This window comes from Pungitius pungitius, chromosome 10 (genome assembly GCF_949316345.1).
Source record: "Pungitius pungitius chromosome 10, fPunPun2.1, whole genome shotgun sequence".
Classification (NCBI taxonomy): domain Eukaryota; kingdom Metazoa; phylum Chordata; class Actinopteri; order Perciformes; family Gasterosteidae; genus Pungitius; species Pungitius pungitius.
In genome coordinates this window covers 9429198-9499421 of record NC_084909.1, presented here as the reverse complement: position 1 = coordinate 9499421, position 70224 = coordinate 9429198, and the positions used below count along the sequence as shown (strand labels likewise).

At 44.9% G+C, this 70224-nt stretch overlaps 5 protein-coding genes and 1 long non-coding RNA gene across 12 annotated transcripts; 5 read left to right on the top strand and 1 right to left on the bottom strand.

Annotated features, from left to right (window-relative positions):
• Positions 1-200: 200 nt before the first annotated feature.
• On the top strand, positions 201-2798 carry LOC119228890 (uncharacterized). The gene is made up of 4 exons (XR_005121559.2): positions 201-258; positions 409-522; positions 798-877; positions 1263-2798. It is a non-coding gene; the product is annotated as an uncharacterized LOC119228890 (long non-coding RNA).
• A 4301-nt stretch (positions 2799-7099) lies between these two features.
• On the bottom strand, positions 7100-24728 carry LOC119228689 (dehydrogenase/reductase SDR family member on chromosome X-like). Of its 2 annotated transcripts, XM_037488545.2 has the most exons (7): positions 24581-24728; positions 23409-23516; positions 18364-18432; positions 11457-11558; positions 10654-10861; positions 9207-9414; positions 7100-7357 (listed from the first exon to the last, which is right to left on the bottom strand). In XM_037488545.2, the coding sequence occupies exons 1-7, from the start codon at positions 24684-24686 to the stop codon at positions 7178-7180; spliced, it is 981 nt and encodes a 326-aa protein (XP_037344442.2). In that variant the 5' UTR covers positions 24687-24728; the 3' UTR covers positions 7100-7177. The 2 variants fall into 2 exon arrangements, with proteins under 2 accessions (XP_037344442.2, XP_037344443.2); XM_037488546.2 differs by lacking the exon at positions 23409-23516.
• A 10802-nt stretch (positions 24729-35530) lies between these two features.
• On the top strand, positions 35531-44160 carry znf148 (zinc finger protein 148). 4 transcript variants are annotated; one of them, XM_037488855.2, is made up of 7 exons: positions 35531-35667; positions 37493-37797; positions 38541-38666; positions 38756-38879; positions 39028-39111; positions 39192-39310; positions 39526-44160. In XM_037488855.2, the coding sequence occupies exons 2-7, from the start codon at positions 37516-37518 to the stop codon at positions 41164-41166; spliced, it is 2376 nt and encodes a 791-aa protein (XP_037344752.2). In that variant the 5' UTR covers positions 35531-35667; positions 37493-37515; the 3' UTR covers positions 41167-44160. The 4 variants fall into 4 exon arrangements, with proteins under 4 accessions (XP_037344752.2, XP_037344748.2, XP_037344749.2 ...); XM_037488851.2 differs by having other exon boundaries at positions 37493-37857; XM_037488852.2 differs by lacking the exon at positions 35531-35667 and adding an exon at positions 36226-36417 and having other exon boundaries at positions 37493-37857.
• A 197-nt stretch (positions 44161-44357) lies between these two features.
• slc12a8 (solute carrier family 12 member 8) lies at positions 44358-57297 on the top strand. 3 transcript variants are annotated; one of them, XM_037489612.2, is made up of 14 exons: positions 44358-44546; positions 45208-45351; positions 45443-45589; positions 45881-46072; positions 46153-46384; positions 50700-50813; positions 50969-51056; positions 51354-51441; positions 52151-52297; positions 53483-54119; positions 54238-54335; positions 54426-54543; positions 55435-55495; positions 55737-57297. In XM_037489612.2, exons 2-14 carry the CDS (start codon positions 45214-45216, stop codon positions 55903-55905), a joined length of 2229 nt encoding a protein of 742 aa, XP_037345509.2. In that variant the 5' UTR covers positions 44358-44546; positions 45208-45213; the 3' UTR covers positions 55906-57297. The 3 variants fall into 3 exon arrangements, with proteins under 3 accessions (XP_037345509.2, XP_037345511.2, XP_062421200.1); XM_037489614.2 differs by having other exon boundaries at positions 45233-45351; positions 45423-45589; positions 53480-54119; positions 55737-57296; XM_062565216.1 differs by having other exon boundaries at positions 53480-54119; positions 55737-57296.
• Positions 57298-57545: 248 nt separating this feature from the next.
• heg1 (heart development protein with EGF-like domains 1) lies at positions 57546-67633 on the top strand. Its single transcript, XM_037489302.2, has 14 exons — positions 57546-58029; positions 61191-62238; positions 62429-62943; positions 63224-63337; positions 63439-63561; positions 63643-63752; positions 63842-63897; positions 64196-64356; positions 64624-64758; positions 64957-64999; positions 65077-65114; positions 65233-65320; positions 65496-65673; positions 65797-67633. The coding sequence occupies exons 1-14, from the start codon at positions 57771-57773 to the stop codon at positions 65938-65940; spliced, it is 3012 nt and encodes a 1003-aa protein (XP_037345199.2). The 5' UTR covers positions 57546-57770; the 3' UTR covers positions 65941-67633.
• A 519-nt stretch (positions 67634-68152) lies between these two features.
• Positions 68153-69316, top strand: LOC119228990 (uncharacterized). Its single transcript, XM_062565162.1, has one exon. The coding sequence runs from the start codon at positions 68260-68262 to the stop codon at positions 69211-69213; it is 954 nt and encodes a 317-aa protein (XP_062421146.1). The 5' UTR covers positions 68153-68259; the 3' UTR covers positions 69214-69316.
• The last annotated feature ends 908 nt before the right edge of the window (positions 69317-70224 follow it).

The window sequence follows — 70224 nt, the reverse complement described above, 5'->3', positions numbered from 1 at the left end:
TTTTAATGTATTCTTCTGCTTGGTTTTCTCCTTTTCTCCCTCCCTCATGACTCCCTCACTCCTCTGCGCCTCTTTTTCCTTTCCGTCATCCCAGAGAGAAATACATCCCCCCTCCTCTCTGTAACATTTCCACATATCTTCTCACTTACCCCGCCTTCATCTCCCCCCGCCCTCCCCTTTTCTCTTCTTTGGCCATTTTTAGACTCTCTGTGAGGGTTTTTTGTGGATGGAAGTATGTCTGCGTGTTTGAAAAAGATGGTAAGGGATGCACACACACGCGCACACACACGTCAAAGCTGAACAATATGCCACCACTCACCGGCTCAACCCTCATGAATTCCTAAACAGACTTTGAATGGATACGCCACTTTCACCGCCTGTAAACCACTGAATGCTATTTTTTTTCAGCATATAATCCCATGTGCGATTGGGAGGCGGGAGAGGTGAGCCGGTGATACCAACCCGGCACAATAGAGAAGAGAGGGAAAGAGCCATGCATCATTGGAGATGTCAAAGCAGCAGGTGAATCAAAAGTCCAATTTTGGGTTTGTTCCTTTCTCTTTATTTCTGTTGTGTTTGGGTCCAACTTTATGCGCTACTGAATGCCAATGACATTATTTTTCCTGCTGAAAATAAAATAACAATTTCTTACAACCGAGACCCCAAGGATGTATGACTACCATCGCCATTTGAATTTACCCTGTGTAGAGCGGGAACAAATGCTACATGACCTTTTATTGAATGCGCAGCGATAAAATGGTAATATAGATTTATGGTGAACATTTGACATTTTTCAGAAAACTCATAAAGCCAACACAATGTTATCCGACATTTCTACACGGAACAGGATGAAGGACTGCAGAGAGGAGCCCAACAGGTAGGAGCCATGTCTTATATGAATAATTACATTCCTGAAATACCGCATGATTGTCAGATGAAAATTACTGCTAATTTCATGGTACAGACAGTTCAGATTTTCTAATTTGAGCTTTCCTCAATTCTTTATTGAGAAGTTCCCAAGTTTAGTTCACTACTCGTTAATTAGATAATTAAAAAAATCTGCCAAATTGTGTGTGTATGGATATACAAGCTTAAGCTTGTGGATGAGTTATATGAGAGACACGTATTCACAGGATAATTGTTAGTAAAAAGCAATTAACAAGGGAATTACGAGCCTCGTGAATTATGTCGTCAGCCGTAAAATGACTTCATAGTTGGCCGACTACGAAGTCAATAGAGAAAGATCTCCGTAATTTCTCCAGGTGCCGTCCAAATGAACCGATGAGTCCAAAGCAAATCAACCTGTGCACAACAATTAGAGAGCACAGAGACCTGGTTCAGGACAACAAATGGATTTACGAAGATGCATAAGGGACAAACAGGGAGCTCCCAGAACGCAGGCGTGTGGAATGACAGCTCCCTGATGGACGTGGAAGATCGTCTCAGTTTGGCCAACAAGCAGCAGGAGACTAAAGTTGTCTCTCTCCAGACTGTCTGTTGCTTTATTTCTTTATATGTTACTTTATGTGTTACAAGCAAAAGCATGAATGTTTCAGGGTTTAAGAGAAAAAACATATATTTTACACAAATCCCATGATGTAACATGACTGAAATGAATGAACATCAAAACTGTGTCAGCAGTAATATCAGAGCTGACATGCACCGGCTTCCACCGCTCCTTCCTTACCCAGGTAAGGTGTGTGTGTGTGTGTGTTCGCCCATCCATCCCTCCATCAGGGGTCTTGACAAGGTACATGTATCATTTAGCCCTGTGCTGTCTGGCCTTTCCCATAAGCCACTGCTGCCTGGAAGATTAATGAGTGTCTTCATCCCACACTTAAAGACTGTTAATAGGTGGACCTGAGGACAGACAAACCTCTCTCACAAAACAGACTTTTACTTTTTAAATTCCATTTATTCACCTAACTTTGTAAAGTAGAACAATGTTTTACCATGATAAAGGTTTTGTTTGTTTATTGACACCAGACATATATATATATACATATACTGTATAATATATATATAGCATTTGTTCAACTTTACGTGTGTTTCAAGCTTTCGATGGTTTCTAGCTCATCCGTCCTGTCACATGGAGCTCAAAGAAAAGGTCATTCTGATTTTCTTTCCAGTCACCGAGTAAACACATCAGTGCATCTATTAGACATCTGTGGGCCACATCTGTTGAGCAGATTGACCTCAGATGACGATGAAGAACAAATTAAAGTATGTTTAATTTATTTATTTCCAGTCAAACTTGAGAACATGTTTGAGTTTGAAATCAAAGGGAAAGTTGTTTGATTTCTTGGTAATTTATTAGTGACTGAGTAACATAGAAAATCAATGTCTGTGAAGAATTACAAATAACATTTCTAAAAATTTTAAATGATTAAAATAGCTTAAAACGAAATTTACCAAATCCTCTAATATTTCTTTTAATCTTGTCATTGCCTGATGGATAAAGGGTCAATCTCCCTCATCCACCACTGTCGTAAGTACACAGAAACTTTGAGTTCACTACGATGACTGAACCAGACTGCTGAGATATGTTTGGGACTGTGTTGCAGGTGAACAAAAGGTGAAGCGTCAGAGTACAACCAGTTCTGGAATATTGCAATAAATAACAATGTCCTCTCAGTCTTTGGGCAGTAATTAGATCAATTAAAGCTTATTAGCCACTTCCTCTATTATGAGTGTGCGTGCAATGACTTCATTAAATCTCCCGTGAGGAATTCATGAAGGGAGAACTGGCACTTAATGGTTGAATGGGGGACCTGAGTGTGTTTATAATGCCGACGCTCATTGTCATAAACCCCAGTCTGCCCCAAGTGAACGAGCATCAATTACCGACGACGTGAACGGAGGCCATCACCCCCCCCCCCCCCCCGCTCTCTGCCCGAGGGAGCGGAGACGACACACAGTTAAGTGCTCGCTGTATTGTGTGTGTGTGTGTGTGTGTGTGTCCTTCTCCTCATTCATTCTGACATGTTGGCATAAACACGGTGTGACCCCCCCCCCCCCCTCACTCGCCTGCCATTCAAACACAGATTAGAGATTTTATGCAATCAGAAGTGTCTTGATTGAACTTTTCTTTGAGGCACGATGAAATGCTGCTTTAGGGGGAAACTATTCTCACACACAAAGGAGGAAGGGGGTCTAACTATGAACACATGAAGCAAGCAGCACTGTGACCTCATCGTAAATCGTTTGGGTTTCACTGGTGGATCTGAAAATATCTCCAAAGTTCAGTCTGTGCTCAAGGCTCGCTGTCTCATGCTGCATGTCACCAGTCTGACTTTCTCTCAGTCACACACACAGACACGCACACAGTGTAAAGGACGAGGAGCAAGACTGGCACAATGATATGTTTATTGAGAGGCTTTGGATAATAGAAAAGGTGGTGGCTGCTGCTGGAATATCACAACCACTGACAAAAAACATGGGCATGAACTCCCTTATCTAGACACACACGCACACACACACACACACTCGCGTCACTCACTCACTCGCGTCACTCCACAGAGAGAAAAAGCGTACGGCAATGCACAGGACAGGACGATAATCACAGTTTGTACAAGCCCATGTCTACATGTAAAAAGTCACAGTTACACATATATATATACGAGGGAGCTTTTCTTCTTAGGCACGGCAAAAGCAATACGATGCATATCTCAACAACAACAGAATAACGATGAAAAATAAAACATTTTGCACAATCCATCAATCCTCAGGGGCCCAGATGGACGGAATGTTTACACTGGATTTAAAAAAGGGGGGGGGGGGGGGGGGGGGGCACAAGCTCTTTCTACAGCCCGCGGGGACTCGAGGGAGGAGAACATGGTAGGGGGGGTAAATAAAGGTGACAGAGAGAGTGTCTGCTCTTAACTGGACTGAGTAAGGCCAGAGTAAGGACTCGGTTCATCTGGTTACCCTGTGTATTCATCTTTATATGAGATCTTTTATAGTTTGCAGAACTTGGGACCCAAAACATTTAATATAAATGTAAGTCCAGCTCTGACAGAAGAATGGCTATAACAACATGTGCAGCTTTGAAAAGATCAGATACGATTAATTCACATACAGACGATACCACCGTTTTTTTTTTTTTTGCTCTTATTTTTATTTTCTCCATTGAACATCAGAAAGTTCCCCGTGTGGTCCTGTCTGTGCTCGAGCGCTTCTCGGGAGCCGGGTAAATATAAAACAACGTGATCATTGATCATTGAGCAGCCCTCTTCTGCCCGCCGACACAGTAAGGGGGACACAGAGGCCCCTCCGTCTCCGATTCTAATACAGCTGCTGCAGCAGCTGGACTGTGACGGACACGGTGGCTCTTTCACAGGTTGTGGCAAACACACACACACACACACACACACACACACACACACACACACACACACAAACACACTGTAGCCTTGTACTTCTTTAAATGAGAGCCGCTGACTCAGCTGGTGCTTTCACACGTGTGAGGGGTGACGAGGCCCCCGGTTGGGGCGTTTGGTTTTCTGTTATCGAGTCGTCTCGGGAAGAACAAGGGAAGCACTGAGGCGAGAGATTCTTTTTGTTTTTCCGAACTCCGACTCGAAGAACGGATACTTAAGAAGTGAGGAGCAGGGCTCGCTTTGAGTACATCGGAAAGAGATATCGGCTTCAGAAGGAGAATTCTCAAACATGAATTGGAATAACTTTTCAAATACATTAAGGTTCTGGATTGTGCGGTTTCATATAATAAATCTTAAGTTAAAAACTCAGATGAATTTGTTTAATCGGCTCACGGGAATCATCGTCGCTCAACTTGTAAAACTGTAAAACGAAAAATGACAGGCAAAGATATTCTCCCCACCATTATATCTATTCACCAAAGACTATAATTTAATGTTAATTAAACCATAGTGTAATGGACCGAGGGAGATTTTGTTATCAGAGTGTTGGTCAGGTGATGATTACAGCTTCCTCAAGAATAGAAGTATGGAAAGGTCTGACATCTCCAACATCCATCCCGCAGGACATGAATGCACAATTTGTCTAAAGACGAACCAGACTCTCTATCTCATCAAAATAATAAAAATAATATTCACCAAAAAAACGCTGCCTTAACCCCCTCAAGTCAGGCAGTCTGTGTACACTCATGAATCCAGGCGATAATGATGACGTACAGGTATACAGGTAATCACATGGACTACACTGACGATGGGTAGTAGAAGATGGAAGCCAGGCTATTTGCAGCATGGGTATGTTAATCACAGGGCATTACAAATAAATGGAAGTAACATGGATTCATTTACCATTCACCTGGTCCACTTTGTATCCGAGTTGACATTAAACATCCCAACTTATATAAATAAGAAATAAGAAGCGTTTTCACCATACATATCATTCCTGATATTATGGGTCAATTTAAGCTGGTATCTTTTTCCTTTTTTCACCTTCACATTCTCGGGTTCTGGGTGTCTGTCTCTGTGTGACGTGCTGAATTAGCTCGCGGTGGTACTATTGCTTCACATACGGCTGATAATAACAAACGCTGGATGCTCAGTGGCAGTATTCAGAGCAACAACTTAGACGTACAGCAATGGGATGGCATGTGGGGGAGGATTATTGATTTGAGATAAAACTTTTCATCTTCACAGCTAAAATGGTTTATCACAGTGGCGATGGCATTATGGTGCGGCATTATGGTGCGGCATATGTGTGTGTGTGTGTGTGTGTGTGTGAGTGCGCGCGCGCGCGTTTTCCTGCAGGAGTAACAGGCGCGTTTGTTTGCCGTGTGCTTGTCTAGATAATCCTGTGCCTGGATGCACGGCTTCCAATGTTTCTGTGTGTGTGTGCGTGTGTGTGTGTGTGCGTGTGTGTGTGTCAGCTCAGCAGATGGAGTTTGATTTCTCATGACACAAGGAAATCTCCATCCCACAATGCACTGGGAGCAGCGCCAAATGAGAAAGAGGCAGCAGCAGCGATGAGGAACCAATCATGGAATTCGGGGGAGAAAAAAAGTGCTTTTCCCCTCTCTTCTTCCCATCGGTGTTCCGTCATTGTTGTGCTATCCCTACAACATGGACCGGGTCTAGAGAGTTAATTCTTGCATAAAACACACACACATGTATCACAGACACAGTAAAACAGATTAACACAGATAATCACAAAGGGAAATGGGGACAGAAGACGCGGATGGTTCCCCGTCATTTCTGAGCAGACCAAAGAAAAATGGGAATCCTGGCTTCATAAAATGTCAACAGCAAGAGAATTCCCCAGAATGTCTCATCGCTCTTTGTGTGTATAGAGAGAATTATTCCAAAATTAGGCCTACTTTTTACATGGGATCCCCTCCCTGAATCCCATGAAGAGTCTTCTGTTGTTCTAACACAGCTACTGGCAAAGTGCTCCCAGTCAAATGGGCGAGATGGCATGGTGATCGGTACGATATCTTGATGTGTCCAAGCAACCGGATGACGTCGCATTCCCCTGCCACAGAAAGGCAGGTTCACATTTGAAAATTCAGGACGTTATCATGGTGCATCAACGTGTGTGTGTGTGTGTGCTAGGGATTTTGAGCTCATTACGCCTAAATGATGCCTTGAAATAGAAGTATTCTTTTTCCTTGAAAGCCTCTTGATGTTTGCTGGGACGTTTACTTTGAGGATGGAAAAGCCTCCGATGGGGTCGTCTTCGCTGAGAGCCGGACTGAAGACATTAAGGCAGAGCCAGGCAGGTGTCATCACAGGTGTTACAACACGACACGGTGGACGGATTCCGGGTTAGCTAGGATCAGTAAATGATCTTCATGATGGATGACAGCTGATGTCTGTGACTAACTTAAGGCCAGCAGCTGCCCAGTATCATTGCCAGCAAAGCCATGTACTAATTTAACCCTATTGTGTATTTCTATGTCTATTTGCTCACTCCAAATAAAACTAAAGCAAGCGTTCTTTGGCGGTTCGTCTGGAACCAATGCAGGTCTTCACTCCCCTAATAACCCATCACAATCACAGTCCCGCGGTGGATTGTCCACATGCACGTCCATGAACGCCTCGTTTTGAGGCATGGCCGGAACGCGGAGAGAAAAAAGGCGGTGGAGAAGAAGGTGGCCGGCCCCCCCCCCCCCCCCCCCCCCGAGGTACGGCTCTGCATCTGGTTTCCTCTTCGAGGTTCACTCTCCGATCAGTCGTCCCTTCCTCCCGTGCTACTGCAGACCCAGCAACTGGACGCTGGTTTCCCACAGGCTTAGCTTCAGCTGGGGGTCAAAGGTTGGTGGTGTTGTCATCTCCCTGTGCCCCGTGGTCCAGTAGCCTCCCCCACCCTCCCCCTCCAGGGCCGGCGACAGGGCGGCCAGCAACACGGTGGAAGCGCCCTCCGCCGGAGTCTGCACACACACACACACGTAAACAAACATAAATAAGTAAATATTAATATAAAAAGAAGTGACTGCAGGATGACAAGTTCAACTACAAGTTACAACTGCAGAAAACAAATAACATGTGTGTGTGTTTTTGTGTGAATGCCAAAGCGGGGTTGGTGTCACTGCATGTTAGCCTCAGCAAAAAGAAGGTTGTGTGTTGGCCTCTGCGTCTGTGTGTGTGTGTGTGTGTGTGTGTGTGTGTGTGTGCGTTGGTGTTAGTGCACTTTAACAAAGATCTCAGTGTGAGCTGTGAGACCAGGAGCAGGTTTCAGAGCAGAGAGGGGTCACATCCTGCAAGCAGCAACAGTACACGTCCATACTTGGTGTGTGTATTTGTGTGTCTGTGTGTGTGTAGTCATACTACACACAATTTCCATTAATTACATTCATTTTCACTCTCGTCTAACTAAATTAGTACTTTGCTTGCGGAGCTACATTTTTCAGCGACATTATTCATGTTGCTGTGAATAAACACGCGAGGCGTTTTCAGCAAATAATAAAACAACAAATTCCCATGACAACAGGCCGCTCATTTCATTGCTTATCATGTCTGATTGCTTTGGACTTCTAAGCTTCAGAGGCAGCAGTCAGACTAAATGAGCTTTTCATCTTAATCAATTTCTTCATCCACCGGTTGAGGTCAAATACAAAAAAATTTACACTGCTGATAAAAACAAAGCCTGTATATATATATATATATATATATATATGTAAATACACAAACACACACGCTGCTGCTGCTTGCTTTGTGCTTTAGAATTAACACGGCCCGCTCACTCTTTCTCTTGTATTCTCTCTCCATCCATCTTCCGGCCTTTGGCACTGAATGAGCCTAAATGTTATGACTCTAAATACAAAAAGAGTGTAACAAACAGGAGATACACACTTTGTGTGTTTGTGTGGGTGGGTGCGTGCGTGCGTGTTAATGGTAACATGCATGAGCTTGTGTGATTAATGTGTTTGCGTATGTGGGGCAGAACCATCTCCGGGGTTGTGCTCGGAGGCAAATGCCTGTGACAATTGCCTTTTTTTGGGGGGGCTTGAACACGCAGGAGCGCACGTCTCCTTCCATTAAATCCCACTGGGACATTAACGGCGGCCTGCAGCCGGTGCTTCGAGCCACGCAAGAATATGTGTGTAAATGTAACAACACACAGGCATCAGCCTGCCTTGATTTTAAGCAGCACTTCCGATGTGTGTTTCATTTAGTGAGATTAAGCCCTTTAAAATGTCTGCACAGGAAGCGTGTTGTGTCTTCAGCGGAGTTGAACTGTGTGGACTGGGATTCTTTCCAGGAGAACGGACTGACGAGGCTGCTTAGTTTCACATTTTTAAATCTACACTAAGCACCCGCCGTCTTATTGAGGCAGACACAGGTGATTGGACACAAGGACGCGGAAACAACAGAATGTGCTTTTTTTTTTCAGTGCAACAAACCAGCTTTGGGAAAGCTCACTTCGATGCAACATTTCTTATCATTCAGCTAACAGAAACCAGCAGCATTAAGTGTAGCTCGAGGGACCAATGATTTAAAGTGACAAAGATTAAGGCATTGGTGTGCTTAAATAAAAGTAATTGAATTAATTGAATTGAATCAGAATAAAGGGTTAGAGACAAAGTGCTGTGAGTTGAGAGGGAAAGTGGTGAGTAAGTATAAATAACCATGGTGTACTCTGGAAAATAGTGGAATATCTTTAAACTAAACCGTTTATTTGTGCATGAGTTTTTTTAATATTTAAATAGTGGCTGCTTTGCTGACATCAGTTGAATTTGGGAACAAAGAAGATGACAGAATAGTACAGAAGAGTTTTACCCTGAAAAGCAGGCGAGCAACGGCGCTCTGCACCAGGCTCAGCGGCGTCCCGAGGTGGCGATAGAGAGCGGTATCCACCATGCCGGGGTCCACGGCACACGAACTCAGCGGGAAACCTCCCCGCCGCAGCTCCTGGTGGAGGTGGGAACTGAACAACAGCTGGGCCAGCTTACTTTGACAGTAGGCAGCATGGGATGAATAATACCGGCTGAGGAGGGAGAATCCAATAAATGGCTGTTACATTAAAAAAGCATGAGTGTCCTTGATGAGGTGACAGCCTCCTTCGACCGCAAAGCCACGGCTCCGGCGATTCACAAAGACGTGCAACAGGAGAGAGCTGGTCCAACAACAAAAGTAACGGCAAGCAGAACCTGCGGGTGTCCGCGTGCCGATGTGTGCCATCTACAGGAGGGGAAAGCATCTGCAGCTCTTACGCCTGCCAGGCACGCGGCGCTGCACTGCGGGTTTTCTCATTCTATTTTCATCTGTTTCATCCGTTTGTTGATGTGTGTGTGTGTGTGTGTGTGTGTCTGTAGATTTAAAGCCCGTGGAGGAATTCATTTTAACGTCACCTTGCAGTTATCGAAGTGGTTTGCATATCTGTTGAATATTGTTTGCACAGACTCCCCATTATATTATATTGAATATATTAAAACTCAACTCTGTGAAACCTAAGACCTTTTGAGTGTCTAGTACGCTCTTGAGTAAGTGTAAATTCTTTCCTTCACAGCAGATACGTTTTTAAATTAGCAACAAGGGGCCTCGCCACTAAAACTCTCCACTTTTGGTTGAATATTACAGTTAAGGTCAAATCTGGTCACAGTTCTCCCTTCAAGCAAGAATAGAAACAGTTCTTGTTTCAGTTAGTCATCTTGCAAACACCCTGGAAGGCATCAGGAAACACATTAGAGCTTTGACTTCAGAGAGCTGCCTTAATACCTGGAAGAGTCTTGAATTAAATGGATAATAACATATCGTAAGAGGCTAAGCACCCTGCAGTGTGCCTCTGCCCGCCGCTAGGGCGAGTTAACCCGATGAAGACGATCAGGCTGATAATGCTTCTGGACAGCTAACTGGAATATTACGCAGCCAACTGGCGCCAACAGTTGTCCACTCATGCGAACAGGAGAATTGGACACAGGCGAGATGAGATGTTTCCACGACAAGACAAAACAAAAAAAACACAGTTAAGGGTTCATTTTTGTTTCATAGAACTATAGTATCGTTTTTGTATTTTTGTCCATTTGTTTTTTTTACTTCCTGTTTAATCACCTGACTTATTTCCTCATCGATTTACTTGGTTCAACGTTATTTTCACTGAAACTGGAATTATCCTTTACCTACGGATTGAATGTCCATTAAATACTTTTTTTTAAATGGCCAGCTTATATATAATTTTATATGGCTGCGATTTCTAACGTGTGTGTGTCTGCGCGTTTTGGCCTACCAGCTATTTAAATCCTTTAATCGAATCTTGCCAACGCGGTGGGCTGAGGAGGAGACGTTGACAACACGAGAGAAGTGGCCGCATTTCCCAGAATCCTTCAGTGTGTCCAGGAGCAGCCAGGTCAACAGGAAGTGGCCTAGGTAGTTCACGCCGATGTGCTGCTCAAATCCATCTTCAGTGCGGCCCTCGGGAACCAGCATGACACCAGCTTGACACACACACACACACACACACATAGGTACAAACATAAAAATACATGTCAGTTTGATGTTGAATCCATTCCAAACATCATGCCTCATACCGTCGGCAACACGACGATGCAAAGTGCGTGGTTTGCCTGATGCATACACACACACAAAGTATACCACGTAATGTACCAAGAGGCTGTTCAAACGCACACAAACCGGTTTGCACTATTCTGATAATCTGATATAGGGGTCTGTAATGGGCCTGCAGAGCTCATCATGTGTGATCACACCTGTGATCTGATCTCTCTTTGGTGGCTCATCACTGGCTGACTGAATGAGGGGACACCTGCGGCATGAACACGGCGTGCTCAGACTCAGAGACTCGACTTTGACAGAAACATTTCAAGATTTCTTTTTATATCATTAATACAGTCGAATAAAGCAGTTTTATAGTCATTCAAAAACAATTGCGAGGTGGTATCGCACTTGAAAAATGCTGAATGTAAAAGTGTGAGAGTTTAATACTTTAAATCCTTTGAAATTCATTCAAGCGGTCGTATCTAAATAAATCACATGGACGATTCCTGCATCAATGCCGACATCTTCATCACTCACCATTGTTGATGAGAATGTTCAGAGGCAGATCTTGCTCCCTGAATCTCTGGACGAATTGACGTATAGACTGCAAAGAGGCAAGGTCCAGTTTGCTGAACTCCACTGGGATGGATGGACACACACACACACACACACACACACACACGGATACACACGTCAGAGCCATTGTAAAAGGATTATTTCCGCTAGCCATTTCGGCTGTAAGACATCAAAGAGTATTAATCATCTCTTACAGTAGACTCGGTGGGTTCATTAAACAGTGACGCTGGCAGCGCTACGCTCCCGTTGCTCCGGCACATTAAACCCAATACTTCTTCTTGAGCCCCCCACGAAAGCTTAAAACACAGCTATCTCCGGTCTAATGTTTGTGAAGACACAGGTAGGTCAGGTGTGTGTGTGTGGGGGGGGGGGCAGCTCTTTTATTCCAATACCTCCAAAAGAAAAAGTCAGCAATGAATGATATGGGATTAGGGTTTCTTAGTCTGGCCGCATGTCTCTGCTCCCACCCTCAGAGACTTTGTGTCACACAGAGCTGTCTCGCAACATTGACTCGAGTTGGCTCAGTTTCTCCGCTCCAGCATGATGTCATCACGCAGACATCTTACTCATACATGGATTTGAGTTTTGCCAGTTCAGTTCTAAAACGGTTTTAGCGTTTACTCTTTTCTCATTCTATAAACCGTACCCCCCGCTTTCTCTTACTGTTGAAATGGATAAAAGTAAAGATTCCGATTCAATTTTGGGGGAATGACCTTCACCGTCCACAGGACCGCAGCGTCGCCCCCTAATCTGAAAAAGCAAATTGAAATCGCTTTTCATTAAGGCAGGGCTTGAAATTGCCACTCCTATGAAAATAGTGAATGTCCTTCTGAATTGGTAAGACAATTCACATGCAAAATATAAAAGCAATATAAATGCAGTGGAAGAACACAAGCACATCAACAGCATGAAAAATGCTTACTGAAAGATGTTTCCTTTTTCAGCTAGCCAATTAATGTGTGCAACGTTTGCAACTGCAGGAGGGCGAGATATTTCATTTCTGGTTTTTCCAGAGGCTGGTGGGTAAATCACAGGAGTTATTCAAATATTAAAGGTGACATTGTTTTCCACTCCAAATTTTGATGGAGAGGGGACAGGGGGTAATACCGTGAGTCTTGGATCATTGATGAGAATGTGAAGTGAGGATATCTACATCCATACTGACAAGTGTGCTCTGAGGTACTGAAAGCCTTGGATTCGTGTTTGGACTGCTTTGTTTAAGTAGTCATATTCGAGAAATTAGGGATGAATCCGACCCCAATGTAAATATGCTTGTTTCCCGTTGTGCTCAGAATTACTCTTTTGGGATTTGATGACTCCTGGGTCATCAAAGTGCTAAAATGTGAGCGGAATGACGAGGCCGGACCTTTCAAACGCCAATAAAATGACATATTGCGCCTCCCTATTTATCCAGTAGGCCTGCAGAGGGTCAAATATAAATGGACAAAGGCATGAAGAGGACTGAGGAAGGTGAGCTGATGGGAGCCGATAGACAAAATCCGCTGTGACGGATGAGAGTGCAGCCATTCCTGATGAAGGTCTGATAGTAGCCTTATCTACAAGCCATGCCACTCATCAGGGAGAGAGAGAGAGAAACGACTAAAGAAAAGAAAACAAGTGTGTGCATTTGAATGACCTTAACCACTATATCTCAATGTGTCTATGTGTGTAGTTGGTTTGTGTGTTTAACAGCAAGCTAGTGTTTGTGTGTGTGTGTGTGTGTGTGTGTGTGTGTGTGTGTGTGTGTCCTGCCCGTCTGCTCTCCCTCTGGGCCGGGCCGATTCAGAGAGCACAGTGATGTAAGGAAAGGCCCGTCGGGGGGTGATGCGCCATGGACTTGGCCCGGGCCTGCTGACGGCCGGCTCTCAATTAAGACCCTCAGGATGCTGGACTCCAACACACGGACTGGGGTTTTCTTTTATTACGAGGGGGCTATTTGAAACCAACAATGGGAGCTGGATTATTCAGTCTCCATGTCTGATTTACTTATCATTCCAGCTGCATTTGAGCTTAAATTAAACTGTGAACTGCAAATGAAAACAGCTGGTTCATCATTTTAAATGAATTTTGAGCAAATATAATTGCAAAGTGATTGCGAGTATCTTATGAAAGTATTTTAGTAATTCAATAAAAAAAAAAAACAGGTCAGGGATATCTATGGTATGCCAGTTGATTTTGTCAACAACGTTCAAATAAAATGTTAAATAAAATAAACATTACACTACATAGGTGACGCATTAATTGTGGTAATGTTACGTTTTAAACATTTGACATTTGTAAATTGTCAGTTATATGACATGCAAAAGTTATTGACAAAGAAAATGCTGGTTATACAGTTAATCACTGGTTAGTATTGACACCAGACCAAATGTTAGAAGAAGAGGGAGCGGATGACAACACACGGCTCTGGTTTTGTTAGATTTATAGTGCTATGATGTTATATAATATGTTTCCTTTCGTTCTCAACTACCGGAAGTTGCCACAAGAAGGTCTTAAAGGGATTGAGGTTCGACAATGAATCATCAGCTCAGTACAGAGCCAGTGGAAGCACTTTGGGGATCTATTAGCAGTACAATAATCATTTTAGCTTCGTTTGTGGTCGAGCAGGTTCTGTTTTCCTCTGCTTGTATTGGCATCTGCAGGATCTACACAGGGAGCGCGTCCCTCTTCACGGAGTCCTCCGTTATGCACCGCCATGTCTCTACGGGAGCCCAGAATGGACAAACCAAACATGTCACATCACCACGTTGCATAAAGGTCCCGCGTAGTTCTTTGTGAAGCTGAGCTACGCGAGCCGCGGAGTGCAAAACCACCGCCGCATGACCCCCGATGCTGCTGAAGCAGTGATATTATGCTGCGAAACGGCGTCTGAGCGAGGCCCCGCGCCACCGCCGCCCTAGTTTTGCCGATTACGTCACAGTCGTATGAAAAGGGCAGAGTCAGTGAAAGGGTATTAAGTTGTCTGAAGTACACGGAACCCCCACTGACGCTTTTAAACATATTATTGAATTTGATTAATCTGCTTGAGTTTCCAGGGTTTTGGTTTGTGCCGTTTCACTGTCACGGCTGATCAGGATACTCAAATAGAACGGAGACGTTTTTCATTCATTTAATCACACCTGCGCTCCTCTCTTCCTGTGGAAAGTCTAAATGTCCGCAGTGGAAAAGGACAAAACAACTTTCCTGTCTCCCCACAGCGTGCTTCTCAGAATTACTTCCAAACGAACACACCACGAATGCACCATGTCACATTTATGACCTGGGAAGCCTTGAAGGGGGGGGGGGCAGGGGCAGGGGGTCAAATGATGGTTTCACGGACGATTTCTAACTGCGACAACTCCCTCTTTTCCCTTCCCGCTTCCTCCGTCTCAACCAGCCGCTCTCTAGCGGACGCACAAGTGTTACACAATCGCGTCTGTAATCTTGACCGTTACACATGATTACAAAAATGCTTCCTGCCACATCAGCGCACAACCAGAGCCACTGCAGCAAACAGGAAAAAAGAGAAAAGCTTGTTCCAACTGAGAATCGCTCTGCGGTTTAAACACAATACGCAAGGACTCCGTGCATTGATGTTTTAGCCTGATGAAAATCTAAAAGGATCAATTTGAATCTATTTGAAATAAATATAAATAGACGTTTCCACTTTGGGTTTCTTGGGAATTCAAAATACATCGCTGGTCAACACATTACCTTTTTCTCATTAGTTTGTCGCTCGTGCTCTAAACCTGCAATTTACTTTTGGCTATTTTCTTTGGTGTCAGAGATCAAAAAAGGGACTGTTCGGACTGAAAACAAAAAGATCACAATGCGGCCATACGAGCCTGATCCTCTTCACACGTGGTTTCCAGATCCGCTTTATCTATTTTGGATGCAAATACAAAACCAGCAAAAGATGTAATCAAGTCTTGAATTCAACCCGAGTCCTTAAAACATGAAGATTGGCTGACCATCATGGGATGAGGAGGAATAATATAAGATATTGTAGCATGGGGCCCCTCTCATTCTGCTGGTTTTCGGTCGCAATCACAAATAATGTAGCACACTACATTGACTGAACACGCACCTACATTTTCTTGTACACAAACACACACAATCACTCCGATTTTCACAAATAGGTCAGGGTCGTAGTGTCCACAGAAACAAGGTCAGTCTTTTATAAACCTCCAGCTCAGCAATGGCTGGTTTAATCACTTTTATGCGTTCACTAAACAAAGGCGACAAAAGTGATGTTAATTGGAGTGAGAGAGCTACGGTAGAATGATTATACTTTTTGTAGGGAGGGAGCAGCTGGCTTACCTAAGCGAGAGAAAATACAATGTGTGTTAGGCAGACAAACACACACACACACACACACACACACACATACACACACACAGGTTGCCTTGTGCCACACTGTAATCTAGGTCCATGGTTTGAGGCACAAAGTGTTACTTTCAAGTGCACCGTGACTAAAGTTAGTGGACAGACAGCACTGCCTTTGGCAAAAAACAAAAATACCCTGTGTGTTTGTGTGTGTGTTTATAATTTAAAGTAAAACCCTTTAAGCCTCATTGACTGAAGCCCACTTGCAGTCTAAAGGCATTAGCATATTTCCACTGGATTGAACTCAAGGTTTTCCGGGGACAATACCTTTGTTACCACAAGGCAACACACCGCAACATGATGCCAAATGGGACAAAACCGCTTTACATAAACAAAAAAGATTTACTTAACTACTAACGAGTGCAAAAAATTGGGTGCACCCACCCAACTGGGTGTGATAAACCTACTTTGTATGAACTGGTTTTCCTCGTGATTAAATGAAATCTCGTTTAGCTTAAACACATATTTGTGTTAACATCGTATGTTTAGGGTTAGGCTTAAACATGAGTTTAATACCCCATTAAACAATTCAAATGGGGATAATGTTTATTGGCTTTCTTACTGAGAGTAAGATTACAAGAGCGGTAATTCACTCAGGTCGTATTTAGTTGTATTTAGTTAATAACCCTTGTTTGAGCTTTGAATACAAAGTAGACACAGTAGAAACGTGGCGCTGACGGAGGAGACACTGTGATGGAGGTCACTTTACGCGTTGTTTGCTCAGTGTAATTTATATATTCAATTGTTTAACAAAAGGTTAGTGCAAAGTAGAGATAAGTTCTCAGAGACTTCCATACAAGCAGACTTCTTTTTGAACCCACCTCCCTCCCACTGGTAGGGAGGCTGCGAGCCGCAGGGTCGTCCCCTGGGGGGGGGGGGCGCCTACGGAGGAAAGCCGCGTGCGCGACAGATTGTACGTGACTAACGGGTAATGCGCTCACCCGCCCCCCCCCTCTCGCTGTCACTCAACATGAGTCACAATGTTAAATACGAATCCCCTCCTTCGTCTCACAAACTTTGAAGCCCTTATTCAGCCCAACCGCTTGCTCACTAGCTGGCACCACCGTATCTATCGGCATGGTAACGGGAAAGGTAGCTCTGCCCGCCTCTTGTCTTCCCGCTGTGAGATTGACGAAAGGGTGCCACCCCTTTTGCTGAAAAGTTGATATTATTATGTGACTCCAATAAACAAATTGGAAAAAATACATCAAAAAGCTTCTAGTGAAATTAAATTATTTGTCATCGATAAGACATTAAAATCCCCAAAGGGACAATTGTCCAAGAGTTCCCAGTTTAAGAGCAACCCGATGTCTGTTATGAGCGGTTTCCCTTTTCTCATAACAGACAAATGTGCAAACACGAGGAGAGACGCCAAAGGGCGTTTGGACAGAGACGTTTAAAAGCTCTTGCCTCACATACTAATGAGAATCCATTAGAGTCTAATCCAGATACACACACACACACACACACACACACACACATACACTCACACGTTCTCATTCAGTGCACAAGCATCTGGCTACAAACACCCCTTCTTTTTGTCCCTTATGCCTCAGTGCTTGCCAATTACAAAAGAAGTAATCAATTCCACCGTAGCCCCGTCGAGGGAAATCGACTTCAATGACACTCGCTGCGCGGCCGCTGTCTCTGCACCTGACAGACGGCGACTCGCAAGCAGCCCGCCTGCTTCGCACCGGGAGGCCCGGGGCGAGGCCCGTCCCAAATACGCTCCTGCAAGCTCCGATGTAGCCGCTCGGAAAGGTGGTTTCCCCTGAACTTTAATGAAGGAAAAAATACATAGGTTCAGTCGATTTGATTAAGCTTCGTTGACGAGAGTCGCACCACAAGCATGATGACATTAAAACGGGAAATGCCTTTCATTTTTCTTATGGCTGACCAGCGAGGTGTTCTGGTTCCACATTCCCAAAAGGGTGAAAAAAAGGCCAAATGGAGGTAATAATAAATCATTTGCGCATCTCTTAAAACACCTACTGACGGTCTCCTTCGTCATGAGGCTGTGGTGGAATTTATAGTGCCGTGAAGGTCAGCCGAATCAATTCCTCAACATGGGAGTTACAGAGAACACTGTAAGCGGTAGTCAGTGGTGTAATAAATCTTTTGCTTGTCTCCTCTGCAGCTGGACTTTCCCTTCACCTCGTCTTTCTTTCAGTTTCCTGTGTTTGGCCATTCATCACGACGTCTCCCTCCTCCCCCCCCCCGTCGACTGTTCATCGGCCCTTCGCCCGTATCTTCCTCTTCCTCATTGCTCGCCAAACAACACTCCTGACATTGGACCAGCCGGCGTGCAAGCGCTGTGCGTGTCTGTGTACCTGCAAGTGTGCAATTATGTGTGTTTGTCTAGTAAAAACTGTAGAAACCAGCCTGAGGGACACACTGCTTTGCCCTTTATCTTCAAACAGTGGCCCACTAGAACAAACACACACACACTCAAGCATTTGTGTATGTTTGTATGTGTGTGTTTTTTATGTGTTTGCAATGTTACCTTTGGCTTCTTTGTACTCTTCACAGATCCTTCTGACGGCCAGCAGACCCTCCTGCTCATCCCTCCCACCTGAAAGAGAAGAAGGCACACGGATGAATACAGTGTCTGACAAGTCCTCTGAGGCGTTTGGATTAAATAACACTGCATTTCTTTTTCTTTTTTTTCAGGCCTGTTTTCTTTCATCTCGTAAAACGTGTTCCTGAGAAGGCTTCTTTAAATGAAAGGACTTCTTCGTACAACTATTTAGCCCTCGAGGAAAATCTTTGATTTCAAAGAGCCAAACTGTGCTTTAAAAAATATGATTAATTATACCATCAAATATGTATAACATCAAATAAAAAGGATGCCTCGTGGTAAATGACACTTTGAGTCAATCCCAGGGAAAGAATAGCACGCTCAGAGTAGCGGTTGTCTCTTTTTGTCTTGACAAGCAGCTCAAGCAAGAGCTGGAACAGTAGAGAGGAAAAAACATCCTGGTTATTCATATTTTTGTCTCAGAGGAAGGCAGCCATGACGTTTATGCAGAACCGTAATGATGTAAGTAGGTAGAAATCAAAGAACATAACATACATTAACCTTAAAAAAACGTGTTAATAAAAACAATTGACAAAATGTCACAACGTCTATTGCATTATGTATAATATCTACATTGAATGTAGATATTATACATAATCAGACGGTGAAATAGACTCTGTGATTCAAGGCAAACTTTGAACTGAAAAGCGGAGTTTTTGGATTCAAGTTAGTCGCACAACGGCATCAATAAAAACACACACACACACACACACAAACAAACCGTATAAAATTAACCTCTGCAATTTAGTGCAGACAATTAGGTCAGTCAGTTAAGGGATACTCATTGACAAAAACATTAGTCAAACCCTCGCTGGTTCTCAGGTGTGCTGCAATACCGCACACACACCGTACACACTGAACACACACGCGCACACAAGCAAACTCTCTTTTCACCCAAACGCATGCACGCACAAAAAACCTGCAAGCACACTCTAATTTTCTCTCTGCACACACACACACACACACACACACACACACACACACACACACACACACACACACACGCACTAATCTTGGATTATCACACGGCCCCTTTTGAAGGGGAAGAAAAAATGGAATAAAGAGGCGTGAGTTAGGAAGTCCAAACAGACACTCACACACGTAAAACGTTATTAAACAACATAAACGTATTTGATGTGACACTCTTTTACTTTAGCCGATACAATAATGTGGATTTCCAAATGAAAAAGATGATTTCCTTACTGATCCTTCTTCGAGCGTACATTTGACAATGCGTTATATAAGCCTAATTGAATGGCACTGTGGTTGTTAAGCCTTGCCTGTGGCCTTCATTATGACTAAAAGCAATGCGGGATGTTGGCAGTGATTAGGAGACAGAAGGAGACAAGGATTCTGTTGATTTGGATATCCCTAAGATTTTTGAATTGTTCAGTTCCTTGACTGGTATTTGTATTGCAAGTCCATGAAGTAGAACTAAATCACAAAGACTTGTTTTGATATTCACATTTTTCAAGTGTTTCCCCTCTGTATATCAATGAAGATCTTATCTTGAGTTGTCAAAAAAACTGTGCCCATGTTTGTCAAAAACATAAATAGCAATTATGTTATTAAAGAATCAAAAAAAGGCATTGAAGTTGCACATTTTGCTGCTACTGTACAGTGTGGCATTTCCTTTTCTTTAAAGGATCTACTAGTGCTGCAAATGCAGTAATTCATGTTTCCAGTCTGTCCATTCACTTCATTACGTTCATGTAGTGCAGCTGCAACTACTACATTTTCCCAATTACGTTATCGTAGCCTTAATTCAAAGCCTCCTCAGAAACACTTCAAGCACAATAGCATCCTGGCTTTTATCCAGCTGGGATTAGCCCGCGCTGAGGCTCCAACCACACCTCTCTCTTCTCCCACACAAGTACCATGCACGCACTCCACCTGAAATATGTACCCATTCCATTGCAAGAGAGGAGACCACTTTACCTTAAATATTCTCACTTTATGAATTATGTCAAGACGTGTGGATATTTGAAATGGGAACGCCCTGGTGGCCCCGTGGGATCAGATTTAATACAGACAGGGCCCTCGCTTCATGTTCTGACTTGTGTGTGTTAATCACACGTAGGGCTCAAGTCTCATTTAATGTTCCCCTTAAAGCGTATCCAAGGGTACTCTGACATTGACGATGCGGCATACACACTGAATGAAGAAAAAAAAAAAAAAAGCAGCGTTTTCTTCAAAGTTTTGAAGCTTGAGACGTGAGCGGACTGGAGAGCACAGTCTCGCCCTGGAAGAAGAGCGCATGATCCGTGCACGCTGTCTCGGGGAAGTCAGACCCTGCTGTGCATGAGGGCTTTACGGGAAAAAAAAACTGTTTGCACTGGGGGTTTTTTTAATGTATTTTTCACGGCGTGACTAGTCTTTGAATAGGTCACTACGTTACACTTAATTTAGCTGGTGCTTTTATCCAAAGCCACTTATAATAAGTGCATTCACCCATGAGGGTACAGACGCAGAAAAACAAGAATCAAGAAACTACAAATTCTAAGTGCTATAAGTAAGTGCCATTTTAACTGCCACCTGTTAAAAGGTGTAGTCGGGGGAGTTGTGTTTTTAGTTTGCAGTGGAACATGTATAGACTTTCTGCTGTCCTGATGTCAAAGGTCACAGTCAGCAATCATGGTGTCTGTGTGTGTTACTTGTTGTGGTGTCCAATGACCACACTACGTTTCCTACTCTCACCGTGGTTCTGCCACAGATGGATATAAAGGGCTTCAGATGCCCGTCGCTGTAACAGATCAGCTGATTGGTCAAGCAGCACTTGACCAACGACCAATCACTTACTGTAATCATTTATTTCATCAGCTTGTCCGTAAGCGCCAGTTAAAGAAAACATTGTGGATGCATTGCTCGCTTTATTTTCAAAACCGCGGCACGAAGGAAAAGATGAATTGTACATCGTGCTCCGCCACAAATGTCTCAATGAACCATAAGAGAGAAAGGTTGCAGGGGGCCGGGGGCGCACATCGCCTAAAGCTAAACATGCGTGTGTTCAACGTTAACCAAGTCGTATGTGGAAGTAAAATAAGGAACAGCCATGCTGACGCCCGCAGTGCAAACCAGAAAAAAGGAAAGGTCTCTCTTAAAGATGTGAATATATTTCCTGTATTTGCTTAACAAATCACCACGGATAACCCGGGCGCCCAAACTAACTCTTGCACACTCACCACGTGTCAGTTACTGCTCCGGGGAAACACATTCAGGCGGTGATGCCATTGCCACCTTAGCTCCGTGGCAATGACATCACCGCCTGAATGTGAAGGCAAAAAAAGCAAGAACATACACGAAATTGTTTCGAGAGAAATGCGATGCTTTGGTCAAAAAGTGACGCGTAGAAAGAATCGTCCGGAGCGATTCCCTCCGCAGCTTTGAATTTCAGAGGCCTCAACAAAATGCTGAAGTGTGCAAAGGCGCTGAACCGTTTATCACAGATGGAGCCTTGAACTGCATAACATTAAGGGAAAGGTCGGGGTAGACATCAGAGGTGTAGTGATCAACATATTTTAGCGAGTGGCCCCGGGGATACGAGACGAGTGAGTGAGCGGTGGGGTACTACATCGCAGTGATAAGTAGGCACTCATTGGCACTTCAAGGAAGGAAGGAAATGATATAGACATGGTGGCATTCTGGTGAATATATACACAAAGTACACACACATGGTCCTGGTTTGGATCAAATGTTTGATGGTAGCTGCTGTACATTCAGACATGGTGATATGAGAATATTTACAACAATTTACACAGATCGTTTAAAAAGGGTCATTAATGTACTCACTTTGTTTATTTCTTTATGACTATAAAATGAACGCCCCTTTCTTGCTTTCTAACTGTACTGTGCACGGTACAATTATGGAATTTTTCTAAGAAGCGTCCTTCATAATACTTGGTTCCATTGCATTTATCTGCAGACAGTTAATCTTACTAAATAATTCATGGAACAGGCTTTGTTTTGTGCAAGAACAAAAAAAGCTCTCATAATCCTAATTGTGCATTTAACATTCAGTTTAAGGACAGCCTTTTAATCGCAGCATAGCTTAAAAAGTATTTACATCATCTCACAGTCGGACCAATATTTTCTAATGATAAAAACATTGGATATTATTCCCAACCTTAAGACGGATCAACGCGTTCTCAAGGGGCATCTGAATACGCAGTTGACGTCTCGTACTAATGAAGCATCGCCGACATAGCGACAGGCTTTTTTAAAGAGGGTTGCCTTTAATGTGACTGCCACTTTATTAGAAGAAGATGCATCTGTAGCAGAGAAGCTCAGAAACCCAAACTACATGGACCCAACTCTATTCAGCTAAAACATGTATTTTCCTGCTGAACCCATTTGGCTTTTTACTCTAATAATACAAACAGCAAAACCCACAGCAACTCTGTAAAGTATTTTAAGTAATTTTAAGTAAACATGACTTCACCAAAATTGTCTCATAGCAAGAAAATATACATATATTTCTTTGTAAAAAAACATTACCATCAGTAAGCTGCCCTGTACTTTCTTTTCTCCCCTCTCCCTGTATTACTTCTGAACAACAGGGCGAAACTAATCTTAGGCGGTTCAGCAATTGATTGGGGCGTCAATCTCTGTGACGAGACGAGGCCACATTCTTGCATCAGATTTGCATCTACATGCAAGTGCTTTGACAGATTGCTTCATCGTGTTCGCTGCAATGCACGGGTGATTCTACCCGGGAAGAAATTTGCCCTCTATGGTGATCATTTCATTTTTATGCGATACAAATTCAAAATAATCGCTCCATTATTCAAAGTGCTCTGCCGGCTGCCTAAAACTACACTTTGTAAATTCAGAAATGCGCAATGCAAGATTATTATTAATGTGACTGAGGCTGTACTTTGTCAATCACATGTTTGTTTGCGCTATTTACAAGGTTGCATCGCCTGCCCTTGTTCCTTGTTAGCGTGTGAGCGGTGGCGTGTTTGGTACCGTACCTATGACAACATGCGCCCCCAGCTTTGCCATGTGGCGGGCTGCCTCATAGCCGATTCCCTTACTTCCTCCTGTCACTATGGCAACCTTGCCATCTTGTCTGGGCATCACTGGCAGAGGCAAAAAGAGGACAGGTGGATATCAGGGAGGATGTCATTTGATAAGCAAGCTGTTTCAAGACTTTCTGCTAGTTTTACATGAGAAGTCCTTGTAGGAAGAACTGTAGATAGTCTGATTAACTCAGATGGGTTTTATCAGGGTATTTTCCTTCTTATGGGACTGATTAATAACTTTCCTTCAAAATATTTTCCTCAAAACTTGGCAGATATGGCCTGGATAAGAGTGACTTTCAAGCCCAGAGTACACAATTCACAATTGGATACGATGATGGACATGGAGTGCATTTTGCTTTTTTGCAAATGCTGTTTAATTGTGCTATATGTAATGTTATATTTAATGAATGCCAATTTAAAACATCAAATTACTGTAACTTGATCACATCGAATTACACAATATATTGACATTTTCGAAAAAGTGTTTTAACATGGGACAGTATAATGTTCAATGCACAACTGGGACACAATTCTGTTGCCGCACTTCACTTTTCTTTGAGAAATACACCGTCTTTCGTGTGTATTCATTGACCTGTAGCTGACATTCATTCTGTAACGTTATCCGTATTCCAGACTGCATTATAAAAACTGGAGATTTGAATCCAATAAAATTAGCCACAAACGGGACTGCTTTTCAAGCGGCTTCTGTGCGAAGAGAAACATAAGTGGGGCTTTTGTGGATGATTCGGCATGGACAACAACACCCTTTATTTCACCAGTGTTTTACCTAACGTCAATTCGAACTGCTTGAGCTAACGTCAACTTAGCTACCGTTAACTTAGCTACCGTTAACTTAGCTACCGTTAGCATAAACGCTTCCTCAGCGTGACTGTAACCCGGGCGACAGCCGGCTCCGAGAAGGAAACTCCTCGTAGTTTACCAATATTAACGTTACTCTACGTCTGTAATTCGCTGTAACGTGGCTAAGAAACTACGATTAGCCGACATTCGTGGATATCAAGACCACAACGTTGCCCCCGCTGCGGAACGCTGAACGAGCACTAACTTAGTCGGCCAAAGTGCACCGTGACAACGCGTCGTCAACGTTAAGTTGAACAAACCTGGCAACCTGAAGGGTCTGCTGAGCAGCTGAACCAACAGGACCTTGATGCCGAGCAGATAAAGTCGGATAATTGGTAGGAGACATGACCGAGCTGCGGATAACATCTCTGTCTCGATCCGCTGCGGAGTGAGCAGAGCACAGCGTCGCAGAAGGAGGAGGCGGAGGAGGAGGAGGAACGGTCTACGGGCAAAAAGGGCAGGTCCTTTAGGGGGATACGTTCCAATAAGAAGTCGTTCATCCTTGGCTTCTCTCCTTGTCAAATCTTTCAACGCACATGCAAAGCAGAGAACGGTGGAAGGAGTCTGTATTGAAACTTATTCTCTCTCTCTCTCTCTCTCTCTCTCTCTCTCAAGTTGACTAATTGCTGTGACAGCTCACGGACTAGTTGACCTCGAAAATAATGTGGAGACGAGCGATGATTGTGTGATGGAGGCCGGGGATCCGTCACTGCTGCTCGGCTGCCTGACGTGCCGAATGAGCCTCCTCTGGGTCCATCTGGCATGTTGCTCCCTCCCAGCAAAACGGACTTTCTCATTAACTTTAGAAGATGCAGCTCATGTCTGCAGCTCTCCGGCTGCACTTTGGATGACTTGAGTCCATCACACCATTCCTTTTGGATGCATGGCATCAGTTTCCTGTATCAATTACTTTAGTAAATGTAATGTTAAATAAGATGTGTCACAAATTTCCAGCTTTAGTAACAAGGTTAATCACTTTCCATTTCCAGGGATGAGCTACTGACACTTCATGTCACACAATATGACTTCCAATGGCCAATACACCCTGTGTTTTGAAACATGTTGGACCTTTCACTGAGCTTACATGATTAAAGGTCAGGATTTAGTTTGTCACTTGCCCCTTGCTTTGGAGAACGGATAATCTCTGCAGTATCAGTGTTTGTTACATTTTGCCAAATATAGAAACAAACGTTTTGCTGTGTGTTTATACAAGTAAACGGTTGAATTATGTCAAAAGCTTTCAAATAAAAAGTGTAAATTAAAGCCACTCACAAGAGCCCCCTTATGGTATTAATGGTTGTTAATGCGCCTCTTTTTGAGGAGGCGTACACTGCTACAAAGGCTCAGCTGAGGTTAATTTCGTGAATGTCCCACTGTGTGTAATTGACAGCTGTGAAAGGACCAGATATTGATTAAAAGAGAAAAGTTGTCATTTAACCTTTTAAATGTTAATGCATGTTTATTTCGGTCCCTTGGAAATACCACAAAAGGACACCTGCTGCACTGAGTCACCTTCCCATAGCCCAATGTTAATGACCCTCATTAAGCCAATTCAAAAGGTAAGAACTGTGTGGGAGGGGAAATATATTAGTGCTAATCACTGAAGCTACATCAGAGGTCTCTAACGAGTTGCCAAACATTCAAAGTGGATCTCTAAAGGTTCACAGAATATGTACAAGACAAATAAGTGAAAGATAAAAATAAGGTTCTTGATTCGGTGCCCAGTTGAACAATAAAGCATTGTACGTTTGAATTACATTACTTTGATTACAATTTGGAATATAGGATTTGAACTTGTAATTGAGTATGTTATATTGTATTTGTACTTTAGTGAGGGATCTGAAAAGAAGCACAATGTAAGAGCTGTGCTCTATAACACAAATCTGAGGAGACAGCCTCCTGCTGTGATGGATTGTGTTTGGCTAACAGGGCAGGAATTAGCTGAATTTTTACTGGCACTCAAAGTGGGCCAACCAAACTCTCCGTGCCTTCCTTTTCAACTCAATTACACCAATTCCCTCCAAAGACGGGTCTTCAGCATTCACAGTGTCACCCCCCTTTTCTTTTGGCAGGACATCCCTTACTATTTGGTTTTTGTATTCCAGCACTTAAGGTCAGGCTAAAACAGCAGCACTGACAAGCATTTGGACCCAGTCATTAAAGTACGCTCAGAAGGCAGTTAAATGAGCAGCAACACAAAGAGACTGACTCATCGTCACCGCCCAACGGAAGCTGAGGGAAGGAGTCTGTTTGTGTACTTGAATTGTGCATGTGTTGCTGTTCATGCCAGCTGGGTGGACGAGCGCGTCTACGTGCACACGTGTGTGTGTGTGTGTGTGTCATGCAACAGAATGAGAGGTTGGGGGTCAGAGAGGCGAGCTGGCCCACTATTGTTTAAAGGAAATCGCATCTCACGCATGATGATCAGTTGACTATTTGGGATGATGCGACATCAGGGAGAAAGTCACGCACGTGATTCGTGCTGCGAACAGGACATGACAGGAGGGTGTGTGATGTAAATACCATGCGAACGGCATCAAAGCAGCTCCAACCAACAGTCGCTACATGACGAGCCACGGGCGCTGGCTGCAAAGCACAACGTGTCTTATTTTGTCAAATCCAGGCTGACAACAGCTCTATGGGATCTCGGGAGGCAGTGATGATCTATTCTTTATGTCGTGTGTTGCATAAATGTGTACCTGGTGAGAATTAGGACTGAGAGAAATTTGGATATTGTCAGCAGAAAATGCCACTAACACAAATAGGACACGCTGTTCCTTAATACTACCCTATGTTTTTTTGTTACAAATCAACTGCTATCCTGAGGAGATGGCAGGTGAAGTTCCATGTTGTGAAGAAAGGGGATTTTCCGGGTTTGTCATGGCCAATTTGGGCTCCAAAGTGCAACCGCTTATGTGCATTGAAGGTGTCTGTTTCTCGCTTTCGCAGCTTTCCCTGAGAAGTCCCCTCTGTCCGAGAGACAGACAATCCAAGGGTGGACTCAAGGCTCAGAGACTGAGCCAGAGCTGCAGGACACACAGAGCCCAGCTCTGTCCAACCCCTGATGAGGCAGCACAATTATCTGTCTCTGTGTGTTTGAGAGTATATCTGCTGTGTTTAAATAGATGAAGACATGCTTATAGAAGATAAAAGGCTGATTTATTTGTCTTCCCGTGAGAGTGGTGTCGATCTTCTCTTCTAACTTAAATTATGATGTCCTATAGATGCATTCATACACAATCCACTCGCTCAAGGACACATTTGGAGACAGCCAGCCAACCTGGCAATTAAAAGACGACTCACTCTGCCTTCCTTGCCCCTGCCGAAGATGATTAGACGATTACTTTTACCTCCTATTTACTGGAGGTCAAGATGATTTCTCTATTTTTCACCGGCATCAAACACAGAGTGTGTCTCAGAGCGCTTTCTAGACCCACAACAACATAGGTTTCAAACCCAGCCCCAGTTCTGTGTGTGGACAAGGTTAAAAGCACAGCAACGCTTAGAATGTAAGTGAGAAAAAATAGAAGGGACCTCGGGAGAAGCCATTCACAAGGCGTGAGTGGATGAGTGGATGAGTGGATGCGCACCACTGGAGGATGCGAAGGTCGGGAAAAGGCAGTGGACTGTACATGGACATATTTGATAATTGTTCTGTTGCTTTGGCTGGAGCCTCCAAAGGATTTCCGTGGGGAGACAAGCCAAAGGCCAGCTTGTCAACATGAAGTGAAACCTGAGATTTCTGCATGAGTTTGCAGTGGGCGAGTGCACACAGACAGCATCCGGGTTCGCCATCCGGTCTGGGACACTATGTTCTTTCTTTTTTTTTTCATTTGCAACAAACGGAGAACAAATCGCTTTTAATTTCGGGACCGGTATAAAAATATCTCACAGATTAAGCCACCAAAAATCATTCTGTTGAAAAGTCTAATTATGTTCTGATTGCTTGTAGAAATCAAGAAGAAACAACCAGCCATAATTTCTTTCACCTACTCTAATGTTACTGTAAGCTTCACATCACACCGTTCTACCTAAACACACTATACCCTGAAGTGCAAATCTCTCTTATAGGAGGATCATGGGAGTGATAGGTAGGGTTTGCATGCCTCATGGAGTTAGTGAGTGAGTGAGTGTGCACCTGTGTGTACGAATCTCTCATTCTGCAGCAAACTGCACAATATTCAGAGTGCCCAGTTATGGCTGCACGCCTGTTTCATACTGGCATTGACTGCCTGCAGACCGACCCCCTGCCTCGACCCCGCGCCCACAGTGCGGGCGAACTGTCTGTGGTGTTTTTGGCTGAGAGCAAACACAACAGCGACCGGCCCCCCCCACTGCTGCGTGCATGTCTTTGCAGATCTGTTGCTCACGTTTTGTTGTTTTGGAGGAAGTGTTTTTGCTGACCGCTGACAGCTATACGGCCTACCAGTACACGCACTGCAGAATCAGCGGCTGCCGTGTTATTGGGTTTGAATGAAAAGCTTTTTACGGCCTATTAGCGTCTAGGCTGGGGGGGCGAGGGGGGGTTTTGTTCATTCAATCGCATTATGGAGCTCTGTCCACACCTGGCTGGAGATCCCCTGAGTGGCACCCCTGAGTAACACTTGAGGGAATGAATGATCCATTTGGATGCAGAATCCTGCTTCCCTTCAGTTATGTAAAAACCAGAAAAAAAGCAACCGCACTCTTTATAGTTCCAGCATCAACATGGTCAGGCTCAACTCGACTGCTTTTTACTTTAAAAACGTGTCTCTAGGTGAATTGTTGAGCAATAACTTGAGAACTACGCTTGCTATTTACTCGTGAAAACACAAATATGTGCGTAGATGTGTGTGAATTCAGAAATTGTGTTGTTAAAGTAGGAAACATTTAGTTTCATTAGCTTCCATTCGAAATACTTCAAACTAGACCGTTTTGAGCGTGAAACATTGAAAATAAATAAATAATATTAGAAGTTATTTCACGCCAAATGCCAAGGAAAAGCATTCTTGTGTTGCAGCTTTTGCTCTGACCCGAAACTCCATATCTCAGCAGACATTGCATTGGTGTGTGCGTATTGGTGTGTTTGTGTGTGTTTGCAGCCAAAAACTCAAAAACCTCCCCTCACTGTCTCTGGGGATGGCTTTCCATTTGCAGATGTGGAATGAGAAGCAGTTGGGGGGGGGGGGGGAGGAGGGGTATTTGCTCGCACCAATTAAGTCTGTCATTAACAACACACACACACACACACACAAAACATCGACACACAGTAATTAACACATTCCATTTAACAGCGTGTGAGTCAGCGTGTGGGCCTCCTCCTGACCGAAGACCTGCTGTCCCTGAGACACTTCTCCCTCTGGTTTGTTTCTTCTTACTGTGTGCCCATCAGTGGGATTCTACGGTGGTGTGTGTGTGCGTGTGTTTGAATCTGTGTCTGTGTTTTGCGTCTTGGGCTTAAAATCTTTCACCTGCCATTCTGTTTGTACCCAAGGTTTCCTTTCGGGAGTGCTATTGTGTCAAAGAAAATGAAATCAGATTGCGCCCGTCGGAATGTGATGCAGCCTCCGACAATTTGGGGCATGACAATAACATCATTACAGTATTTATCACAAAGCCTTCACCAATATCACCTTCGCCTGCTTTAATCCACAACAGACGAGTGTGATGTACAGGGTGGCAAAAAAAAACAACACCTCTGGTCTAAATTTAGATTATTAATCAGCAATTTCCAAACAAGAGCCTTCCCGAAGATTCAAAAACACTCTGTTAGTGTTTCCACACGAATGCGTTCAAGGGAGGAGGGAAAGGCCCAGGTTAATAAGGGGCTTAACGTACATGCATTAAAGTTCATTGATATTTCTGAATATTCACATTTACCCACAGGGAACCAGTGCAGGTGATAATTAAACCGTCTGCATCGCACCTGTTTCATGATCGGGGGGGGGGTTGATGCAGACCAGCATAATATACACTCAAGTCCAAGATCCAAGTGTCCACCCAGAGGGACGGGAGATGTGGTTCCTCCGTCTGACGGGGTGTTTCCCTCCCAGTCTGCGCTGAATGCTAATGATGAGCGCTGTCTGGGCTGGACGGAGAGCACTACGCTGTCCCTATCACATCTCTGTCCATCGGGAGGGGGGGGACAGATGCTGGGGAATCTCGACTCAGAGGAGGAGAAATGAAGGAGGAGCAGAGGGGGGGGGGTTTGCACGCCAATGGCAAAGAAGTGTGTGTGTGTGTGTTTTGTGCAAATATGTGTGTGTTTGTGTGTGTGTGTGTATTGAAAGTTGGACACAGCAGACACGTGTCACCTCGGCTCCAGTGCCGTCAACCTAAACTGACATAAACGGCCCCGGGGGGGCCCTATCAGAGACGAACTTTACATAACGGCTGAGTCACTCACAATCTATTTGTATGGCTTTGAGGTGTGTGTGTGTGTGAGTGTGTGTGAGTGCGTGTGTGTGTGTGTGTGAGTGTGTGCTCCATTGCATCTCTCTTTTCAAGAGCCAATTTGAGTTTTAGACCTTCACAATGAGAGCATCAGTGGGACGTTGGGTCCTCTTGACCAGGCTTCAATCCTTCAAGGCGCCGTTTGATGACTCAGAGTTGGGATGAAGAGCTTATTTTAGTGTTTTCGGGAATGGTTTGGTTTTTGTGCAATAGAGCACTCGTAGGAAAGGAGAAAGACAACAGGGAGTGAGTGCACGCCCCAGGGATGTGGTAGGGAATACTTTAAGGTGAGAAGATCCAAAAAACAAAATGTAGAAATATGTGCCTTCCTCAGGATATGCTATAGAATACAAGTGAGACAATTAGGAGCTACTTGGGCCCAGCGCAGTAGTTCATGTGAAAAGGTACCAATTCTCTATAAGGTGTAGAGAGAGTTATTTAAATATCTGGACCTGGATGTGATCTGCACGTTAACGCTTGTTTTAATTACTCAGAAAGTGTTTTTGAGTTATCCTGTTCAGTAAAAGACAAAAGAACAAACACAACCTCAAAATAATACGGTTACCTAACAGAGCGTAACAGTCTTAAATGTTAATTTAATTTGACATTAGAGCTATAAGGGTCGTATAGGGTGCAGGAGAAGGAATGTAATCATTGGAGATTTTTCAAAACAAAACCTGAACTCAGTAATAAAGAAATGAATAACATGGCTTCATTTTGAGTCTGTTTACTCTTTTCTTAAAGAAGGTTTGGACCTAGCAGTGAACCTTTGTAGTTTGACTAAATGATCAACATGCTGAACCGTGGTTGCAGCTGTTGAATACTTGAAGGTCACATTTTTGAAGCTTGAAGGAATATCACAAAGACTTATCCAAAGTGAATGCATTGAAACACGGAAAATTTGGACCATTTAGTTGGATGATGTGAGACTCTCATCTATATTTGCGACGGCAGTATTGTAAAGGAGTGTAGAATGTATCGAGGGTCCAGCTTATCTGACCTTCATAATTTATTCGCGAAAATGAATGACTGATGGAAACGCACACACAAACGTGCTCCCACGCGTAAACTTTGTCATATGCAGTTCATGGACATCGCGAGGACAGAATATGATGACTATGAAAAATTTGGATCCATCCAGCTGTATTAACACTGAAGCATTCTGAAAGGACAAAAAGATGACTGGGAAAACAAGAAAACGATTTTACAGCAGTAAGATTTAAGTAAAATGGGTTCATCATAATTTCGACGTGTCTGCCTATTTACGGTTTAACTTCTTAGGTCTACGCACCATACTTCAGCCATTAGTTCCATACAACTGCCATTACGCCGTTAGTACAATCGATATTACAGCTTGGTCGTGTATTTAAGGAAGGAAAACATTTCCAATTGAATTTCCGACATTCTTATGTGTGCATGCAAAGGCCCGCACACACGCACACGGACCCACACAGACCCACACGCACCTGTCCTCCCATGCTGAGTCCCTCTGAGCCTTCCCTGCTCCACTTCTTTTTTTCATCTGTCATTCTGGAGCATGTCAGTGTTTAACCCCCTCCCACGCTGGCACACACACACACACACACACAAACACAGCTTTTTCCCTTCTTTCCACCTTAACGCACACACCTACACAAACAAACACACACACACACACACACACAGACAATCCAGGGCGCCGGTTTAAACTGACAGACACAGTTGAGACAGTTGTTACACACCTTTTTTGCTCTCTTTCTTTCACGTTCGGTGTCATTAGAGCTGGTGGAGTTGCCATTTACAGTGTGTGTGTGTGTGTGTGTGTGTGTGTGTGTGTGTGTGTGAGGGGTGATACAGGCTGCATGCGTATGTACTCATGCTGACAGCAATCATTTTGTAGTCCGGTCAAAGACGGCGTCTTCCATCCCACCAGACTCTCTCCTCCTTGGGAGGCAGCAGGGGTTCCTTCCATGTGGCTGCATTACTTATAGATTTTTTAAAAAATATTACGGTGCCCTCAGCTCAAAATAAGAAGGTTTAAAAAATGTAAGCCTAAACTTGCACTTCCTTGGTGCATGAGGGGAGATGCTCGGCTCTTTAAATCCTCCAGGGTGTTTAAGGGGGAAAACGAGGACGTGGTGTTCCATAAAATGTGGCTATAAACATTGCAGTCACCGGCTATCATTCAGCAATCAGCAATATTTGACGTGGGATCAAGTCACTCTTTTCCGAAGTAAAAAGACAATTTACCTTTACATAGATTTAATGTAGAACCTTTCTGTGCAAAGAGTAAAATCTTTCTGTGCAAATAAAGACCTGAAGATATCTGCCTGCATGCTTTAATGTCATAAAAAAAAACACATTTCAATAACCAACATGTCCTTGGTGTGTCCTTCACATCATCCACTTTAAAATGTGTTGATTCCGCATTGCTGGCGACAAAAAAGAAATGCTTTGAAAACCCAAATGAAAAATGGCACCTTATCATATCTCACATGTTTAATAGCCCTGTGGACCATGTGACAGCGTGAAGCATTGGGGGCCAACGTGCCTGCAATATTGAGAAGTCCTTCATTAAGCGTGGCCAATGATGTGCGTGCCATTGCGTGCGCGTGTGACCGAGTAGCCTATGCATGTAAGGAGCATCTTCTAATGGACACAGCCTTCTTAACAGGCTCACTGATGCCATGGGGAATATATAAATGCACCATGCGTAAAAGCATTAACGCCGCATTCACGATAAGCAGTCCAAAACATGGCACAAACACGATTAGGAATAAGACGCACAGGAGCCAATAGAGATAATCCCGTTATCTCGTTGGATGTAAAATGCCAATGTGGGAGCCTCCTCAGAGACTGACATGAACTGAGCATGAAGTAACGCTGCAGATAGACAGCAACGTAAACACGGCGGTCTTGACCTTAAGGCGCCCACACAGACACACACACACACACACACACACGCGCGCGCGCACACACGCTGTTTACCGCAATGTCACCGCAGATCTTCCAAGATTTAATTGAGAGCCCAAACACGCGCGCCGGGACCGTCTCCTGTTTTTGACACCCGTTCGATATCGCCTTGATGACATTGGATCACCTTTGAGGAATCCACTGACACTTACGGCGTCGGGTCTGTGGGACATGAGCCGGCGAGGCTACGGGTCGATGATCGCTGTCAAGTTTAGAAAAAATGTGGCGCTGTGCTCATTCATGGTTTCGGGATACCGGGTGCCGGTGGAGACGCACTTCATCACCTGCCTGCTAACCAGAGCGCATTTAACATTACGCACAACGGGAAAGCGCACGTGTACACAGTCACAGAGACACACACACACACGCGCACATGTGCGTCCCCAGATAATCGACAAAAACGTGAACATCAAGAAAAACAGGACAAAAGGAAGACAGCAGACTTACGGGATGACCCTTGGCTCCGCGGGCTGCTCCGAGCGCCCCATTGTGAAATCCCCCCCTCCCCGTTATTCCCCGTTTTGGAAATCCTCAAATGCCGTGGTCGCAGTCCACGTCTCTGCAAATGTACCACAGGATCACATAGAGGATGAGGAGTATGGCGAAGATGAAGAGCGCTACTAGGATGGCCTTGGTCACCGGAGAGATGAGCGACTGCATGTCAGGAGCAGAGCCGGGCACCGCGGCGTGGGGCTCCGCGTCCGTCCGTCCGTCCTCAGGCGGCTGTCTCTCTCGCTCTCCACCAGTGCTCTCCGCCGCTCCGGTGGTGGCAACTGTTGAGGACGGAGCAGCGGGTTTTGTCTGGTGCGAACGCACACATTTAGAGCCTGACGCACATGCACACGCGCACTCCGCGACGCGATATCTGTTAACCGGCGATCCGGTGCGCGCAACGCGTGCGGGGGGCTTCCCTGGCTGGAGGCGGCGCGGCAGAGGGCTGTCCGTCCCCCCAGATTCACTCTCCCCGCACTTCAGAAGAGACGGAAGATTCAGTCAAAGAACCCCGGTAGTGATCAGCAGGTGGGGATTTGTTGGATCGAGCGGAGACATTTTTAGACAAAGAAAGGGAGAAGTTGTGCGCCGAGCAGCAGCACCTGACGGCAAACAGGTTGATTGGCATTCCTCGCAGCGGGGTGTGCGTGCGCACGCGTGCGTGCTTTTTGTGAAATTGCTTGACATGACAGGCCGTCATTTTATCACGACCCTCACAATCCCCTTTAGTGTCAAAGTCGAAGGATGAAGCCAGATGGTTATTGCATTGAACCCGGTTGCGTTAGTCTTACCTGCTAATTGGCATAACATAAAAGTTGCTATTTATGTATTGTTGCCTTAAAGGCAGGCAACCTTTTTTAAACTAACTAATCCCAAGATAATCATTTAAAAAATAACGTGACGTGGTCATATTAAATCTTATATCATATTAAGTGTTTTTTGTAAAAAACATTTGCTTCATAGGCGAACCTCCATTGGCATTTTGGGGATTTGCATGATCACTGTGTTAGAATTTAAGATTTATTTTCAACCTGTAGGCCGGACATGAAAGGGATTTTAATCTAGAATTTGACCCAACATCCGTACCTAATGTCTGCATGGATTTACGTGACCACACCTGAATCCGTGTCATTTTTAGTGTTCAATTTCAAAGATGCACATTTCTTCAAGGAAAAACAACTTAATACCATGACGAAATTGGTATTAAAAATCATTATTTTTAGCCAATATAATAAACTTCGGTCGCCAGACTAAAACGTAGGAGAAGATGATAGCAGCAATTAATAAAAGGGGCGCACTGTTCCACCAACCGGTGTCAACCACTAGGTGGCGACAAATGTAAGCAAAGAAAAAGAAAATACAAGCCCTCGTGAAACGCGATGGTGTGTTTGACTATTCCGCACACCATCATCGCACTGTACAGTCTTGCATAACAATCATGACAGCCACACGGGTTTAAGCCGCACAGCAGGTAAGAAGAAACAATGCAGCTTCAATAGCAGACATACCACTGGCGCACGAGTGAGACGTTGTGTTGTTGTTTGTTTTCGCAGCTTAGCTAGTTAGCTGAACTAGCCGTCAATAACATCGAGGCCTATTGAGCGGAGCGTCTGAGGAAGCGAGAGCGGAGTAATTAACCCCGGTGACAAGTTTAGCGAAATGTGCAAACGAAAGTTGTGTTTTGTGCCATGTATGCCGTTCGATGCCAACTGGAAAGTATTTGTGAATACAGCGCGTGTAACGTTATGGAGATGCCGTGTCAAGTGTAATACAACAAAAACACAGACGGATCAGTGTGTGCAGCAAATTGCTAGGGCCTAGCTAACCAGCTGCAAACAGGCCGTAGTCTTTTGTCAAGCTGAATTAAGTAAAATAGAACATCCGGCCCATGCCTTCAGAATAAATAATTAAGTGATTTGAGTTTTGCATCACACAAGTCAGGCATAACAACAAATTTGATTTGGCATAACTGCATTCTCGTTTCAAGAAACGTCTCCGTAATGATTGTAAATATTCCTCTGCTCCAACCGAAATATTTCCAACGATGGTTCCACGGTACGTTTCAAGTTGAGTGGTGACCGCGCTTTTATTGTGAAGGCACATTAGGGTCTTTTCCTTCGTTCTCCAGTACTTAATAACTACTTCAAGTTGGATGTAGCCGTTGTCAGGCGCGGCTAGCTAACGTTAGCTGGCTAGCAGGCGACTTAACCTAAGTGACACAGTGAGTGTGTTTACAAATGGGAATTCGTGGTTGTTGGTGTGTGAGCCGCGGCGCAGTATTAACCGCCTTATTGTCTCCGTTGGCAGGGCCATATATTCGCTGTACATTGTCAAACCCGCTGTGGGCCACAAGTGTTAGCTAACGTTAGCGTTCCCGTTTTTAGGATCGAGTGATTCCCAGGTAACTAATTGGGTCTTGCTCAAGTGTAACCGCAAGTACGGCCAACACCCGTCAAATGTGATGCTGGTTTTCGAATGAACGAAATGCTGCCTCTTCTAAAAAAATATCAGCATGTCAACATAAATTGACATTAGTGAGGAACATTATTTTCCAAAGTCTACCTGTGTCCTCAATAAAGCACACAAATCTTAACCATAGCAACCTACCTGCTTAAACCCTTTTTAGACTATTATTTCAAGGAACGTTTAATGAGCTGTTCCACGTGCTTGTCAATTTACACTGGATTTTACATTTTGTAACCTCAAGATGAGATCACAGAAACCACAGCTGACCCAGTGACCGATCAGCTTTTGTCACTGGGTCAGTTGTGGTTTCTGTCGACACATTACCGCGAAGAGTATGTATAAATAATAAGAAAAGTTCAACAGTCTTTTGTTTTGTCAGTTAGAAGGTCACATAGTCTTGCATGTGGCGTTACGTGTAATAAGTAGTTGAATGAAACCTACAGAGATTAAACTGTACATCATATTCACAGTCAAACTTATCCTAACCAAGCTGTCGACTGTTTCTTGCATTGGTTCAGTACCAACTTGGGTTGGAGACAGGATTTGAATACATTTCGCTTTTGCACATCCGAATAATAATTAACTGTCCCATTCCAACAGTGGAAATCACAACCATACCATACCATGGTCCCTTTGCTATCTTCACATCAAGAATCTCAAAGGGAAACATAAGTTATCCTTGAGCTTTGTGTGTGTGTGTGTGTGTGTGTGTGATCTCACATCATGTCCTCATAATGTCAAGCAAACAAAACAAACTGACACCAGGTGTGTTTGGTATTTAGCTTGCTACATTTTGTCCAATCATCTGTCTGCTTCCTTTCGTTTTACAGACCCAAGAACTACTCTATGTACGATGAACACTGAGGACAAGTTGGAGGGCATGCTGGTGAAATGCAGCAGTGGAGGGATAGATGGCGGAGGGCGAGTTGGGCTCGGGGGAGGAGGACTGGTGGTGATGACTCTCGGGGAACGATCACTGGCAAACCACCCTCTGTTGGCCGAGGACGATGAAGACGATGAGGACTTGACCGGAAGCTCTCTGGTCACGCATGACCTCATACCTCCAGAGCAGCTGATGATGCAGGAAGAGATGATCAAGAATGGTAGAGGAGAAGAGGAGGAGGGTGGAGGCGAGGTGGGAGTGCATTTCCCCCTAAAACTCACCAATAACTTGCCCTGCTTGCTTCATTTGCCAGTGAGTTCATGCCAGTTGAGAAGTAGATTTTAAGTTGGTAAAAATTATGCTGTGAATGTAAACATCAAGGATAACCCAAACCAATCCACAATGACAGGCTCAGGGCAGCTTCATTCCTGTTCATTACACCTTTGATGTTATTCCATAGTTTGGGCCATTGTCTCTCAGTAAGAAAAAAATGTTTTTGTTGAATCCTGGAATATGGCAACATGTCATTTGGGAGATCAGCTCACGCATTTTGTTTTTCAGCACGTTCTAGGTTTTCTAGTACTTGATGTTTCCCTTTCATTATACCTCCACCTTCAGAGGATGTTTGAGCCACATCCACTGTCCTCTAATGGGTGATAACTTTAATTATTTTGTTTTCCAGGCATTTAGTAGCAGCAAACAACTATTCACAGTGTAAAGACCTGAGCAGGGAAAAAATGTGCATCTTCCCAGAACAACACTGCTTTCACTGATCGCTGCGAGCCCCCTGCTCAACCGCTGCCAATAGGCAAAGGAAATGCACCCAATCTTACGAATCACTTTTTTAAATTGCAGAGGTGTGGTAACTTCAACATTGGGTGATTGCCCTCAACTCGCCCTACTGCACCTGCCTGACCCCGATGAGCTTCCTGATGAGTGACTGAGCTCCTAAGTTGGTCACATGCCTAAATGACGCTCCTATTTCTTTTTTACAGCTAAGCATCAAGCAAGAACTGAAGTCGTCCGAGTCACGGGTGCTGATGAAGAAGGACAAAAAAGCAGTTAAGGACTTGATGATCTGTCCCAAGAAGAAAAAGAGGAAGCAGCGTTCACCAGCAAAGGTTAACTTGACCTCAGAAATCACGTTTGCATCTTCATCTCAAAGTGATAATCCGATACTTACACGTCTTTGTTCCCTTTGCCGTTGCAGATTCTCAACATCACTGAGGAAGAATCGTTGGGCATGCAAAGCCCCAAGTGTCACGTCTGTGATCACTGCAATGCTGCATTCAGAACCAACTACCATCTACAGAGGCACGTCTTCATTCACACTGGTACGAATGACTCGGTCAAGTTTCAAAATGCCATCTTGCTTTGAAGTAAGAGTAGATGACAAAATGGAAAAAGCTACCTTTTGAACATTCCTCAAATATCATACAGATACAGCACCGCCATCATTGACATTTATCGCTCATTCGGCAGGTGAGAAGCCATTTCAGTGCAGCCAGTGTGATATGCGCTTCATTCAGAAATATCTCCTCCAAAGACATGAGAAGATCCACACTGGTAAGTGCAGAACAAATGCAGCTGGGTACCCTCTTTAATTTAGTTTTTGTTTTAGTCAATTTTCTCTCGTCTTTGTTTAGGTGAGAAGCCTTTTCGCTGTGATGAGTGCGGGATGAGGTTCATCCAGAAGTACCACATGGAGAGACACAAGAGGACTCACAGCGGCGAGAAGCCTTACCAGTGTGACTACTGTCACCAGGTATAGCTGTGCTCTTATTGGCTAGGGAACTGCTGCATGCCGAAGCAACATGCCAATCCAACGTGGTGGTAAATCGGATGTTAGAATAAGCGTACAATCTGATTTGGTGCCCATATTGGCGGCCTTTTAAAATGTGCCGGACCGCAGGATGTAAACACAAGGACGTACTGCAACCCAACGGCTATCAAATATATGCTTTTGTCCTCTGTCCACAGTACTTCTCCAGAACCGACCGGGTTTTAAAGCACAGACGAATGTGTCACGAGAACAGAGAGCGAGAGATGGCGAAAGCGGCCGGTAAAGGCGGGCCCTTGCGCGAAGCGGATCCTTTGGCTCTCGCCTTTTTCGCCAGAGAGTGTTCGCTGCCCAAGAAAAAGCGGCAAAAGTGCGCGAACAAGACACCGGGAGCTCCCGCCGCCATAGCCGCGATCGTCGACGCGGAGACGAGGGACGAGCAGAGACAGAGCAGGATCCAAGGTGTGCCCTATCCCGCCGCGTCCTCCAAGGTCAAACACGAGTACGTGATCGCGGATTACTCCTCGGAGCTTCCGGAGGAGTCGGCCGGCTGGCGCGGCGAGGGCGCCACGTCGGCGGCGGCGGGCACAACTCCTCCCAAGCTGGTCCTGAAGAAGGTCCCCAAGAGGAGCCTGAAACCGTCTGCTGAACAAACTCTTCCCTGCCTGTCCACTTTGTCTTCCTTTGAGGAAACCGCTAAGGTCTCGCAGTACACCTTTGAAATCGTGGACAAGCAAGGCCTTTTAGAAGCGGAGGGCGGCGCCGACACCGAGGCGCCGGGCGAAACCCTCCAAGGAGGGCCGGCGAAGCCCGCGGCGGCCAGCACCAACTACGACGACGCCGTGCAGTTCCTCAAAAAGAAGCGCTACCTTCAAGCCGCGATGGCCAACAGTGGTCGGGACTACGCCGTCTCTTCCCAGCCGCCCGCCGCGCATCAAAGCGCCGCCGCGTCCGCGGCCATCGGCGAGGCGGCCCCCGCCGCCGCCCCCCTGGAGCCGCAGCCCGGCAAAGCGACGCACGACAAGGGCGCGCTGGCGGAGAAGGGGGCGCTGCCCGACGAGGTCCTCCAGACGCTGCTGGACCACTACTCCAACAAAGCCAACGGGCAGTCGGACATTTCCTTCAGCGTGGCCGACACGGAGGTGACGTCGAGCATATCCATAAACTCTTCCGACGTGTCGGAAGGCGGCGGTGGCAGCGGCGGCGCCGAGGGCCTGGGGGCCTCCGGCACCACCCAGGCCCAGCCGGCCCCCGAGAAGGTCAGCCTCCTGCAGGAGTACTCCAAGTTCCTCCAGCAGGCGCTGGAGCGGACCAGCCAGAACGACAGCTACCTGACGAGCCAGAGCCTCAGCCTGGTGTCCGAGAACCCCACGCTGGCCGGACAGCCGCTGTTCTCCACCGAGAAGCAGTTTCCCTCCCCCAGCAGGTTCAAGTCGGGGCTCAGCTCCCCGCTGAGGCCCGCTTTAGAGAAACCCAACTTTGGATTACTGGTCGGGGACTCGCAGCACTCGTTTTCGTTCTCGGGCGACGAGACCAGCCCGACCGCAGCCGTGTCCCCGGCGGAGGAGGACTTCCTGGAGCAGGTGTCGCCCTCCAAAAAGACGGACGCCTCGCAGGGCATACTGCAGACTTTCCAGATAAGCTCCTTCGACCAGAACTTCAAGTCTCACTTCCAGGCGTCTCGACCCGGAGCCCCCTCGCTGTTTACCGTCGCCAATGGACAGCTGGGTCTCCGAGGACACGGCACAGACTTCTCAGAGTTCCCGGCGGCTCGAGTGGCTGAGACCAGGTCTCAACTGAACTCCTCCCCTGACGTTTCCTCCAGTGAAACCTTCGGCTGACGGGAATCCATTCAAGGATTCATTCCTGATCATACTTTCAGCGGCACTTTATCTCATGTTTCCTGTTTTGCCAAAACAAGTCCCCTTAACTATTTGCGCTTTCTTCAAAGCATTTTGGTTGAAATAACATTTTTTTTCTTATGTTATTATTATGATTTTGTCAAGCAAGAATTGGATATAGTATAGAAAAATGCATATGATGATAATTGGCGTTCCCCCTAAAAACCAACAATTTGAGTTGTGCATGGATTTATTTCTTCCCCCAAAATTAGCATCAAACGGTTAGCGACCAAAGTTAAAAAGGCAACGTGAAAGATTCTCTCCAACCGTCGCCACAGAATTTATGTTTAATGTTTTGTCAATCAGTTCAATGCTCAAAGATGATCAAGTCACTCTGGCTGCTTAATGCAATATTTCCACCTCCTGAAACCTACTAATACATATATTTACATACATGCATACATGTATGTATGTATATATATTTGTAGGCCTCTTTGCTCTTACTGTATGTTGTAAGTAGTACTGCTACCTCCCTTTGCTGTTTACCCGGTTATATTTAAGTCCACTCCAGGAGCCTTCTAATTCCAGCATTCTCACTCCTGTTACATTTCAACCATGATTAGATGATGAATGATTCTTCACTTTAAGTCACTTTACTGTCACCTGAGATTAGCGTGTCAATGATGCTACAAGAAACTTGATTGTATTCCACTCCTATGGAATCTAGTTTATTTGGTTTACTTGGAGTAGTGGGCCAAAGAAAATAGAACATTTTACATGATCATTTAAAAAAATGAATTCATTACTACTTAATAATTAATAATGTATTCCCTTTTGCGGATGAATTTCTGCTCCTAGTGCAGCACAGGCAGAAAAGAAACTTTTTCAAAAAGATGTATGTATCCAGTTGCTGCATTCATGTAATGGTTGCAGAGTCATTATGCTTTTCCTTCAGCAGTAAAAGCCAGTTGTAATGACATTACTTCTAAAGGATTGTGCTTAGTTTTTGCACAAGTTGCACATCCTTTCACTACATGGAATGTAGTATGTACTTATTTGAAAAATTACAGACCGCTTTTTGCCACTGATGTAACTCAAGCAGCTGCACCTTTTACAGAACTTTGGCTTGCTCCTCCTTGAAGTTGCACAGGTTCTGATGGAACAACAATGTGATTAGACCCACTTGTCTTGATTGAAACTTAAAGTTTTATTAAGGCGATATTATGAAAGGCAATAAACATGGAAATGGGGTGCTCAGTTTTCCACTTCTATTAGGTTAGCAAACGTGCCTTTCCTTTGTTTTCTTTTTTTCCATTCCAGGCGGCCCTTTACTGACTTCTGTTGTGCACAATAATCATAAACTCATAAGCTATAAACCTATTCAGTCCGTAATACTGGGAGCGATATTTAATTTTGCCCATCGTAGTTTTCTTTCAGTTCTCTGTGCGTGGAAGGAAAACGCATTTCGGTCGACTGCTCACTTTGTGTTTTGTGAGTCCGGAATCATGTCTCAAGTCGTCATCTGTGTTCCATCCCTATCTGCTAGAATCGGGTATTGAGCCACATCTGTCCGTGCCCTGTGGAATGCGTTCGAGTAAGGTCTCAGCTGTCCTTCATTGCGCTGTTGATTGTATTCCGCGTGCACGTGTATGCGCGATGTTTTAGGGGCTATTGTGTAAAACACTGTTTTTATATGCATCGTGAGATTAGGTCTGATAATCCATGTTGAACTCCCTCTCCTCACCCTTCTCCGGACAATCAGGGACAGTCAGCAAATGCTTTATTTTTTTTCCCCTCCTCAAACATTCCCGCTAGAATGTGTAGAAGGTATCCTGCTGTAGATACATTAAATATGTGTTCAGAGAACAGCTCTTACATCTTTGAGGCTTGTGCAGGAGACACTTTTTGTCAGTTGCAAGGCTCAGGAACTCGTTTTCCAGCATTTATTACTCAACGATGAGTCCCTTTCACTTGGCAACGCGGCTCTATGAGGTTTGTATATACATCACCTCGGTTACCAGAAGAAACATTACACTTTTACAAAAGTTTATTTATTTTTTTTTTAAGTTAATGCAGTTGATTGTGCATTATGATGGGATTTACTGTATAAAACGGTTGGTATTGACAACCCCCCCCCCCGCCCCAAGAAAATGTTCATTTGGTTTTAATGTAATACTCTATCTGAACTTTTTTTTTGTTATCAAGTATTTAACCTCAACAGCTGTGGTCAGCTGGAATTCATGTCAGTTAAAATACCAACAAATTAAGTGTTGTGGTTGAAATACTTCACTAGCTACTTAGGTCATTTTAAGCAGATATTCAAAGCACATTGCAGAGCGGTAAATTGTATCTTATGAATTGTTCACTGAGAAGTTCAAAATTCAATTAGCTAATGGATAATTGCAGAACTGATGGGAGGTCTATGAGTTGTCTCAGCAGTACTGTGGTATTGTATCCTTTTTAATTAACTATTGTCAGTAAACTGGCCATAAGTGTCCTTGTATAAGCTAGAGAAAAATGTTTTGTGTAAAAAGATCAGAATTATTGAATTCTTTTGATAAAAACTATTTTTGAAACATGTCCTTTTAAGGCACTGATATGTACAGTATATCATATGCAGCCACTATTGCCACCCTCATTTATCTCGGTAAAAGGTCGTTTGTGTCAAGGTATTTCAATTTGCCGATGGGAAAGTCCACCTTTGATTGAGCGCTTTCATACTCTCAGAGAACTTGGCGAGGAAGCTCCGCACAGAGGTTGAGCTTAAGTTATACACCTGAGTTAGTTAAGGTTTATTTGCATGGTCTCTAACTTGTTGGGTCGAGTGAACTCGTTTAATGAATAATGTGCAGCTTTAATCGTAGATGATTATTTTCAGTAAAGTAACCCATATGATTAGATTTTTACAATATATTATGATTTGTAAACAATCTTATTAAATTGTTGTTTTGCTTGTTGTGTGTCATGTTCTTATGAATAAAACAAGTCACAGAATTGTACCTTGTTTTTTATTATTAGAATATTAGATCTATACATAAATGTTCCTATGCGGGCCTGCACACAGCCTCGTGGCTCATACGCAGGACCCGCCTTCCCAAAAGCTGCGGACCAATCAGGTTTTAGGAAATAACTCAACAAATAAAAGGAAAAGCGTGGCACTTTCCCCAGCTTTAATGATTAGGTAACCGCGGGCTCGCCAACGCTGACACGGGAGCACAGCTGCAACACACCGTGCGAGGTTACCTGCTCACCGGAGACTTCTCACAGGCACAACCCAACAATGGCCTGATTTCTCTTTTATTTTTTGATAGATTACTATCACTCCTCTAAATCTTTTTTTTGTTCTCTCTCAGCATTGGAATGACGACGGACTCTGAAAGGTAACGTTAGCTGACGTAACCGATGAGTTTAGCTAGCAGGGTTACTTTCTACCTGTTGGATGATTTAGGAAAGAAATGTATTACAAAATAATTTTCATCATTCAGTTTCATTTAGGGGCCGTTTTTCTCATTGACTCGTTCAGAGAGTGAATTAACTTAACTTTAATAAATAGTTAAATAAAGGAGTTACTGACCATATTTGAGTTTTGCACCCAACGTTAACTTAGAAACATCCAATTGAAAAAGTTTTGTTAATTAAGCTTTTGACCAACAATTGATTTAACTTTTAGCCAAACGAAACGGATAAAACATTTGTGAAAAGCTGTTGTTGGTTATTGAATGCGTATTGTTTTTATACTAACTGTAACGTTATTATGTAACGTTAACTAGCAGATGCTCTTGATCGTTGTCTCGAGGTGCAGCCCTTAAGTACCCGGAGGCAGCAAGTTGCTCCGCTGCATCCGGGTATCCACGTGCACCACCTGTTGCGGTTTCAGCACAAACTCCTTATCTATACTCTGATCTTTTGTTGAGGAATTCGTATCTTAAAATTAACGTATTCATGTTGTTTTCTATTCAATCTATGATTAACTCCGGAGGGAGGGGAAGGGCAGCCCGTCAGTGGAAGTGCCAGTGATAACTCCTCTGTTTACATTTGTAGGCCGTAATGGAAACTTTGCCAATAGGTTGGACTGTGTGTCACACCTGTGACCGGGAGGGAGACGTGGCAGCGCTGTTGAATGGGGCTGTTGCTGACACCAACACAAACACGCACGTCCATGATTTGTTTCATGAAGATGCACAGGTACGGTGATTGGTCCTAAAAAAAAAAAAAAATAATGTGACTTGACTTTTTGGTGTCTAAATATGGGCCAGTTGCGTGTGTCCTTGATCAGGGTTTCCAGCCGCGCCGCCAGCCGTGGTGGAGGATCAAGCTGTTTGTGTGGGAGCCGGTGCTCTTTGGTACCTGGGATGGAGTCTTCACCACCTGCATGATCAACATCTTTGGCGTGGTGCTGTTCTTGCGCACCGGCTACCTGGTGGTTAGTATGCAATTTGTTGCTTTCAATGCCATTTCCCTTTCCATTCAAGAGGCACTGACATATGTTAGAATTTGTAAAGAATCTGCCACAATGTTCCATTCATCTGCAGTTTTTAAGAGCAGAGAAGTATTTACTTTCCTAATGTTTGTGTGTTGGCAGCTCCAATCGCCACACAACCTACGCCCTATGCACACAACCCACAAACTCACCATTAAAGCAAGACTATATTACAAGCAGACTTGTATGTATGGGAGATAAAAGTATTTTGTGTTGTCTCCCATCCTCCTCCAGGGGAACACCGGCGTGCTGCTCGGGATGCTTCTCGTCTCCCTGGTCGTGCTAGTGGCTTTAGTGACGGTGATGTCAGGGATTGGAGTGTGCGAGCACTGCGGCGTCGGGAGTGGAGGAATCTACTCCATGATATCCATCGTCCTGGGCGGCAGGCTCGGGGGCACAGTGGGACTGCTCTACGTGTTTGGACAGGTGAATTACAAATCCACACTTTCAAGTTAGACCTCCAGTGGTTGATTATTCCTCACGACATGGTCTCTCCGACCTGACAGTGCGTAGCCGGCGCCATGTACCTCACGGGATTCTCAGAGTCTGTGGCCGAGCTGCTCGGTCTGCAGAGCAAGTGGGCGGTGCAGGGCATGTCGGCGGCGGTGCTGCTGGCCCTGCTTGGGATCAACCTGGCAGGTGTGAAGTGGATCGTCCGACTCCAGCTGCTGCTGCTGGCTGTGCTGGCCGTCTCCACGCTGGACTTTGTCATTGGCACCTTCACGCACCTTGATCCAGGTATTTAAGAATGCTTTGTGTGGTATCAGGTAAACCTAAAAAATAAACTATTCATGTGGAAAGTTGGTGGAAAAATTTTCACAGTCCGGTTTGCGGACGTTCGGTGCGAATTTCCCCAAAAAACAACTTGCTGGGAGTTTCCCACTAGTGTTTGGATCAACGGTGTCCAAGGAACGTCAAACGTTCTTTTTACAGTTAGGAAAACATTCTTAAGACAACGCCCCCACGATCCCACAAGCATTCTGTGAACAGCAGCAAAACGACTTTCCACAAAGGCTCTGTGAACCCTAGGAAAACAATGTCCCGCAAATAGTTGCTTGGAAAACAATATCCAGCTGTCTTCAGAAAATTACAGTCCTGTGTAGTTAAACCCCAAAGTGTAGAGATGTGGACGCTCCGGTAGCGCTGCAGTAATCAGGTTAACGGACGTTCTCGAAACGCGTTTAACAAATAAAACCCATTGATTTGTATTTGAAATATATTGCAGAAACAAATTTCTTAAACCGTTTACCATGTTATTTTAGGAGAGAAATATATTGCAAAAATAATTAGTTACATTTAGGGGCCGTTTTTTTCTTATTGACTCGTTCAGAGAGTGAATTAACTTTATAACTATGGGTTACTTGAGTCAACTTAGAAAGATCAAATCAAAAAGTTTGTTAAGCTATTGACCAACAACGGATTTAACTTTTAGCAAAAAGAAACTCATAAAACAATTGTGAAAAGCTGTTGGTTATGGAAAAAAATAGCGTTACTCCATTAGGCCGAAGGTCTGTGGAAAGCACAGGTCGAACACGGGAGTAACTGAGTTAAGTGCAGTAAAAGTGCACTGCAGCCCTCGTTAACTTTATTAGTTCCACCTGTTTCTGCCATCACAAAACGATTAATGCTACAAAGACTATCGACATTCAGGCCAGTAATATTTAATCTGAAAATACCACATCTGAAGACCACATTGTTGAAGGGGAAGAAAAGCGGCATAATTATTATTCCAATCCAACAAATGACAATTTCATATCTGAGTAAAATACTTGCTCAGTGTGCTTATACCAAAGCTTCTCTTTTGTACATTCCACACCACTTGATTGAAAACTAGGATAATAGGATAATTTTTTTTCTGTTTTTTTTTTATTGAGTATGACCTCCTAAGTGGCCTTAAAACCTTTGGTTACCACAGTATTTCGTGGTGCATATCTGACTGGCTCAGGCCAGTAGAGGTAGCTGTAGTTCTACTTATTATTCTACTCGCTCTGCAGCTCTAACTCACCTCTCGCCATGAGACCGGGGTTTGACTAACAATTTGCCCAACAAATTTGAACAAATCTAATTCCCTCAATGTAAACTTTCCTTTCCTTCCGGGACGGCTTGGTTGAGTTTGAAACTGATGATGATGATTTCTCATTGTTCAAGCAGAGTCTAATAATCTTTTTTTTAATTGTGGTGAGAAAACGTTGCTTTTTTGTGTTGTTGTTGAGTAGATCGTATTCTTTTGTTTGCAGACAGGAAGTCCTTCCCAACATTTCCTGTTCTCACTGATTATCAACGTCCTGTCCAGTGGGAGGAGAAAAGTGTTCCAGTGTTTATCTGAACACTGCATTAAAGGGACTAAATACCATGCGTCTTGCATAAACCCAACAAAAACATTTAACATGTACACTATAAGAAATGCATAATCGGGGAATCTTATGGCCTAATGTCCTACTCCACTCTCCAGCTGTGGCTAATTTTTGCAAGATTAATCTTTTTTTATCCTTCATATTACAGTAGAAAGAGCCCTGAAGAATTGTTGGAGAACCACCCATAATGGCTACTCCAGGTTTTTCCAATTAAGAGCTTCTGTGCGTGTTGTGGTGGTGACCTCATGGTTGGCAGAGGTCCAGCAGGTCCACTAGCTCGTTGAACCAGCCCAGGATTAGCCTGCACAGTCAATGTCGAGACACATCCTGAAGGAAAGGAGCCAGCCCCAAAAACAAAATCCAAAGTTTGATATCGCACATTCCCTACGTACGCTCTGAAGCTGCCACAGCTTTTTATGCCAGGTCAACAGAGTATGTTATAATTGTATGGGAAACACTGCATTGTAAACTAATATACTGCAGGTGTCTGACCACAAAAAAGATCTCGTCTTGAGCAATTACAAACTTCACAGAAATCCAGGAAAGAATCCATTCCAGTCAATTTAATTTTGTACTTGGATGGAAATGCAACAGCGTTTAATTCAAATAAAAAATATGTAATATTTTCGAATTATAATTCACATAATTTGTATTATGCTAGGTGTCAGTAATTATCCATTTTTTCTTCCTTTTGCCAGCGTTAAGGACCTGTTAAGTGATTGACTGACGGGTCCTCTGTGCAGCCCTGTGGAAAGTATCGTCTAAAAGCTGCATTTAGCTGCAACATGTGAGATGGCTCAGACGGGTGCGTGATCATCCCAGATGGGAGGAATTTAAGGCATTGTGTAGTAAATTAGTTTAAGAGTCAAACAATACATTTGCAAAACCATTTGGATTGTGTTGCATGGATACAAAAAAAAAATCCTTTTTGATATAAGCCTATTCCCTACCGAACAGGACGCCATAATGTACTGCTCGGCTTTGGGGTGTTAACCAGACTCACCCACATTTTTTGAAAATGACAAAGAGGGAAGGCCTGAACTCCGATCTGAGGCCCGCTGCTCGAGAGAGCGCTACATCATCTCTTCCTGTGATCCAACTCTGAATACATAGCTCTCAATCATTCCAGTGGGACCTGCCCCACCCCTGTAACCCCACAACCTGCCCTGTTTTGCCCTTTATTCTGGTTTGTGTGGGAGAGTATGCTGGGGGTCAGTCCGACTGGGGGGAGAGGCCTCAGACACTTGTGTAATCTGACTACACATTCCAGTCGGCATCAGAGGAATGCAGAGTTCAGAGAGGAACCTCACTCCGCCCATGCACTTGTTCTTTAGACAATGTAATGCTGCAATGTGAATGCTTTATTTGCTCTGTAGGCCGCCCATAAGCTTTCAACCAGACCAGCATCAGTCCGGCTGCACTTAAGCACAGCAATGCACAGAGCTTTGTGTCAACATCTGCATGCTGAAATACATTTTTAGCCATTATGTTTGTATTTGTTTGATGGATTGTATCAATAACTTTTAAACAAAAATCCCAGTTTCGGACGTGCTGTGCAGAATGGGAGCGAGCTGCACTCTCAACAACAACTCAAGTAAATCTGAGCAGGCCTTTACTTGGGCGCATGCTATGGTGAATGTGACTATGCAGTCCTAAACTTTTCCAAACGTTTTGCTTTTAAAAAAGACTCATTTATTTGCAGCTTTTGAGATCAAATGCTCGGGCAGTGTATCCAATGAATCGTTTTGTGTGCATAGAAACTGTTTTAAGCCACCTGACTACAGTGAGTACCGTGACATGTCTGGATGCTGGGGGGCTTGTTTTAATATGGGTGGGGGGTCCGCGGTGCACACATGGTCACTGACTGCCCCGGATCTGTTATATTCTTATTGACTCACTTTTTTTTAAAGCTTCCTGAAATTCCCCTCCTATAGAACATACTTTGGAGCAGCTTGTCAATCATGCCTTTATGGTTTTGGCTTTTGTCAAAAAAATCTTTTTTTTTTTTCTCGCACACTGTCTCCCTCTCTCGCTCACTCTCATTCCTTGCTCAAACTTGGAAGCTGCTGGGCTTCTGAAAAGGGTGGCGACTTCCTTTTGGATAAACATGTCATTAATCTGTGAACACATTCTTTCCCATCGTGAGATAACCAAGGGGGAAACGTGTGGTGTTGTAGCATAGGCCTGTCCTTCAGGCTGTTTAAACGGACCGGTGCGGAACCATTTCTCCCCCTGCAACGTTCATCAAACCGACCTGCATTGAACTGGCCATCATGACGTTAGACTGCAGTCTTGTGCTTTTATCTATCTTATTTTGGGGGGTTAAAAAAGACTCTTAAGTAAGAGTATCTCATTGCGGTCATGGAATCCCAAGTAGTGCTCTAGGTTCTAAAAGTTGAATAAGAATATTATTTTGGCCTTCAGAATAACAACAAGCTTTAAGAAGGGAAACCTGACTGGTTTTAAAATATTCAATCGTAATAGGTGTCTTGGACTGAAGGTATTTCCAGGGCAAAGAACCCCTGGGTGCAGACTTGATGTGTTTACATATTCAATCCATATACTTCTCCAGGAAATGCAGTGCAGAAACTCCGCATGCAGCCGACAGTCTTGTTCTTTTAGAGCAGAAGTAGACTTGTAATCGTCGCGTAGGGTTCAGATCTAATGCGCTTTGTTTCGGCGGTTGTCTCCTCTCTCAGAAAATGGTTTCATCGGTTATTCAGCCGGGCTGCTGCGCAGCAACACGATGCCAGACTACACCCCAGGGGAGCACTTCTTCACCGTCTTTGGGGTCTTCTTCCCTGCTGCTACAGGTGAGACGACCCCCACCATCTGTTTTTAGATCAAACATTTTGGAAGACCTTTAGTTTGAAATGGTCCAATGTTAAGTATAACTTGGATGCACCCTAATAGACAAGCCGTGGGAAATATTCTGTGTACCTCTTACCTCTGGTGTTTGTTTGTGCAGGGGTTATGGCAGGCTTCAACATGAGCTCGGACCTTCAGCGGCCCGGACACAACATCCCCGTGGGAACGCTGGCAGCTGTCTTCACCTCGTATGATGATATACACACGCACGCATACACACTACACAATGAAGTGCCCCCCCCCCTCATTGTATGAATCATCCAAAATGGTACTTTCCAAGTGTTGATCTAGCTTTAGTGGTGCTCTTTGATCATTTTGCGGTATCTTCCATGGACAGGGCCCCCTTATCCACCCTCATTGGAGAGAACAAACCCGCCTTTATTTCCAGCATGGGCCCGTCGGACACATCCCCCTATCAATCATGATATCATGATAAAGCAGCAGCTGTTAATAATCCAGTGTTGTGTACTCTTGGTGACCCCCAGGTGGTTCCTGTATCTGGTCTTTGTCTTCCTTCTGGGGGCCATCTGCACCAGAGAAGCTCTGCGCTACGACTTCTTGATCGCAGAGAAGGTAAAGTACCGTCTCGTGTTTCCATCCTGCCTTGTCAGAGCGGCGCGCTCCACAGAAGAGGTCAGGTGAGGGGACTCCCCATCACGGCTCACTTGGTCCGACTCAATGTCTGCTCTCGCTTTCGAGATGTTAAACATTTTATTTTTTTTATTCATTAAAATACTACTAATACTAGTCTCTGGTTCAATAGACAGCTGATTTTTAAGTATGTGAAAATAACAATCTGTTCCAATACCCCAGCTCATGGTCTTAAGTGTGTAATTTGCACTTTCACACACTGCCGGTAGACACATCTGTCCCATTTCAGAAAAAAACAAACCGGCAGTCCACTTAACCTTCCTCTGATCTGCCCTCTTTTTTTAAATACTCCCTCAAAGCGGTATTCAAAACCAAGTGTATCCCACAATTCATATTGGTTTACCGCTCCAGCGCAATTTATTTTGTTGTGGTTAGAGGTCTGACTTGTTGTCACTATAATTGTACACGACTTTATGGACTAGAGTGTACAAATGGTGTATTAGTGCCAAACTCTCCCTCATATTAATGTATATATTTGTTTTACAAAAAGGCCTTGACTTCCAGCAGTGGTTAGTTCTCATTGTTTTTATAAGGTGCTGGCTGCAGCGGAACGGAATTGGGTGTAGCTGTTGTGTGCGCTCAACCCCACCCATCCTCTTCCACCCTGTGTTTGTTTTCCCTCTTCCTCCAGGTCTCCTTGGTGGGCTTCCTCTTTCTGCTGGGCCTCTACATCTCCTCCCTGGCTTCCTGCATGGGCGGCCTGTACGGGGCACCCAGGATCCTCCAGTGCATCGCCCAAGAGAGGGTCATCCCCGCGCTGGCCTTCCTGGGAAGAGGGGTGGGTGGATGGAGCCAGAGAGGGAGGGATGTCTGCACATTAAGAGTATTTCTGAAACGTATCCGCTAGATTCTCCAGGATGTACATGTTATGTGGTGAAGGTGTGTGTTGTTTGCACAATCATCATTGGCTCTTTACCCAAATCCCCCAGTACCGCAGTTTGATTAATTTAATTGTAACATTAGCACTGTAAGCTCTTTGTGTGACGGCAGTAAAGAGGATCCAAGTAAGTTGGACCTGCAGTAAACTCACCGGTTAATTTGGCCATTTTGCTACCAGAGTGACAAACTGATTTGAACCTACAATGCATTAGCGCGCCAAACATAAGATCAACTTCTAAAGGGCTAGTTCAATTTCTTGTTGATGATTATTTTTCTTTTTGTCATAGTTAGAAAGTACTGATGCCCTTTTCATGTCTCTGCAGTCAGTTACCTGAGTGAGGTAGTATTAGTAAGTAATAGTTCTGAAGGCTTTCTTTGACTGCCAATAAGTTCCTGTAGTCTGGATGCACATGGCGGCGTGGTGAGAGGACAGGAGTGCCTGGCAATGGAGTCCGAGCGAGCGGACCGACTGCGTAGCAGCGCATGCGCGCGCTCAGTCACGTCGCCGCTGTGACCCCCGTCCACCCCAGCAGTGGCGTCTGACCTCTCTCTCTCAGCGGGCTGGAATGAGGCCCTAGACATCTTGGCCCGAATCAAAGCTTCAGAACAAACGCAGGAAGGGCGGCGGGCCGGGCCCAGCTCCGCTGTGTGCTCTGGAAGCCCGCCAGGCGCACAGCGCAGCTCCTTAAACTGAGCTACAGGACCTGGGAAGTGAAAGCAAGCTGGTTAGCGAAACACATGTTAAAGTAATTATTAGTAATTCCTAGACTATAAGCGCTTTATTCAAGTGCAGTTTTATTTCACCAGTGCCTCTCAATGGCTGGTTCTCCTCCATATCCATAGGAGACAGCCTTTCATTTGGGTAAAAGGTTGCAAAGATCGTTTGTCCATCTAAAGGAGTGGGACAATCTTCTTTGTCAAAGCCTCAGTGTTGACTTTTGTCTGTTTTCAGCTTTGATACTTTTTACCAATGTTTTTTTATACATAACCAGTACTATATAATTATAACTTAATCAGTAAAAATCACCTCATTTTTTGTTTGTTTTTAGACGGCAATACTGTGACTCCCTCTTTTTCACAGAAGGGCCCAAACAAGACTCCAGTGGCAGCCATCTTTCTGACCAGCCTGCTCACCATGGCCTTCATTTTCATCGGCCAGGTCAACGTGCTGGCCCCCATCGTCACCATAAACTTCATGCTCACCTACAGCTTCATCGACTACTCCTTCTTCAGTGTGGCCATGACCTTCCAGCTGCAGGCTAAAGAGAAGGGGGAACCCCTCGTCCCGGCCGACGTGAAGCGCCGTGGGTCGGCCAGGCAGAGCTCGAGGCCTCTGATCGAGGCCAGCGTTCTTCGCTACGGGAGCGACGGCGAGAGTCCGCAGCGTAAAGGCACGCTGTTGGAGTTCACCCGGGACATGGACCAGATCTTTCCCGCCGTGACCGATGTGGACGCCGGGGCCGAGAACACCTCCCCCACGCAAGGGCCGTGCGGCCAACGCCAGGGCAGAAAGGCCAGCGGCAGCGCCAAGCAGAAGCTGATGAACAGTTTCGGGTTGGACCTGAACAGCAACGAGTTCTCTGAGGAGAGCGGTGAGGAAGCAGAGGCGCGGCGAGGAGACCCGGGGCCCGCTGCTGGAGGAGAACCAGCAGCGCAACGCTGTTCAGGAGTAGACCACGCGGAGCCGGAGCCGTATGCTGACCCTCAAAGACGCGCCGCAGGTGATCGGCTCAAACCATCAGATGCTAGAGTGGAGAAGCCTGCAGAGGAGATCACAGGTGTTGGTTGTACTTGTTTTGTTTTTCTGTAACCTGGCCCTTTTTTAATTGACTGCTTCAGGGTTTGGAGGCAAAGCGGAGCACCAGAGCTTTGAGATCCGACCCATGAAGGATTCATTGTATGCAAAGTTTTGCAACCCCTGGGCTGCTCTGGTCGGGGTGAGCTACACATTTCATCCACCACGTGGTTTGGTTTTTGTCAATTTTTGAATAATATTTACATAATTGTTTGTTTTTTTTCCTTTTCAGGCATTGAGCTCCCTATTGATTATGTTTATAATTCAGTGGGTTTATGCTTTGGCAAACATAGTGTTTGCCTTGCTGCTCTTCTTCTACATCGGGAGAACAAGTCCTGGACTGCCCACAGGTGAATTCCATCTGTTCAGACACGCGTAGCTCGGCTCTGTAATGATGTAATGTCAGGGGTGACCAAATGTCTTCACTGGGACCGGACAGTCCCAAAAAGACTATGCACTTAAAAAAAAAAAAATCCAAGTTGATGGTTGTGTATGAAAAAAAAAAAAATGGGACACAGTAAGTTGCTTCTGTGTGTCAGGTTGAACTAAAACTTTAAGGCTGTAATTGTAGCTTATGAAAGACCTTTTTTTCCAAATACCTTTTTTGAAAGCCAATGCTGTTCCTTTTTAAGAACGTATTTCACCTTCATATAACACCTTCTGTCACTCGATTATTGTACTCTGGAGGAAATGTATTCTTTCATGCCTGGTGCTATTTTGTAGCATGATTACAATTTAAATGCAGCAAGTAATTCCTTTTTATATAAGTTTAAGCAAGATTCCCTGCTGCAATTATTATTTAAAAAAATATAATTTATGTCCTCATTATTTCCACCAGAAGAGTTTGATATGCTGTTTTCCCTTTTTAAGCATTTGGGTCTTTGGTCTCCCCCACCCCTGCTGCTCCGTTATCATGTGACCTGCTAATGCAGTCTGGCACATTTCTGGGAGTTTCACTTGTGGTCTTTTTTTCCTGGCGGGCCGGCAGCTGTTGTGGTTTATCATTTCTAGAGGAGCTGGATGGGACACCAGCACCTGTGCAGTGAACTCCTCACAGCACGATGTGTGCATGTCTTAAACAACCCCCTCCCCCCCCCCACCTGTTACTGCTCTTCTGTGCACTGTTGCATTTTATTTTTTTTAAATGCACTTTGAGTTTTTTTTTTTTTTTATGATTTTCTGCAGCTGCTAATGAAATGAAGCACATTTCTCCATATGACTGTATTTTTATTTATTTGCAGGTATTGCAGCGCGATTCAGCTTTTGCACATGGATCAAAAACGCACTGAATAGCATTTTCAGGTATTTATGTTATGGTACAAAATGATCATTTAGGAATACATTTCATTTGTGTAAGTGTCTGATGAATAATACATTTTAAGGTCATTCATCAAAACCATTTTTGCCAAATTATCTATCCAGGCAATTGTGAATATTGAATGCTTTTCAACTTTTCACTGTAGTATTAAGCCATAAGACTGTTTCCTGTGTCACATGGTACCACAAAACTTTTTTTTACCGTGCTATTTCTTTCATCTTCCAGGAAGAAAGGCTGTTCGCACGATGAGATCGTTGTCACACCCTCTCTGTCCGGGTTCGGGCTTAAAACCAAGCAGCTCACTGAGGAAAATGCTGACTTTGCTTCTCGGCACCGCTATCACCAATCCTCATTCATCAGGGTCAACAAGGTGGTGCAGCCACCCCTCCACTGACTTGACTCAAGTACTCTGCTACCAACGGGTTTTCTGTCTCACAACATGTGTTATGTGGCACTGTGGGCCGTATTCTGCACACACATGCAGCGGCTCACACACATTTGTCCTGCGTATACGTAAAATGGATACTTGAATGTCTAAATATACGTCATGGCTTCAACGTGTGTGTGTGTGTGTGTGTGTGTGTGTGTGTGTGTGTGTGTGTGTGTGTGTGTGTGTGAGAGAGAAATTCTGGGTATTGTAGACCAACAATAATTTTCAAAGAATGGATTTCATCAACGACCCCGGATTCAATGACAAATGCTGTCAAATCAATCAAAACAATACCAAGAAATATATTGAGCTGTGTCTTATAACTAGAAACAGGCTTACTTACTGTTTAGGATGCATCATCAGCCTATTCCTAAATTGAATCGAAGATGTATACATATGAAAACAACAGTAAATTGGGTTATTATGTTGTATAAATTCTATTTATAGCACTATGTACAAATTTAAAAGCGAACCAACCAATGTGAAATCAAAATAGTTAAATGCTGCACCATTAGTACTAAAGATGTATTGTTCAAATCCGATCACAATCAAATCAGTGGTGACAATCTTTAAGGGTCTGCAGTTAAGATGCAAGTTTTAAATTGGGTTGGCTCAGAACTAAAACAGGTTTTCAATGTTTGAATGAATGATCACACAATGAACGTGAACCTCTGTGTATCACAAAGCCCAGCCAGCATCATGTTGCCCCGGTGCGTCTTAGGACCATTTTCTCTGATCACGTAGGAGGTCGAGCGTTTGATCGGCTCACACTTCACTCACAGCAGAAGTCGGACTCGAGAGGTCATGCTTTGAGAGTCGGGCGTGTTTTGCTCGGTTAAGAAGAGCCACCGTTCCAGCAGCAGAAAACTCAAAGCTGTGAAAACCACTTCCTCTTGGCGTGTTGTTATCAACAGGCACGTATGTAGGCCAAAAGGTAAATGCACGGTGTTCCCTTGTCATTTGACATTAGTTTACTCGGCATCCAGAGTGTTTTACATTCATGGGCAGGCCTTTAAATGTGGAAATAGTGTTTTTTGCGTTAGGCCAGAACTGAAACAGTTATTTGCACTTTACTGGAATATTATTTATTAAAGCTGAATGTAAATGTACTTTCACCATCTATTGTACTAATAAAATCACTACATTGTAAAACTAAATATTCCGCGTTCTGATGGACTGGCTGATGTGTTTCTCATTCTAGTCACTGAAAGGGCTCCAAAGGAGAAATTATTTACCCGATTCTATTTACATGGCTTAGAGAATCAAAAAAAGGGCTTTAAAATGTAATATTTGTCATAAAGAGGTAGCGTGTCATTACTATTATATGACTTGACATTTTGTTTATATGATTTATTTTATTTTACACACAGGTGAACGGTTCTGTTGTTGCGGTTTGTATCAAATCTTCTTTGAGGGGCTGAAGTGGAACATTCCGACAACACCTGAAGGCAGCAAATGCGGGGGAGGGGGGGCGGGGGGGGGGGGGGTTGTCTATGGGTTGAATAAAAACACTATTTAGGGATATCGTGTGTGTGTGTGTGTGTGCGCGTGTGCGTGTGTGCAGGAGGAGGAGCCCTGGCTCCTTGGCTGTAATAACAGGCTGCCGCCTCGGCTCTGTTATCTTCCGTCCCCCGCCGCCCGAGCAGCGGATCTCCTCCTCCTCCTCTTCTTCCTCCTCCTCCTCCGGACCTGCTGCAGGATTTGTTTAATTCTCATGAAACTTCCCCACTAGCCCGCGGCGCTCCTCTCATGGTGTCCCCCCGGAGACTCCCCGGCCTGCACTCGACTTTACGCAAACTATCGGCCACCGTGCGGCCGTCTTGGAAATCATGGCAACGTGGTCGTTGCCTCGGCTCCTGTGCGCGTCTCTGTCGGTCCTCCTGCTGCGTCTGCCGGGGCCCCTCGGGGCAGGGACCCCCGCCGCCAACGGCACGGATCCGGTGACCGCGGGATTCTACTCTTCCACCGCCGGGGGCGAGCTCGGTAACGCGGGGAGCGGCGAAACGTCCACTTCGCACTCCGCGGAGAGTCTGTCGGCATCACAGAGGAACGTCCTGCTCACGCGCACCGCCGCCGAGGGCCGCGCGGGTAAGACCCCTCTCCAAAGCGCCGTCTGCTCGGCGTGCGCCACTTTATTCCTGCTGGGCTTTCACGCGAAGTTGCGTGTTTTGAAATGAAGTTTAGGGTTTGTTTGTTCTAAAATAAGCGGGATTTGGAGATGTGCCTTCAGTGGATGCACCACAGCAACGTTAATGGACAATTTGAACGGTTGGTGGTGTCTCTCTCATTTGGATAAAGAGAGAAGCTTTGACACTTTTGCAACCTGTTGTGCTTAAAATCCCCTGACCGTGAATGAAAAAGCCAACTTTCCCTTTTTCCCCCCACGCATTGCCGACATGAGTGCATGTATTCTAGACAAAGTGTCACGAGTGCATTGCTCTTCTGCGTTTATGTCAGTATAACTAACAAATGTTTATGTTCGTCGTTTTGGCTTAATGATTTAATTTTTAAACCGCTTAATATGTGCAATAAACTCAAAATTGAAAAAAGAGAAACAAAAAATATGTACGATCGAGAAGCCAAACCCAGTATATTCCAGCAATTCCCTTTTCTGAAATAAACTAAATTAACATTCAACAATTCAAACATCAATCTCTAGAATGCACTTGCTGTCGCCTAACTGTTTAATTTCTACTTTAATTTAAAACGTTTTTTTCTTTGTTTTGAGTAGATGCCACTTCTCAGTTTACTGGGATTTTTGTAAAATAAATCCTTCCGCCTCTTTAAGACGTTTCTAATGAACAGACAGAAGACACATCTATACATGGATACATCTAACCTGCTCACCATAACCCATTCACTTTCCTCAGCGGATCCTCTGGGGAGAATATTCAGCTCCTCCTCCATCAAATCTGATGAGCATCTGCTCTTTTAAAGACCGTTGCAGCTTTAGGCCCGAGGCGTTCCTTCCACCTCGTACAGGTGCTGATAAGGTTCATGGAAGTCTCCTTTGGTCCAAAGCCTCTTGTCACATGTGACCACTTTGGGAGCTCAATCTGCACGGCCTCTTAGCTCCCAAACAGCATGCCTCAAAACAGGGATGCGGTTTAACAATTTCTTAGATGCAGCAATGCAAAATAAAAATGAATGAGAGCCATTTTTCCCGAAAAATTAGAATGCAACCAAATGTTTGCGACAAAATGTGCGATAATGGCCGGTGCCTCGTGAGCAGAGAGCGCGGCACCTTTTATACAGACACCACCACGGCCATCCACCCGCTTGTCTTGAAGTTACGCATTTATAGTTTTTCCTCTTTGAACTTGCACAACAAACTCTTTACTACCTTTTTCTATTTGTTTTAAATACTTTTAATTAATTTACACTAATGCAACTCCGCTAACAATAAACATGCAATACAGCAGTTGTAATGAAAACCTTTGCTATTTCTTTCTCTCCTTGATGGTATATTTTATAGATTTTAGTGACCTGCGTCACATAATGGGCTACTCCTCAACAAGGATTGTGGATAACTTTGTCTCTTTGGCGTCTGCATTCTAATCCAAAGTGAACCAGAAGTATTCTGCATTTTTTTTTTACCCGTCAAACCTACAAGACGTTACACACATTTGGCCGTTGTTCTTTGACATGTCTGCAGGCTTCACTCCCCACAGGTACAACGGCAGTCTCGGCCACAGCTTCGGATCGCACTTTGTGTCTGTCCAATGCGTTTTCTGCTTGGTCTCGAGGATCGATGCGGTCCTCCTCACAATGGTTTCACCCAGATTCACCTCTCCTGCTCCAGTGGGGGGGGTCTACAGTCAGCTGGTGACAAATGCAGCTTAACACTCAGTCACTGAACATCACAGAATCATACCGCAACAAAACATCAGCCTGCGTATTCACCACTTCCCCACCACCACTGTCCCTCCTCACTAACACGATAACACTTCTGCATTTGCTCGAAATGAACACGCGAGCCACAGAGCGTCAGTCGTGAAACCGATGTGTGGAGTCCACGTCGCGGCGGAGAGAGACTCACACGGCGGAGGATATGGGAGCGTGCCTCGCTTGTGGCCAACATCACGTTCTCATCGGAGTTCTGTGTCCCGCATTTCATCCGAAGAGAAATAATGAGAAGACATACACATGCAGAGGAAGTGTGAGAGATAGAGAAATAGAGTCCAGTGGCCCAGTGGCTCCATTGGTCCTGGTTGCCTTTGGGTCAGAAAAATACCTTTTTTTTAATTCCATTCAACTCTCTAGTTATGTGGTTTAAAAGCGGGCTCTCATCTGGATTTTTAAGTAACGTGTAGCGATGAATCCACAGATAATGATCACCCAGCCGTTCAGGTCTACGACGCTCTGTAGCATCTCAGTGCTCAACCTCAATCCATCCATCCTTCCAGCTGCAGCGGGCAGCGGTTTTCAGAAAAAAAAGAGAAGAAAAAATGCTTTTGTACACAACTTGCACATCCACAAGTCAACGCACGCGTCAACACAAAAAAAGGTTATTCGTCAATGTTGTGATGACAGCTTGCGCCACTTGGAGGGCAGCTTTTAGTTGGTATAAGGAACATCCACTATTTTGGTAATATTTTGTAAACTTTATTTACCCCTAACAGTGGCCTTTAGGCACAGTTTAAAAATCAATTTTGAGTGCTCACAACTTTTATTATTTTAATTGTGTGTGAGGTTAAGAGAAAACCTCCTCTGACGCTGAAGACACTCCCACCTGCATGGTGACAGTTGTTCTGCCAGTGCTTCCTGCTCGCTCAGCTTTAGGAAGGAAACGCACATTTCCCAGGGGAGACCGTCACGGCCCTATTTAGCACCTCGAGCCGGGCAGCCGATTGTTCTCTGCCCACAATGCATCTCCTCTGCAGCAAGCGATGCTTCTCCCCCCCCCCCCCCCTCGGTGGGAGGTCTGTTGAAGCCAGCCGCGGCCTGGTGAGCAGCCTCTGGTGGCCTCGGCAAGAAGTGAGCCACAAAGTGGACAGAAACAGCGAGCTTGTTATCTAGGAGTCTTAATAACCTTGTGTCAGGCATAAACCTGAATGTAAAAACCATCACTTCTGATACAAATGATTCTCTATGATACTTAAAAAATGGCTTGACTTTAAAGGGACTTTGTTAATCATATAATAGATCAACCTAATTGTAATTTCTCGCCTTTTGCCATTAAAATGAACGATGAACAACGTTTTCAGTGTCTAGTCACTGCAAAATTGATGTTATTTCTGTTTCCACAGCCACAGAACAGCCACAAACCTTCACAGAAGCGGGCAGCCGGTCACTAGGGGACATTATTCATTCTACCGAGCCGCTCGCCTCCGCCCTCGTTGTAGCCACGACGGAGACCAGCAGCAGCAGCAGCAGCAGCAGCAGGGACTGGGAGGACATCTCCGTCACGGACCAGGCGTCCGGCGCCTCTCCGGCTGTGTCCCAGGAGGACCGACTCCCCCGGGACGGCCCAGTCACCATCCTCCAACCGGGGGGGGCCTCCGCCCGCGCCGAGCTGCCGCACACCGGCCGCACTTACACCTCCACCGCCGTCAGCCGCGCCGGGGAGAGGACGCTGCTTTCCGTCACCTCCTCCTCCAGCAACGGCACCTCCTCCGCCTCGACGCAGGACTCCAGCTCCCGTCAGCCCCCCTCCACCTGGGGGGTTTCTGCTCGGGTTACAGACACCGAGGGCTACACCCACAGCGCCCCGTCCACCAGGACCGACGGTCGGGACACGACGGACGAACTAGTGACCCGCTCCTCTCACGGGTCGTATCCCGAGACGGGGAGCGCGGCGGGGGTGTCGGGAGGAACCCAAAGTTTAACCGGACAACTCAACGCCACCCGTCGTCAATTCGCCTCGACGTCGGGGGAGGCCTCCGACTCGCCGCCGCCGCCTCCTCCCCTCGGGGTGACCGAGCCCGGCGCCGGTCCACCGGGAGGGTCGGCCTCCTCACCCGCTCCCACCGCTACGTCTCCGGCGCCAGGCCCCACCGACCCCTCAGGGACGGCGCAGGGGTCGGGCTTCGGCGTTACGGCCTCCCCCGAGCCCTCCTCCACCGGAGCTCACAGATCCAGCTCTCAGGTCCAGGAGGCTACGGAGGGGGTTCCATCCCAAACCAGGGAGGACAGCGCGGGCTCGGGCCTGACCGCCGCGCCGCCAACCACCACCACCAGCAGCAGCACCAGCACCAGCAGCAGCAGCAGCGGCGCTGCTTCTGGAGACTCTCGGACGGACATGCCGCTGGTTTCTGAGGTCTCCCCCACCCCCACACCTGTCGGTGTGACCGAGAGGTACGTTCTTATTCAATGGGTCATTATTTAGATAATAGATTTAGAGTGGTGATGGAAGGAATGCGACATGTTTTGGGATGAAAAAGCTGACCCTAAAGAGTTTGACTTGAAGATGTGAAGCTGCTCTTTTTGGTGTTATTCTCAGAGGGCTGTAGGACATTTGATTTCATTTTTTTTGTCTCTGGAACAGATCACAGATGACGGAGGAAGACACTTTCAAAGCCTTGGCGTCCACCATCGTCCCCACCACCGCTCCCGTCCCACCCTCAACCTTGTCCTCCCCGTGCAGCAGCTCCGCCAGCGGTACCACCCCGGGGCCAGCTATGGGAGCCACAACCGCCCGCACCCCGCCATCCACCCCGCCATCCACCCCGCCATCCACCCCGGCGCCTCTGACCTCCGCGGCGCGGCCGACCCCCGGCGCGTCAACCCGCCAAACTCGGGAGGACGATCCCACCGGCGCCACCACCCGGCGGGCGGAAACGAGCACAGGCGCACCGGGATTCGCCACCACTCTCGGCCAGCACGTCACTGCCGCCGCCTCCACCACTGCCTCCGCCTCCACCTCCGCCTCTGCCTCCACCTCCACCCGCGGCGCCCCAACCACGGAAACGGCGCCTGCACAGACCACGGGGAGACAGGCGGACAGGAGAAGCACAGAGGCTGCGGGGACGACGTCACTCATCGTGCCACCGACACCCCCGAGTCAGTGGTTTTCGATCTTCCTTCATTTTGTGGGATCCTTGAAGTGTTTGTTTTCACAGCGATACATTCGAATGTTTATTGACGCTTACAGATCTCAGGTCGTTCAATAAGGGGAGATTAGTCCAATGCTGGTTTGTTCATTCTGGTCCCAAGGAGAATTTTCAATTCCTCTATCGGCCAACAACAATTTAATTGCTGCTGATTGTTCAACTCACTTCGTATCTACGCTGGCTCTTCTCTGTTTTATGGTAAATAGTCACATGTGCTCTCTGATCGGCAGGCAACCCTTGCGTGTCGAACCCCTGCATGAACGGAGGGATGTGTGTGAGCTATAAAGGCCATCGATTCATCTGCCACTGTCAGCAGGCTTGGACAGGACCGACCTGCATCCAGGGTGAGTGACAACCACGTTAACTTTGGTGTTGCACTGAGGATTAAGACGAGTAGTCAGTGAAGAACTGTTATAGTAACAGCTGCATGTACCTGTGGGTCCAGATGTGGATGAGTGTGAGAGGGACCCTTGCCCCGTCGGCTCCAGGTGTGTCAACACACGAGGCTCCTTTAGCTGTGAATGTCCGATCGGGTTCGACCTGGAGGATGGACGCACCTGCACTAGAGGTAAAACCCCCTTAAATGATGACAGAAATAAACTTAAAGTTGGACGCGAAATCTTGATTTTCCCCCCCCTCCCCCTCATAGCAAAGGCGTTCCTGGGAACGTTCAGCGTCAACAGACTGCCACATGACCCTGTTATCAAGAGTTTCAAGAGTGAAACCATGCATGAGATGCAGAGAGAGATCATCCAGCTGGTGAGAGGAGGTCCACAGCGCCGCTGCTTCATTTCTGAGGAGAACAAAAACACTAAATTGGGCTCATGTGTGTAACGTCTCCCCCTCAGCTCAACGCCTCGTTGTCCGTCCTCCGAGGATACAGCCGCTCGACGCTGAGTAAGAAGTGAGTCGTTGCCATCGCCAGCTGTTCTCCCATCACGCGGTTCATTCTGTAGCACTACTGGGCGTCCCCCCCCCCTCCCCTTTCTCTCGCCCTCCCCCAATGTTCTGATGCTGCAGGATGCTGCATGCCCTGTGGGGCGACTTCTGGGTGATTTCTGTGGAATTAAGAAAAGAATCAATATCTTACTGACCTCTTTTTATTATCAAAATCAACCCACTTCTTTGAAACGAAATGATCCAACATAGACTCCTGGTCAGCGTATCGCTGTGCACTGACCCGCGCTCTCTTGCCCCCGCAGAGGGGAGGACGGAGTTCGTATCTCGGCTGTCAACATGTTTTCCATTACCGCCGATGTGACGGGCGCGGAGGTCTACAACAGCATCCAGATGTCTCTCGGCAACTGCAGCTCCTCGTTGGCTCACTGCCGGATGGTCCTGCTCCACCAGCTCAGTTACCACGGTAATCGGGGCATAAACGCTCGTCGCCGTAATCGTCAGGTTTATGTTTTTAATAAAGTTATTAGCAGGCCTACTTAAAATGGCATTGAGGGCCCACTACCAAATGTAGCCAGTGGGTGTTAACAGCCACTAGAGGACACCGTTGAGCCTTCAGCATCCAGTTGCAATATTTCACAACTGCTGCAGAGAATCTTAAAATAAGAGCAAGGCACAAGGCTGGCATTCCATACCTCGCCAAATAACTCGACGTGTCCACGCTGTGTTCCAGTGGAAAGTCTGTGCGTCGCCCAGAAGACGCCGTGTGACACGGAGCGCTCCACCTGCACGGACAACAGCGGCACCGCCAACTGCCAGTGTCTCCAGGGTTACTACAAACACAACCCTGACGACCTGTCCTGCTTAGGTGAGCTGAGTAGTGTCTGTGAGTGCATGTGTTACTGAAGAGCAGAGTGCTGTGTTGTAATATGATGGAACATGAAGTAACCCGATTCAAACCACATAGTGTTAAAAAAATAAATCACATAAAAACCGTAATGGCTTCGGACTCCATGCAGCAGGCGGTGTAATTGGACTCTTTCTTAAAAAAAGCATATTGTTTCAGATTGCGGAGATGGCTACAAGCTGGAAAATGGAACCTGTCATCCGTAAGTTATATTTGATTTTTTTGTCTTTTTTTTTTATTCCTTATATTCTCACTACAAACAATGTTTCTACCTTCCAGGTGCGTGTTTGGATTTGGAGGATTTAACTGTGGAAACTGTAAGTGGCCTGAAAAATCCGCCATTGCACGGACATCAAATCGAACCTTTTGATATTTTGTCTTTTTGTTGTTGTTTTTTTAAGTGTCGTGTTGATATCTTACTTCTCAACGTTTCAGTTTACAAGCTGATTGCAATCGTGGTGTCGCCTGCGGGAGGCGCTCTGGTCCTCATCCTCGTTATTGCTCTCATTGTCACCTGTTGCAAGTAAGACTTGTGTTACTGTTAGTGTGCAGTGGTTTTCATCTTGTTAAGTCCTAAACTGACATTAGCTCAATACCAGTATTGAATATTTAGCGACTCGAAGAATCAGTTCATCCAGAGAACCAGAAAGACCATCGATGGTTTAATGAATTTAAAGGTTTAACTTTTGATCTCAAAGGAAAAACAAGAACGACCTCAACAAGATCATCTTTAAAAGCGGAGACCTTCAGATGTCCCCATACGCCGACTTCCCCAAAAATAACCGCATCTCCACGGAGTGGGGCAGGGAGACCATAGAGATGCAAGAGAACGGCAGCACCAAGAACCTGCTGCAGATGACTGACATTTACTACTCTGTAAGGAGACGTACAGCACATCTCCTGCTTCACTGTTGTTTGTGTGTGCAGAGCGAGCTGATGATGTTTGGCACATCTCACACGTTTTCTCTGTGTCTGTGTTTTTTTTGCTCTTTTCCTCAGCCTGCGCTGCGTAACTCGGACCTTGACAGGAACGGCCTGTATCCCTTCACGGGCCTGCCGGGTTCCCGCCACTCGTGCATCTACCCGGCCCAGTGGAACCCCTCCTTCATCAGCGACGATTCACGGAGACGGGACTACTTCTGACCGCCTCCAGCACACGAAAAACAGAAGAAGTAAAAAAAAGAAAAAAACTTCTCTCATACTGTAAAACGTGACGTTGAAGGTTTTGTGCCGCAGCGAGAGCCCGTCTGATCGCCTGCAGGGTTGCACACTAACTATGTAAATGCAGGTGTCTCTGTGTGCGTGTGTTTTTTTTTTTTTTTGCAAGTAAAATGTTGCTTGAGAGTGTCAGTGTGCGCCCAATGCCAGTGTTTTTGAATGATTTAGCTCATTTAACTCACACGTTACATCGCTGCTGTTTTGTTTAAAGGCGTAATGTGTTTTTCCTGCCTCACAAAGCGGCTGCCGTGAGATCAAAAAAAACAATTTGCAACGTGCTCCAGGTCGATGATCCGTGAGGGCGGACAATAATATCTTTGTTGCCGCCCGGTAACACGATGCAGGTCGGAGCAGAATGATTATTCAAAGCAGGTATGGGGCTCACTGCGTTCACAGGCAGGAATGGGAATTATTGAGGGATGTCAAAGGAAAACAAACAAACAAAATAGCACCCATGTAAAGTGTATGTGAGGTTCAGCAAATGGAACATGCAAAAACACTGATCTGAACCTTCAAGTGCTGAGTTATGAAAATGTGTGTCGCCACTGCTGTGATTTATAAGAATTCGGCCTCTTTTTAGATAATAGAAAGATTTCGTTTTGGTGAAGTAAGGCGATAACAAACCACTGATGAAGAAGCCTGAATTCTGAAGCCGACATGTATTTGTTCCCTCTTTGTCCAGGTCCATCACGTGTATCATTATGGACACCTTGTGTACACACTGACTAGATTAGCGTGCGTGTGTGTGTGCGTTAGAGAGAGAGTGAGAGAGAGTGTGTGTGTGTGTGTGTGTGTCTTTAGCATTGGTGTTTATGAGGTTTGTGTATATGTGAGAAGTAATTAACTACCAGAAGGATTATCTGTCATTGACTGTAACGAATGTATTATAGTCTGTATCATAATTAGTTTGCTATTTCTGACATGGAGTGTTATTTTTATGTGAGTGTTTCTGTCTTTGTGTTCATGTTTCTGTCTATTGTTTCTGGCGTTTTAGTCAGATGTGCTTATTTAAATAAACATTTTGCACAGTAGTTATTCTCACTTCATTCTAGTTTTTTTCATGTTTGTTCTTGTTTCATATTTAGATTATTTAAGTTTGATTTGAAATGTATTCAGGTTCAAATAGATTGAAAGTGGATGTTGAGTCAGAAGGTATGGAAGAAAGTGTAAAGAGAAAGGTGTGTTCATAGATGCATACTAAGGACTTTAAATAAGCTTATTGTGGCCTTGAAGGCTTCAATTCTGACCATTCTTGTATATTTTATATTAAAATGTGTATTTTATTTGATCTGTCTTCTGTTCACTAAAAGTACTATACTACACATTTATATCATCCCTAGGGGCATTTCAAATAATCATGATGTAAAAAATGCTAATGACATGGAATAGAACATGCATTTCTGTAGGATTTGCAGGAATTTCTATATTTCAATTGAAATGGGATGAATATACGTCCATTTTGCCACAGCTGAAGAACCTCAAAAGCACGAAAGGAAGAAGACCCTGATTTGGAAACAACAGTCAAAGTGAAGACACACGTGCACATCTCCAGAAAAGCACAGAGGAGTCAGGTGCTCACAGAACAATTAACCTGTGGCCTTAACATTTTCACTAATTGTAATCCGGCGGGTTTATTGCTTCTCACAAGGATTATTAAGTCACAAAATTATATGAAAAAACTGAAGAAAGTGATAATTATACCTCCTGGTAAAATAAATACACATACATACATTCATTCTGTTGTTGTTTGTTCTATTCTTTTTGGATTACCTCTGCATTATTGGCGGTGTGAGGGTTAACTCTGTCGCCTCACAGCATGAAGGTCCTGGATTTGATCCTTTCAGTCTTCAGTTTGCATGTTCTCTCTGTGTCTGTGTGGGTTGTTTCCGGGTACTCAACTAACTTAACTAAAAAAAACTCCTTGAGTCCAATGTTTGCCTAAAGTTCTTTTAACTTTATATGATCCGGTCACTGTGTGGATTCTAACTTTCTGAAGAATTCAGTTTAGAGCTTTGTAAAGATAATTACAAATAGTCATGTTGTAAAGTAAATCAAATCAATAATCGACCCAAGGAGTGCTAGTAGTGTCACAATGTAGCAAGAATACAATTTATTAACATATTCTGATTTGCATTACATGCAAATCCCCCTGTTTCATTAAATAGTTGGATAGCCTTACTGGCTTCACATGTCAGCTTTCTACAGGCGAAGAAGACACCAAAACAGAAAGAACAAAGATGAAAGATGGACTTTCAAACTTATGCCATACTAAATGGGCCCGTTATTATTCTTAACATGGTGACTATTGCATTTTACATTTTTTGCATGGTCCGTCCACTCCACGGAGAAAAGATCAAGCAGCCTCTGAAGCTTCTCCTGTGGACTTTGATTGGCTCTACAATAATATACATTTGGTCAGGTGTTATGATGGCCTTCTTTTATCTGTCAGCTGTCAAAATCAAGATCACTCAAAGTTTTTACCTGCTGATGGTCTGCAGTGTTTTCAACAGCATGACCTCCTCAGTCTGGCTGAACTTCTTCTACTGCAGCCAGATTGTACCTGCACACAGTGCTCTCTTCACCTGGATTAAGAAGAATGTCAAATCCATCATCTACGTCTTTTGGATCACTGAAAGGATTTACACTCTGCTTGACTTTACTTCCGTGTTTTTACACTTAACTGATTTAAATGTATCTTTAATCAGCAACAATTTCACAATGGTTTATGACATGCCTGAGAAAGATTTCTGGAAAGGGTTTAAAGAAAAGATGTTTTGGATTGTGTTTTACACAGTGAAGACCCACTTTGTTTTCTGCCTGTGTGTTATGGTGATGTCCAGTGGCTCTATTGTTCTCTACCTGTGTGGACACATGCGTCGCATGACAGCAAACGGACAACTTGTGTCCAGTCCCAGGTTTAGGAATCAGGTGAGAGTCACTGTCACCGGCCTCCTGCAGGGAGCTCTGTATGTTTTCTCTGCTTCTTGGACTTTTTACAGTCCTTTTTACGAGGATGGTTTTAGGAACATTGGTCAAACAATGATCAATTCCATTGTGATCAACTTGTACATGACAGCCACTCTGTTCAACCTGGGAGCTGGTCAGGCTGTATTCAGGCAGCGAGCAGCACACATCTGGCTCAGAGGAGCTGAGTGCTTCAAAGCACCTCAAGTACAACAGACTGATCAAGGAGCATGATACTGAAGCTCCAACCAGAGGACCAGGGCTCTGCTGAGAGGAACCAAACACACGCACGAATCTACATGGAGGCAAACTGCACCCGACACTTGGAATATTATTGTAGGCGGTCAGAGCTACTTACTATACTATAGTATACATTATATATTCATCAATGTATGTTATATATTTGCATTTCTGTGATGTTTAATTTAATTAATTATTTTGCTTTCATTTGGATTCAATTATTTTAAATTCTGTCAGATTCAGGAAAAATATTCAAATATAATATCCAAATGTACGAGTTCAATTAAAACATTTAAAAAATGTTTGCCATCCTCATTCCTCAAACAGTTTAAGAAGTTCTTTCCTTTGAATAAAGCTTTCCCTTTGATTACATTCTCTAACAACCTTGATGTGTTGATCCGAATAGGTTCAAAATACTATTATACTATACTACTATACTATTATTACTATTAATGATACGAAAAGATCTAGAAGCAGAAAATCATGAGTGATTAACACATAGTTCTGTCAATGATTTTACTATTTAATGCTGGCAGAGGTCAAAACATTGACTGACCATAAGAAGGGTCAACCAATCCAAAATGATACCATCAGGACCCATCAGAAATAATCCGATACTGCAATCCAGATGTTTTCATTTTGGTAGTTTGTCAGGAGGCCATCTGTCTAGTTTAAGCACAAAGACTCCTAAAGATGTAACATATAGCCTGGCTCTCAACAAGGTTGTCACGAATAGACGCTCCTCTTCCCCAGAATATTGAGGCCTGAAGACCGGGATCCCAGATACCCCTCTCTGTTTACGGCTGCGTTGGTTTGTGCCATTCAGGATCAGCCCATTGAGTGGGTACGGCCACTCCTCCCGACGCACCTGTGTCTCGTCACCCATCAAGAGGGCCTGTGTATGAGCTCCTGACTCCTCAGAGCTCTTTGCAAAGTCTTGTGCATGTTATCATCACATTCTGAGCGTTTTCCCTGATCTCTTGTTCTTGCTTCTTGTTGAAGACT

Coding starts and splice junctions, on each gene's coding strand:
- LOC119228689 (XM_037488545.2), bottom strand. CDS start 24,686: ATGTTATCCGCAGCTCGGTCATGTCTCCTACCAATTATCCGACTTTAT. Junction 11,559..18,363: donor AGAGTACAAAGAAGCCAAAG/GTAACATTGCAA, acceptor CATCCATCCCAG/TGGAGTTCAGCAAACTGGAC. Junction 10,862..11,456: donor GAACATTCTCATCAACAATG/GTGAGTGATGAA, acceptor GTGTGTGTCAAG/CTGGTGTCATGCTGGTTCCC.
- znf148 (XM_037488851.2), top strand. CDS start 37,516: ATGAACACTGAGGACAAGTTGGAGGGCATGCTGGTGAAATGCAGCAGT. Junction 37,858..38,540: donor CCTGCTTGCTTCATTTGCCA/GTGAGTTCATGC, acceptor TCTTTTTTACAG/CTAAGCATCAAGCAAGAACT. Junction 38,667..38,755: donor AGCAGCGTTCACCAGCAAAG/GTTAACTTGACC, acceptor TTGCCGTTGCAG/ATTCTCAACATCACTGAGGA.
- slc12a8 (XM_062565216.1), top strand. CDS start 45,214: ATGGAAACTTTGCCAATAGGTTGGACTGTGTGTCACACCTGTGACCGG. Junction 46,073..46,152: donor TGCTCTACGTGTTTGGACAG/GTGAATTACAAA, acceptor CCGACCTGACAG/TGCGTAGCCGGCGCCATGTA. Junction 54,544..55,434: donor AAGTCCTGGACTGCCCACAG/GTGAATTCCATC, acceptor ATTTATTTGCAG/GTATTGCAGCGCGATTCAGC.
- heg1 (XM_037489302.2), top strand. CDS start 57,771: ATGGCAACGTGGTCGTTGCCTCGGCTCCTGTGCGCGTCTCTGTCGGTC. Junction 58,030..61,190: donor CGCCGCCGAGGGCCGCGCGG/GTAAGACCCCTC, acceptor CTGTTTCCACAG/CCACAGAACAGCCACAAACC. Junction 64,357..64,623: donor CCACCAGCTCAGTTACCACG/GTAATCGGGGCA, acceptor GCTGTGTTCCAG/TGGAAAGTCTGTGCGTCGCC.
- LOC119228990 (XM_062565162.1), top strand. CDS start 68,260: ATGGACTTTCAAACTTATGCCATACTAAATGGGCCCGTTATTATTCTT.